General features: G+C 47.8%; 3 protein-coding genes across 3 annotated transcripts; all 3 read left to right on the top strand.

Moving 5' to 3' along the window:
- The first annotated feature begins 27,281 nt into the window (after positions 1-27,281).
- On the top strand, positions 27,282-28,220 carry LOC119928848 (olfactory receptor 6C74-like). The gene is made up of 2 exons (XM_038747364.1): positions 27,282-27,530; positions 27,576-28,220. The coding sequence occupies exons 1-2, from the start codon at positions 27,282-27,284 to the stop codon at positions 28,218-28,220; spliced, it is 894 nt and encodes a 297-aa protein (XP_038603292.1).
- A 6,631-nt stretch (positions 28,221-34,851) lies between these two features.
- LOC119928847 (olfactory receptor 6C3-like) lies at positions 34,852-35,997 on the top strand. The gene is made up of 3 exons (XM_038747363.1): positions 34,852-35,021; positions 35,085-35,445; positions 35,794-35,997. Exons 1-3 carry the CDS (start codon positions 34,852-34,854, stop codon positions 35,995-35,997), a joined length of 735 nt encoding a protein of 244 aa, XP_038603291.1.
- Positions 35,998-48,583: 12,586 nt separating this feature from the next.
- LOC119928846 (olfactory receptor 6C74-like) lies at positions 48,584-55,276 on the top strand. The gene is made up of 4 exons (XM_038747362.1): positions 48,584-49,490; positions 52,505-52,514; positions 54,696-54,894; positions 55,007-55,276. The coding sequence occupies exons 1-4, from the start codon at positions 48,584-48,586 to the stop codon at positions 55,274-55,276; spliced, it is 1,386 nt and encodes a 461-aa protein (XP_038603290.1).
- The last annotated feature ends 16,254 nt before the right edge of the window (positions 55,277-71,530 follow it).

The raw sequence follows: 71,530 nt of genomic DNA, 5'->3' as shown, positions 1-71,530 counted from the left end.
CTCTCCTCAAAATACTCCAACAATTGCTCATCCACCTCCGTATCAAACAAAAATTCCTCTCCATTGGCTTTAAAGCACTCCATCACCTTGCTCCCTCCTACCATATCTCCCTTCTCTCCTACAATCCAGCCCGCACACTTCGCTCCTCCAGTGCTAACTTTCGCAATGTACCTTGATATCACCGGTCTCGCCGCCGACTCCTAGCCCATATCCTGCCTCTGGCTTGGAACGCCCTTCCTCTTCAAATCGCTAATTACTTTTCCCCCACCTCTTCAAAATCTTACTGAAGGCACATCTCCTCCAAGACACCTTCCAAGACTAAGTCCCAGTTTTCCTCATCATCCGTTCCCTTCTAGGTCGCCCTTGCGCTTCCCCCCGCCCCCCCCCCAGCCCTGCCTTCCAGCACCACAGCACTTATGTATAGATCTGTAATTTTATTTTTTTGTACTGATATCTGCCTGCCCCCACCTCAGACTGCAAGTTAATTGTGGGCAGGGATAGTCACTCTTTATTGATGTATTGTACTTTCCCAAGCGCTTAGTACAGTGCTCCGTGCGCGGTAAGGGCTCAATAAATATGATTGAACGAATGAATGAATGAATAAATAAATAAATGAATAAATGAGTAGTAATAGTAGTAGTATTAATAGTGATTCTCTGTCTCTCCCATCTTCAGTCCCTACTTCATCTGCCACCCTGATCATTTTTCTTAAAAAAAGGTTCAGTCCAAATCTCCCCTTTCCTCGGAAACCTGCAATTGTTGGCCATCTATCTGTGAATCAAGTAGAAAAACCTAACTATAGGCTTTAAGGCACTTAGCTCTCCCCCTTCTACATTACCTCTCTCATCTCCTACTGCAACCCACCCACACACTTAGCTTCTTTAATACCAGCCTAGATACTCATAGTAACTCAAGCCCTTCTTTCTTACTACAGATCCCTTGCCCACATCCTCCCTCTGGCTTGGAATTCTCTCCCCCTTCATATCTGACAGGCCACCACTACCTCCACTTCATTCATTCATTCAATCGTATTTAATGAGAGCTACTGTGTTCAGAGCTCTGTATTAATCTCTTAGGAGAGTACAATGTAAAAATAAACAGACACGTTCCCTGCCCACAAAGAGTTTACAGTCCAGAAGGGGAGGCAGACTTCGATATAAATAAGTAAATTACTGATTTGTACATGAATGCTATGGTTCTGGCATGCTGATGAACAAAAGGATCTAGTCGGGGTGAAGCAGAAAGGACTGGGAGAAGGGGAAATAAGGGTTTAGTCAGGGTAGGCCTCTTGGAGGAGTTGTGCCTTCAAAGCACTACTAAATCATATCTCCTCCATAAACCCTTCCCTGACTAAGCTCTCCCTTCTGTGTCACCTACGGACTTGTATCTATATACCATAAGCACTATAATATTCATCATTATTTCAGTGTCACAACACTCATGTACATAACTATATGAAAATTATCTTAGTGTCTGTCTGCCTCTTTATCATCAATCGTATTTATTGAGCACTTACTATGTGCAGAGCACTGTACTAAGCGCTTGGGAAGTACAAATTCGCAACATATAGAGACAGTCCCTACCCAACAGTGGGATCACAGTCTAAAAGGGGGAGACAGAGAACTAAACCAAGCATAATAACAAAATAAAATAAATAGAATAGATATGTACAAGTAAAATAAATAAATAAATAGAGTAATAAATATGTACAAACATATATACATATATACAGGTGCCGTGGGGAAGGGAAGGAGGTACGATGGGGGGGATGGAGAGAGGGACGAGGGGGAGAGGAAGGAAGGGGCTCTATCTGCCTCTTTAGACTGTAAGCCCCTTGTAGGCTAGAATAATGACTACCTACTCTGATGTATTGTACTCTCCCAAGTATATTACACAGTGCTTTGCAAAGAGGAAGTGTTCAATGAATACCATTGACTAAGTGACTGATTGATTGATAATTGAAGCAGCAATAAATGTAATAATAGAAAACTAGCAGTAGTAGTAGCAGAAGTAGTAATACTAATAGAAGTAGTCATAGTAGATATAGTAGTAATAGTAGCAGTAGATGCAATAGCAGAAGTAGTAGAATGAATGAATTATTTTGCAGGCTCTTCCTCCCCCTCCCATCCCCTTACTGTAGGGGTTCCTCAAGGTTCAGTTCTTGGTCCCCTTCTGTTCTCAATTTACACTCACTCCCTTGGTGACCTCATTCGCTCCCACGGCTTCAACTGTCATCTCTACGCTGATGACACCCAAATCTACATCTCTGCCCCTTCTCTCTCTCCCTCCCTCCAGGCTCGCATATCCTCCTGCCTTCAGGACATTTCCAACTGGATGTCTGCCCACCACCTAAAACTCAACATGTCTAAGACTGAACTCCTTGTCTTCCCTCCCAAACCCTGCCCTCTCCCTGACTTTCCCATCACTGTTGACGGCACTACCATCCTTCCCATCTCACAAGCCTGCAACCTTGGTGTCATCCTCGACTCCGCTCTCTCGTTCACCTCTCACATCCAAGCCGTCACCAAAACCTGCCGGTCTCACCTCCACAACATTGCCAAGATCCGCCCTTTCCTCTCCATCCAAACCGCTACCCTGCTTGTTCAAGCTCCCATCCTATCCCGTCCGGATTACTGTATCAGCCTCCTCTCCGATCTCCCATCCTCCTGTCTCTCCCCACTTCAATCCATACTTCATGCTGCTGCCCGGATTATCTTTGTCCAGAAACACTCTGGGCATGTTACACCCCTCCTCAAAAATCTGCAGTGACTACCAATCAACCTACGCATCAGGCAGAAACTCCTCACCCTGGGCTTCAAGGCTCTCCATCACCTCGCCCCCTCCTACTTCACCTCCCTTCTCTCCTTCTACAGCCCAGCCCGCACCCTCCACTCCTCTGCCGGTAATCTCCTCACCGTGCCTCGTTCTCGCCTGTCCCGCCGTCGACCCCCGGACCACGTCATCCCCCGGGCCTGGAATGGCCTCCCTCCCCACATCCGCCAAGCTAGCTCTCTTCCTCCCTTCAAGGCCCTACTGAGAGCTCACCTCCTTCAGGTGGCCTTCCCAGACTGAGTCCCCTCCTTCCTCTCCCCCTGCTCCCCCTCCCCATGCCCCCCGCCTTACCTCCTTCCCTTCCCTACAGCACCTGTATATATGTATATATGTTTGTACGTATTTATTACTCTATTTATTTTACTTGTACATAGTTATTCTACTTATTTTATTTTGTTAATATGTTTTGTTTTGTTCTCCGTCTCCCCCTCCTAGACTGTGAGCCCACTGTTGGGTAGGGACTGTCTCTATATGTTGCCAACTTGTACTTCCCAAGCGCTTAGTACAGTGTTCTGCACACAGTAAGCGCTCAATAAATACGATTGATTGATTGATAAATACGATTGAATGAATGAATGAATGATGATTAATGAATCATTATTATGGTATTTGTTAAGGGCTTATTATGTGCCAGGCATACTTCTAAGCGCTGGGGTAGAGACAAGATAGTCTGGCTGTCCTACATAGGGCCCACAGTCTTAATCCCCCTTTTACAGATGAGGGAACCGAGGCACAGAAAAGTGAAGTGACTAGACCAACGTCACACAGCAGGCAAGTGGAGGAGCAGGGAATCTCACTGAACACTAAGTAACTTGTTCTGATCACTCCATATATGAATATATTTCATTGCTATCTTACCCTTTAGAGTGGAAGCTCCTCGTGGGCTGAGAATGTGTCACAAGTTTCTCACCAACCCATTTCTACTCACATCAAATGAGAACTTCTCTCTGTTGGCTTTAGGATCGTCATCCTGCTAACTCCCCGATACCACTCTAATCTCTTCTCCCAAGCCTCCTACCCAGACTGTGGCCTTTCCTCCTCCCAAGCAAACATTCCAAATGTATCTCGCTGGCGATCCTGCAATATTCCACATTCTACTCCTTCCCACTCCAGTAAACACCCTTCTCTCTTCCCTTAGCCAGAACACATCGGAACCTTCCTTCAGAGCCAAATGTTTACTTCCTCCAGGAAACCTTTCTTGATTGTTAGCTCCCTTTCCTGGTAGGGATGTCCCGTTATCCACTTTCACTACCCTATGAGTTTCTTTTTTAGCCTGGTACTTGCAAATTTTGTGAGTGTGACTGTGATTTGTATTTGAATGACTTGCCCGCGGTGATCAAAAGACCACTGACATAGCTGCTACAAAAAACTAGATAATCGACTGTCTTCTCCAACTATGGCAGCCAACATAACCATTTTTCAATCCCCACCTCCACCATGATTTATCCCAGATAAAGATAAAATTGGGTTAAGTAACCTCTAGGGCTCTCGGAATGTAATCTATTTTTTTTCTTATGGCAGTTGATATTCGCTTGCTATATGTGAATTAGTCAGTCAGTCAGTCAGTTAATCATATTAATTGAGCACTTACCGTTTGCAGAGCACTGTACTAAACGCTTGGGAGAGTAAAATACAACAATTAACAGACATATTCACTGCCCATTATGAGCTTACAGTCTGGAGGGGGAGAGAGTAATTAATAATTTTAAAAGCCCTGTTTTAAACACTGGGGCAGATGCAAGTTTATCAGGTCCCTATACCACATGGGGTTTACAATCTAAATTGAAGGGAAGAGGTTAATCCTGATCAGTGCCAAGTGATGATCGCAGATGATGTTACCAGAATGCGTGATTCTGCCTTGGTGGAACAGTGCTGCCTTCTTCGTTTCTGTAACAGGAAAGAGTAACTGCTCTACAAAGAGAATGATGATATCACTGCTCTTCACAGGAAAAGTGTACTCAACTTTGAAAAAAAACAAATGTAATTACCGTGTCTGTTTTTAATATCTCCTTCCTGTCTTCAAACCTGAGGGCTACTGTGAGTGATCAGAGCTGATGCCATGTAATGAACGACTCTGGGCAGCAATGAATCTCTCTTCTTCCAGTCATCCAGAGGCCATGGAAAAAGCAGTAGGGAGTGAGGAAGGAAAAGAAAAGAATTATGTCTGTGTATGTGTGTATGAATGTATGTCTCACCTCATTACTCTCTTACTAAAACCCAGCCCGCACACTTTGCTCCCTTATTGCCAACGCACTCACTGTACTTCGATCTCGCCTATCCTGCCGCTGACCGCTAGTCCACGTCCTGACTCTGGCCTGGAACGCCATCCCTTTTCATATTCGACATGGAAATTACTCTTCCCACCTTCAAAGCCTTATTGAAGGCATATCTCCTCAAAGGGACCTTCCCTGACTAAACCCTCATTTCCTCTTTTCCCCCTCCCTTATTTGTTTCTTGCTTTTTCACCACACCCCTCCAAGCACCACAGCTCAACACTATGTATATACCTAGAACTTATTTATATTAATGTCCATCCCCCTTCTAGACTGTAAGCCCGTTGTGGGCAAGGAACGTGTCTGTTGTATTGTTATGTTGTACTCTCCCAAGTCCTTAGTACAGTGTTCTGCTTTCAGTGAGTGCTCAATAAAACCCTTCGATAGAGGTGGATATCTGTGTCTTCTGACTCTCAAGCCATATATCTCAGCACCTTGGACCATTCCCACTCCCCCTGCTTCTAGATCCAGCATCTGATAGTGTGGAATCAGAGGGACAGAAATACTGCAGTGATACTCCAGATAGTGATATGAAGATGTTCTCGTGATACCCTTGATAGTATCGCAGAAAAGGAGTGCTAGGTGTACCCAAAATTCTGACGGAAATCAGACCGTCACTTTGAAGATTCCTACCAGCTGGAAAAAATGGAAGGAAATGGAAAGGACGGAAAACATGCACATTTTTCTGGAAACTTTTCTGGGGCTAATTTGGGCTCACTGAAGTGCCCCCCTCCACACCTCCTCCCCCAGGATAAATCTAGTGTCTCTGCCCATCCGAGGGGAAGAACCTAGCCAGGTGTCGCCAGACTGAGTCTCAGCAGCCCACGCCTTGCCTCTATGCTCTGATCATCTGTTTCTTCTCTCCGTTCTGTCTCTCAAGGACCCCAGTCTCTATCGTCTGCCATCGTGGTTAGTGGAGTAGATTTACTAGTGCTCCTGAGCACGGCTTCCGCAGCTCAGCTGTGCCGCCTCGCCGCCTTTTCTCCAGAGTCCATCGCTAACAGAGCGGATAAAGCCAGCATGACTTTCGGCCTTCAGAGTCTCTCGCCTCCCTGCTTTGTGAGTAAGACTCCTTCATCTGGGCAAACCATGATCCATCCCGATTATCCCAACAGCGGGGATATGGCCCAAAAACAAAAGCCGGCAGAGCTTCCCAGAGTCCTGAATGAGTTCTGGGGAAAATCAGCGGGGAGTTCATTCATTCATTCATTCATTCATTCATTCATTCGTTCATTCATTCAATCATATTTATTGAGCGCTTACTGTGTGCAGAGCACTGTACTAAGCCCTTGGAAAGTACAAGTCGGCAATATATAGAGACAATCCCTACCCAACAGTGGGCTCGGTGTCTAGAAGGGGGAGACAGACAACAAAACAAAACAAGTAGACAGGTGTCGATGCCATCAGAAAAGGTAAATAGAATTATAGCTTATATATGCATCATTAATAAAATAAATAGAGCAATAAATATGTACAAATATACAAAAGTGCTGTGGTTAGAGGAAGAGATAAGGCAGAGGGAGGGAGTGGGCGCGATGGGGAGGGGAGGAGAAGCAGATGAACGGGGGGCTCCTTCTGGGAAGGCCTCCTGGAGGAGGTGAGCTCTCAGTAGGGGTTTGAAGTGAGGAAGAGAGCTAGTTTGACAGATGTGTAGAGGGAGGGCATTCCAGGCCGGGTAGGACGTGGGGCATTGGTCGACGGCGGGGCAGGGGAGAACGAGGCACAGTGAGGATGTTAGCGGCAGAAGAGCAGAGTATACGGTCTGGGCTGTAGAAGGAGAGAAGGGAGGTGAGGTAAGAGGGGGCGAGGTGATGGAGAGCTTTGAAGCCGATAATGATGAGTTTTTGCTTCATGCGAAGGTTGATAGGCAACCACTGGATAAACGCCTAGAGCGTTTCTGTACAAAAATAATTCGAGCAGCAGAGTGAAGAATAGACTGAAGCAGGGAGAGACAGGAGAATGTGAGATCAGAAAGGAGGCCAATGCAGTAATCCAGCCGGGATAGGATGAGAGATTGAACTAACAAGGTAGCCGTTTGGGTGGAGAGGAAAAGGCTGATCTTGGCGATGTTCTGAACGTCAGACCGTCAGGATTTGGTAATGGATTGGATGTGTGGAGTGAATGAGAGAGCAGAGTCAAAGATGACACCAAGGTTGCGAGCTTGTGAAATGGGAAGGATGGTAGTGCCGTCCACAGTGATGGGAAAGTCAGGGAGTGGACAGGGTTTAGGACGGAAGGAGCTCAGTCTTGGACATGTGGAGCTTTAGATGGCGGGCGGACACCCAGGTGGAAATGTCCTGAAGGTAGGAGGAGATACGAACCTAGTGGAAGGCAGAGAGAACAGAGGAGGAAATGTAGATTTGGGTGTCATCTGCGTAGAGATAATAGTTGAAGCCGTGGGAGCGAATGAGTTCACCAAGAGAGTGAGTATAGATGGAGAACGGAAGGGGACCAAGAACCGACCCTTGAGGAACCCCTATAGTAAGAGGATGGGAGGGAGAGGAGGAGCCCGAGAAGGAGATTGAGAATGTACGGCCAGAGAGATAAGAGGTGAACCAGGAGAGGACGGAGTCCGTGAATAGAAGGTTGGATAATGTGTTGAAGAGAAGGTGATGGTCCACAGTGTCGAAGGCAGCTGAGAGTTCGAGGAGGACTAGGAGAGAGTAGGGGCCATTGGAGTTGGCAAGAACGAGTTCATTGGTTACCTTTGAGAAGACAGTTTCGGTGGCATGGAGGTGGTCTAGGAGAGAGTTGAGGAAGTGAGTGTAGACGACTATTTCTAGGAGTTTGGAAAGGAAGGGTAGGAGGGAGATAGGGCAATAATTGGAAGGGGAGGTGGGGTCAAGAGAGGTTTTTTTCGGGTAGGGGAGACGTGGGTATATTTGGAGGTAGAGGGGAAGCAACCATTGGAGAGTGAGCGGTTGAAGATGGACGTTAAGGAGGGGAGGAGGGAAGGGGTAAGAGTTTTTGTAAGATGAGAGGGAATGGGGTCAGAAGCACGGGCGGATGGGGTGGCTCTTGAGAGGAAGGAGGAGATTTCACCTGGAGATACTGCTGGGATGGATGGGAAAGTAGAAGAGAGGGTTGTGGGTGGAATGGAGAAGTGGGAGGGGTGACCTTAGGAAGCCCAGACTTGATGGTGTTAATTTTCCTAATGAAGTAGGTGGCCAGATAGTTGGGTGTGAGGGATGGAGGAGGCGGAGGAAAAGGGGGTCTGAGAAGCTAGTTAAGTGTCCGGAACAGCTGACGGGGTATCAACCCCGTCATGGGCATGGGTGTCAATTAGGGAAGAAAAATAGTTTTGCCTGGCAGAGGAGAGGTCAGCGTTAAGACGGGAAAGGATAAATTTAAAGTGAACAAGGTTGGCTTGGTGTTTAGACTTTCTCTAGCAGCGTTCAGCAGCTCGAGCATGAGAGTGAAGGAGGCGGTGAGTGGCAGTGATCCAAGGCTATGGGTTAGTGGTGTGAGAACGGTGAAGGGAAAGGGGAGCGAACGAGTTGAATAGAGAGAGTGGAGTTGACAGCAGCAATCTGGTCATCAATAATGACAATAATAATGATAATTGCATTTCTTAAGTGCTTACTATGTTCCAAGCACTGTTCTAAGCACTGGGGGGATACAAGGTAATCAGGTTGTCCCACATGGGGCTCGCAGTCTTCATCCCCATTTTACAGATGAGGGAACTGAGGCCCAGAAAAGTGAAGTGACTTGTCCAAAGTCACACAGCTGACAGGTGGCAGAGCCGGGATTAGAACCCATGACCCCTGACTCCCAAGCCCGTGCTCTTTCCACTGAGCCAAGCCGCTCTCCCAAGAGTGCCCATCAAGAGTGGGTGGAGAGGATAGGGAGGCGAGGTTGGGGGTGATGCGCTGAGAGAGCTGGATGGGGTCGAGAGAGCGGCGGTCTCTGTCGTGGAGTAATATAGAGTTCCTCCCTGGAATAGCCTGGGGGAGATTCCCCCCGCCCCGCCCCTGCCACTACCACGCTGAGACTTTAGTTGGGTGAGGTAGAGGCTGCTTCCGTGTGTTCAAGAGGTGGAACTAGATTGCAACACAAAATTCTCTTCTGTCTCTGCATGCCAAGTCAAAGTCCCGAGAAAGCCATCAGAGATAGTAGGAAAACTGTGTGGTCTTTGTTTGATATGAGAAAGATTTTCCCTTTCCTCCGTTCTGCCGGTAATAGATCTGAATGTTCTGTCAGTGCACTCATCAGCCAAACAATAAATTCATTATTCAGTAGCACTAATTTAGAACCTACTCTCAAATAGTCAATCAATCAAGCCATAGAATTGACTTAACACCTACTTGATCGGTGCAGAGCATGATTCCGAGCTTTTGGGAGAGTAAAGCAGAATTAGTAGAGTCCACACCTGGGAGTCAGAAGGACCTGGGTCTAACCCCGGCTCGGCCACTTCTTTGTTGTGTGACGTTGGACAAGTCATTTAAATTCTCTGTGCCCCAGGTACATCACCTGTAAAATGGGGCTTAAGACTATGAGCTCTACTGGGACATGGACTGTGCCCAACCTGATTTACCTACCCAGCGCTTATCATAGTGCCTGACTCATGGTAAGTGTTTAGGAAATACTATAAAACATCCTTGCACTCAAGGATTAACAGTCTAGCGGGGGAGATTGTAGGGAGAGGGATTAATTCATAGAAGTGTCGGTAAAGGAGAGATTGAAACTAAGATCAGAAAAGAGGCTGATGAAGTCGATATTTCAAAGACACTGTCGCCTCCTCTTGTTTGGAAACTTCGCTCATTCAATCGTATTTATTGAGCGCTTCATGTGCGCAGAGCACTGTACTGAAAGCTTGGAAAGTACAATTCGGCAACAAATAGCGACAATCCCTACACAACAACGAGCTCACAGTCTAGAACGGGGGAGACACAGCACTTATACATTGCAGGTAGTGTTGGCGAATGACAGTAACCTCATTAAGGACAGGGAATGTGTTTGTTATTGTTATATTGTACTCTCCCAAGCGCTTAGTACAGTGCTCTGCACACACTAAGTCTTCAAAATATACGATTGAATGAATTAACGACTGAATGAAGGAAGGGAAGCCGCCTGGCTCAGTGGAAAGAGCACGGGCTTTGGAGTCAGATGTCATGGTTCGAATCATAGCTCCGCCACATGTCTGCTGTGTGCCCTCGGGTAAGTCACTTCGCTTCTCTCTGCCTCAGTTCCCTCATCTGTAAAATGGGGATTAAGACTGTGAGCCCCAAAGTATCCTCCCTCAGCGATTAGAACAGTGCATTGAACATAGTAAGCGCTTAACAAATGTCATCATCATTATTATTATTAAGGGAGAGAGCAGGGGTTCACCGCTTCTGGCCTTTCCACCTGAGTCACAGGATGCTTCTGTGCCAGCCCTCGCTTCCTCTCTCCCTTCTGCTGCATCAACAGGTCTAGTCAACAAGGAAAAGCAACCATGGAAAATGGCACGGGGGTGACAGAGTTCATCCTCGTGGGGCTCACCGATGACTCCCATCTTCAGGCCCTGCTCTTCTTCTTCCTCTTCCTCACCTTCGCATTAAGCGGCACCGGGAATCTGACCATCGTCACACTCACCGTGCTGGGCTCCGGCTTCCGCAACCCCCATGTACTTCTTCCTGGGCAGTTTTTCCTTGCTGGAGATCGCCTTCATGTCTGCCTGCATTCTCAGATTCCTGGTCACCATCGTCACTGGACACAGAACCATTTCCTTTTTCAATCAATCAATCAATCGTATTTATTGAGTGCTCACTGTGTGCAGAGCACTGTACTAAGCGCTTGGGAAGTACAAGTTGGCAACTGCTTCACTCAGCTGTTCATCATCTTCCTGGGGGTGACGGAGTTCTTCCTCCTGGTCACCATGTCCTACGACTGCTACGTCGCCATCTGCTGCCTCCTGCACTACACTACCGTCATGTGCAGAGGCTTCTGCGCCCTGCTGATCCTCTGCTCCTGTCTGGCTGGGTTCCTGGTCGTCTTTCTGCCAGTCATCGTTCTCCTCCATCATGATTTCTGCTCCTCCAATAACATCAACCATTTCATCTGTGATTCTTCTCCCATGCCACAGTTCTCCTGTTCGAACACACGGTTCTCGGAGCTGATGGCTTTCCCCTTGGCCTTGGAGAGGTTCCTGATAACCCTGGCTCTGGTTACTGCGTCCTACACAGCCATTGTCCATGCTATCCTGAGAGAGCGCTCCGCTCAGCTGAGGAGAAAGGACTTTTCCACATGCTCCTCCCACATGGTCGTGGTCTCCATCACATATGGCAGTTGCATCTTGATGTACATCAAACCATCCGCCAAGTACTTGGTGGAACTGACAAAGGGGGTGGCAGTGCTCAACACTTCCATTCCCCCCATGCTGAACACCTTCATCTACACCCTGCGGAACGAGCAGGTCAAGCAGGCCTTCACGGCCCTGGTGCACTGGATTGGGTTTTCCTCCGGGAAGTGAGGGCTCATCTACAATAAAATAACACAGGAAAATCTGCAGGAATCACAAACAGTCGACCACAGAGACTCGGTGTCCGTACCTTAGCCTAATGTTTCATCTGCTGCCCCACAAACACGATCTGGACGTTTTTCAGCCCTCTGCACACACCCATACCCGCCCTCCTGTAAAACCCTTCCCTGTCCAGGCTCCTCCTGCAACGCAGGTCTTTCTGTCCTCGTCCACTCAGAAGGGAATCTTGCCTTTTCCCTCAATATGATAGAGCTGTTCCGAGGTTTCCTCTGCAAGTCGGGGACGAAATTGATGGAGTATCACGGGTGCAATGTGTGTGTGTGTCTTTTTTTCCAAATCTCCTTCCGTGTCCTAGCAAAGTGAGTTCTTGCACGTAGATATTTGATATCACTGGTCGTCAGCGGAGGGGGACCCAACGGCTCACCATCTCTCACTACTATCCTATTTCTCCTATTGCTCCCCCCTTTCACTCCCACTTTCCGTTTCGCCCCTCACTTCTATCCTCTTGCTCTCTCCATCTCATTCCCACTTCCTCTCATCTCAGAACGCATGCATGTGTAAAAATTAGATTGCAACTATAGTGATATATTCTTATTTGGGCAGACATTTGAGCAGTCATTAGAGAACCAGTGTAGCCTAGTGGAAGTGGCAGGGGCTTGAGAGTCAGAAGGACATGGGTTCTAATCCCGGCTCTGCCACTTGTATGCTTTGTGACCTTAAGCAAGTCCCTTCACATCTCCGTGTCTCAGTTACCTCATCTGTAAAATGGAGATTAAGACTGTGAGCCCCAAGTGGGACAGGGTCTGTGCCCAACGTATTTAATTTGCAGGCACCCCAGCGCTTACTACAGTGTCCGGCACAATGTAAGCACTTGCCAAAAACCATGAAAAGCATTCCAATCTGTTCTATTTGTTCTGCTTCCTTCCTGATCCTTATTCTAACTCTGGCTCCCTCTTTTCGGAAATCATCACTCTGTGTCTCCCCTATTCTATTGGAAATGCCTAGACAGCGGGAACTCTGTGTTTGTCTTTAGTTGTGCTCTCCCAAGCACTTAGTACAGTGCCTAGAACTCAGTCAGTAGGCAGACAATAGATTCCATTTGATTGATTGATGGATTTCTTAGCATTCGACATGCCCTCAATAAATGCCATCTGATTGACTGAAGGATTGTTTTGCACTCTCTAGGCTCTCAACAAATACTGTGAAATCTTTGAGCAACTGGTGCTCAATAAATACCAATTAATGACTGATTGGCCAGTTGATAAAATAATTGCTAGACCTGCCATCCTATTTGGTCTGGGTGGGAGCAACTCGATGCAAGAGTGGAGGTTCTACAAGGGAGCTGAGATTCGGGGAGAGATTCAAGGAGCACTGAGCCCAAAGAAACTCAGTCCAATACCTCACCACCTCAGGACCTAGCAGAAGGGAGAAAGGAGATCCCCATTGCTCCACCTTGATTACTCTCCTCTTGGTTACCTAAACTAGGGATTAATGGCTTGGAATGTCTGTGGCTGTGCCCCATCCCTCTGGACATGTCTCCAATCTGGGTTTCTCCCTACTCACCCTTGGGGATACTTTCATTAGTCTCACAGTTGTTCCCCCTGTGCCCACTGGGAACCAAGGAGAATAAAACTCTCATTCTTGCTCCTGCAGTAGGTAAAGAAGTCCATCTCCTATAGCAGGGGTCTAAACGGTCTTCCCTACTGTTAGCCTGCTCCATTCTGAGACTGCCCTCTCTCCAGAAGAGGACAAACACCATTTCCATCGTCTCCTCCCATAATGACCATTGTCTCCAGCATTTACATCTTTATATACATCAAACCCAGGAGAGGGTGGACCTGACCAAGGAGGTAGGGGTGTTCAACACCGCTGTGGCCACTATACTGTACCTCTTCATCTACATCCTGCGGAACAGTAGGCTTTCAGTGACCTGGCACACCAACTTGGGATTCCCTCTGGGAAGTGAGATGAGGTTGGGTGAGATGGAGAAGTCAAGCCACAGTATTCCAGTCACTCTACCGATGATATTTATTGAGCACTTGTGTGCTTATAGAGCTAGGCTCTTGGGAGTTGGTAGATACGTTCCCAACTTAAAAGGAATTTACAGTCTAGAGGGGGAGACAGACAGTAATAGTAATGATGGTATTTGTTAAGCACTTACTATGTGCCAATCGCTGTTCTAGGCGCTGTGTTCTAAGTGCTGGGGTAGATACAAGGTAATAGGGTTGTTCCACATGGGGCTTGCAGTCTTAATCCCCATTTTACAAATGAGGTAACTGAGGCACTGTGAAGTTAACCGGCTTGCCAAAAGTCGCACAGCAACAAGTGGCGAAGTCTGGATTAGAATCCATGTCCTCTGATTCCCAAGCACATGTTCTTTCCAGTAAGTCACGCTGCTTCTCTAATATAGCAACATTAATATAAAGAAATAAATTACTGATATGTACATTAGTGCTGTGATGCTGAAGGTGTGTGATTGCTACATGCTTAAAGGGTGCAAATCCAAGAGGATAGGTGACCCCGACTGTTCTGCAATAAAACATCAAGCATTGTAAGCTTTTATTTGAATCACCTCAATCCTGAACGATCTTAATATCAGATATTTATATCTTAATATCTTGATCAAACACTGTCTAGAAAAACTAGAATAGCAAGGCGCCAAACTCCAACCTCATTTCTAAACCGTAAAATGGGGACAAAGTTCCCATTTCCTAGAGTTCTACCTAAGCAACATTGTCCAGCTTATCTCTACAGCTCCCTTCATTCCAACCATAGCAGCAGTCTAACCTGCCTACAGCTGCTCCCTTAGTTTTCAGGCCTCTCTTCCTTGGTCAGGTGGGAGCTCTTTGTTGGCAAGGAACATGTCTCGACCAGTCAATCTATCAGTAGTTTGATTCAGCACCAACTGGATGCAGAACACTCTGCTGAGCTCTTGGGAGAGGACAGCAGAATTGGTAGACACAGTCCCTACCCTCAAGAAGTTTGTAACCTAGCAGGAAAGAAAGACACTACAATTGACTACAGGTAGGAAAAGTTAATAGAGAATAAAGATTTGATTATGTTTAAAGAGATACTTAAGTGACTTGGGAATAATAAAGTTACAGTTGGTGGAATGAGAGATCGGGGAAGAAATTAATTGGATCTAGCACGTCCACTGAAGTTTCCAAGTGGATAATACAGTACATTGCACCGTGAGCTGAATAAAGGAGATGTGTGGTGGATAACACCGATGTTACGGCTTGTGAGACAGGGAGGATGTTAATCGAATTTATGTATATGCAATCCAACATATATACATGAGTACGTAAGAGGGACTAAATAAGTCCATATGTGCTAGAATTGGCTGAAGGAATGATTTGGCTTTGGGGAGTCGAGAAATTAATTGGATAAAGCTTGTAGATGAGATTTTAGGAGGACGTTCATTGTGGGGAGAGCTGCGGTTTGTCTGACATGGGAAAGGAGGGAATTCCAGGTATCCTCATTGCTCAAATCCTACCGACAGTTGTCCATTCCTGTCCACATCAAGCAAAAACACCTGACCATGAGTTTCAAGACGATCCCTCAGCATTCTCGCTCTTTTGCTTATACATTCTCCTCCCAATACACCCTAGTTTTCACTCTTTGCACCTTCCAAACTAACCTAATAGCCGTGCCTCATTCTCAACTCTCCCATCACCGAACCCAGCTCCCTGCCCTTCCTCCTGCCTTGATCATATCATATCATATCAATTTAGTCTCTCAGTTACTCTCCCAGTATTTTAAGATGAGCCTACTCTAGCACATATGACTTTATTCAAACCTATCTTCAGCATTTGTATATTCATCTTTATTCAAATGTACATTCAATTATTTAAACTGACCACTCTATTATTGTATTCGTTTTTATCATTATTGTTGTTGTATTTGCTAATCGCTTACTGGGTGCCAGATACTGAGCTAGGTACTGAAATAAGTACAAGACCATCAAATCAAACACAGTTCCTGTTCTACACTAAGATCACAGTCTAAATTGGAGGTAGAACAGTTATCAAATCCCCATTGAATAGCTAAGGAAAATACTAATGATAATGGTGACATTTATTAAGCACTTACTATGTGCAAAGCACTGTTCTAAGCCCTGGGAAAGTTACAAGGTGCTCAGGCTGTCCCACGGGGACTCACAGTCCTAATCCCCATTTTAAAATGAGGTAACTGAGGCACATAGAAGTTAAGTGACTTGCCTGAAGTCACACAGCTGACAATTGGTGGAGCCGGGATTTGAACCCATGACCTCTGACTCCAAAGCCCATGCTCTCTCCGCTGAGCCAAGTTGCTTGCAGAGACAAGTTAAACGACTTGCCCAAGGTTATCCAACAGACAAGTAGCAGAGCAGGGATTAAGACCAGGTTTCTGTAACTTCCAGGCTTGTGCTCTTTCAACTAGGCAACATTGCTTCTTCTCATACCTTCCTTCCTCGTTAGATTGAATTATTCGTGAGGAAAGGGGACATGCCTATTTATTGTATTCTCTTAAGAATTTAGCACTTCACAATAACCACTTGGTAAATACCACTGACTGGTTGATTGTGTAAGGAATAGTAGAGCTCCCAGCTCCCAGGAGGCCCTCCTGACTAATACTAGTATGTGATCGTTCATTCATTCATTCAATCGTATTTATTGAGCGCTTACTGTGTGCAGAGCATTGTACTAAGCGCTTGGGAAGTACAAATCGGCAACATATAGAGACGGTCCCTACCCAACGGTGGGTTCACAGTCTAGAAGGGGGAGACAGACAACAAAACAAAACATATTAACAAAATAAAATAAATAGAATAAACGTGTACAAATAAAATAAGTAAATAAAGAGTAATATAAGATAAATAAATAAATAGAGTAATACAAATGGTAAGAGCCCGCTGCGGGACAAGGCCTGCGTTCAACCCGATCTCCTTGCGAGCCACCCCGGCGTTCATTCATTCATTCAGTCAATCGTATATATTGAGCGCTTACTGTGTGCAGAGCACTGTACTAAGCGCTTGGCAAGTACAAGTTGGCAACATATAGAGACAGTCCCTACCCAACAGTGGGCTCACAGTCTAAAAGGGGGAGACAGAGAACAAAACTATACTAACAAAATAAAATAAATAGAATAGGTATGTACAAATAAAATAAATAAATAAATAGAGTAATAAATATGTACAAACATATATACACGTGCTGTGGGGAAGGGAAGGAGGTAAGATGAGGGGGATGGAGGGGGGACGAGGGGAAGAGGAAGGAAGGGGCTCAGTCTGGGAAGGCCTCCTGGAGGAGGTGAGCTCTCAGTAGGGCCTTGAAGGGACGAAGAGAGCTAGCTTGGCGGATGGGCAGAGGGAGGGCATTCCAGGCCCGGGGGATGACGTGAGCCGGGGGTTGACGGCGGGACAGGCGAGAACGAGGCACGGTGAGGAGATTAGAGGCAGAGGAGCGGAGGGTGCGAGCTGGGACGTCCCGCGACCTTTGCCTCAGTGTGTTGGTTCTGGTTTTAGAGTGGGCATCTGGCCTTCTGGGCAGAGAGACACGCGGGCTGCTGCTGCTGCTGCTGCTGCTTCTCCTCCTGCTGCTGCTTGTCCTCGCCGCCGCCGCCGCCATGAGGAGGCCGCTCGGCCTGGGGGGCGGGGAGGGGGGGAGAACGGCGCCCACTTCCGGCCCCGCCGCGCCCCTTCCGGATCGTCTATTTAAACCCTTACTTTCCTATAAATATATCTTCCTATTTTATCCGCAATTCATTTTGTGCCTCTCTCCCTGTTAGATTGTAAACTCCTTGAGGCGAGGGACCACGTCTTCTACCTCTATTTTTTTATTTGTATTTTCTCAGCCTTTAGCATGGAGGTCTGGACACTGTATATGCTATTGATTGATTGGGATTTTGTGGTTTCCTCCTGGAAGGGCATGGGAAAAAATTGGTGGCTGTGAATCCCCGAGGGCAGTCCCTGGGGAGGACCAGTGTTGATGGAGTCAGAGAGCAGGGCCCAGCCTGAAGGCCCTGATCTAGGGTGGGGCAGAAATAGGCTGATGGATGAGCCTTTCCCCTCTCCAAAGCTAAAGATGGAGTGGCTGCACCTTCCTGGAGAAGAACTCAGCCAAGGTCTCTAGGTTGGGTTCCTGCAGTCCCTGCTCCATCTCTGAGTGCTGAGCCCCCGACCCATCCCTCCTAGGTCCTCCTTACCCCATTCTTCACGGGTCCCAGTCTCCACTGGCCACCACCATAACGGTGTAGACTCATAGTGCTCCTGAGCGCTGCTCCCCGCGGCCCGACTGCGACTCCTGGCCCCAGTCCTGGGAGCTGATCACAATAAGAGCGGATAAAAGCCTGGCTGGCTTCTGCCACGCCAGCCTTCAGAGTCACCCACCTCCCCACATGAAGAACCGGGTCTGTGGCTGTGTCTATTGGAATCCGGGGCACAAGGAGCCTGAAACATCTCCTCTGGTCACCGTCCCCTATTGTTTTTGTCTTATTTGTCATTGCCTTTATGTTTCCATCGTCAGCCCTCTGCTCAATAATGCTTAGATGGGGAGATTTCCAGGGACCGTGTTTACTCCTCCCTTGGGTAATTTTTCCAGTGTTCATTGCAGTGCTAGGTGCTATTACAGCTCCTTGTTCCGGTGCTGGAGGAGGGAGGGGACTTCCTCCCTGTGATCTCTAAGAGTCTTTCTCACTCCCTGAGGGCCCGGAGCGTGGGAAGGTCATCTGGGGTGGGCCCTGTCACTCTGGGTTATGGATCGGATCTGGTCTCGGAAGTGCCGTGGGGACAAAGGGCGGGGAGCTGACCTTCAGCTGGCCTGGAGCGAACCCCCAAGAGAGGGTATACTTAATGAAGAGCCACAGGGACGAACCGGGGGGTCAGAGGGAGAAGGCCTGGATGAGGCGAGGTTGGAAAGTGCTCCCTCGTCCCCCCCCTCCCCTTCTCTGGTGCAGCACCAGCACGCCTGCTTCAAGGGGGACAAAGCACAGCCTTCACCTTCTGAGGGACACCATCAGGGATCTGGTCGCGTGAAAGTGAGTCTGTCCCCGCTCTCAACTCTGCTCGTCCTGATTTCCTCCTCTTCATCTCCAAAGCGTCTGTGGAGCTCATGTGAGCTGTCCCGTGTGACTTTGTCTGCCCTGAAACTTTCACAGGTTCTTTTCTTATTATGAGGGACGACACTGGGCATGAATTGTCAATATCATTTATTACAATCATTATTATCAATGTTGTTGTGCTAGTTGTAGTTGTTGGTGTTGTTGATGTTATGGCAGTTACTGAGCGCTTGGGTAGATGAATGGCTGTCATATCAGACACAGTCCCTGTCCCACACTGGACTCAACACTCATCCACATTTTACAGAGGAGAAAACAGAGGCCCAGAGAGGCGAAGGGATTTCTCCAAGGTCACACAGCAATCAATGGGCAGATCTAGAATAAGAAGCCAGTCCTATGTTCTGACTTCTAAGTTACCCAACCTCCTTCATGTCTTTCAGTCTAGCACAGGAGTCCATTGGCCTGGGTAAAGCAGGTGAAAGTAAGCCATTGGCATACCCCCAAACAGGGGATGGGTGTGGGGGTCTCCTGGTTTTGTTATTCCACACGGAACAGGAAAAAGACCTTACCCTTCCCCAGGAGACCTCGGGTCCCCTGTTAGCAGAGTTGCCCAATGCGGTCAGTCATTACTTCTTGCCTTTGATGGATTGTCTTCACCCTTAGGAAGGAGAAGAACAACGTAGTGAAAAGGGCACGGGATTGGGAGTCCCGCCTGGCTCCTAGTCCCATCTCCCCCTCTGGTTTATTGGCTAACCCTCAGTGAACACTTAATCACTCTGAGCCTTAGCTTTCTCCTCTATACATTGGTGATAAGATAGACTGTGAGTCCCCCGAGGGATATAAATTGGGTCTGATCTGACCATTTTGAATCTACGTCAGTACTTCGGCTGGAGCCAAGCACTTAGGGCTCGCTTTGTTAATGCTGTAATTGATTCATCACTTACCCAGGATAATTAATGGATCGGATATCACCACCTCCCAATAGGAAAGAGCACCAGAGAATTGGAGAAGAAGGAGTATAACCAGGAGCAGGAGAAGGAAGGAGAAGAGGAAGGAGGATTAAGGAATACAGAAGAAGGGAGGAAGAAGAAGAAGGTGAGGGGGAAGAGAATAACGAGAAGTCAAAGGAGTAGAAAGAAGGAGAGGAGCTGTAGAGGAGAAGAATGAGGAAGAGGAAGTAAAAGAGGAAAAGATATAATGAGAGGAGGAAGAGTCAGGCAGTCAATACTATTTATTGAGCAATTACTGTGTGTAGATCACCGTTATAAGTGCTTGGGAAAGTACAATATAACAAAATAAGACACATTCCCTGTCCACATTGAGCTTACACTATAAAGGAGGAAACAGACAATACAAATAAATAAATAAAATTGCAGATATGTACATAAATGCTGTGGGACCGGGATGGAGGATGAATAAAGGGAGTCATTCAGGGAGACGCAGAATGGAGTGGGAGAAGGGGAATGGAGGGCTCATTAGAGGAGATGTGCCTTCAATAAGGCTTTAAAAGTGGTGAGAAAATTTGCCTGTCTTCTGAAGAGGGAGGCCACTATGGGCCAGAGGCAGGATATGGGCGAGAGATTGACGGTGAGAAGGTACAGTGAGAAGGACAGCGTTAGAGGAGCCAAGGGTGAGGGCTTGGCTGTAGAAGGAGAGTAATGAGGGGAGATAGGAGATGGCAAGGTGATTGAGTGCTTTGAAACCGATGGTCAGGATATTCTGTTTAATGCGGAGGTGGATGGGCAACCGTTGGCGGTTCTTGAGGAGTGGAGAAACATGGACTGGGCGTTTTTGTAGAAAAATTAACCGGGTGGCACAGTGAAGCATGGACAGGAGTGGGAAGACGAAGCAGGGAGGTCAGTAAGGAGGCTGATACAGTAATCAAGTGCTCGGACTAATGAGGCAGCAGTTTGGATGGAGAGAAAAGGCAGACTTTAGCGAAGTTGTGAAGGTCGAACCGAAACGATGGATTGAATGTGTGAATTTAGTGAAAGCGATGAGTCAAGGCTAATGCCAAGGTTATGGGCTTGCGAGATAGGAAGGATGGTGGTGCCGTCTACAGTGATGGGAAAGTCAGAGGAAGAACAGGATTTGGTTGGGAAGATAAGGAATTCTGTATTAGACATGTTTGAGGTGATGGTGGGACATCCATGAAGAGATGTCTTGAAGGCAGGCAGAAATATGAGACTGCAGAGAGGGAGAGAGATACGGGCTGGTGATGTAGATTTGGGAGGAGAAGAAGGAGGAGGTGGAGAAAGGGGAGGCTGGAGGGAGGCACTGACAGGTAGTGGACCACATCTCTAGGCCCGCTTCCTAGAGACCCCTCTAGGCTGTTTGGATCAGGGCTACTCTATATGATTACCTCAACCAGGCTGGAGCAGACAGAAGAGAAGAAGCAGACAGTCGAAAGAACGAAGAATAAACAAAGAGGTGGGAGCCAAAGAGATCCTCGTTGTCAGAAGAACCGGGAGCTTTCAGGGGAGGGTAGGCACACCCTTACAGTGGGCAAAGAACCAGCACCTAGGAAAGGCCGATGGATCTCCTGGAACAGAATCGGGAGAACTTTTACATGCCCCCTCTGACCAAAGCTTATATAGTTTTGTTGTGCAGCAGCAGGATCCTGAAACACGGACCGTCCGGGGGGTGGGGGGAATCGTTCGTTGGTTGGTCCACGGGCTCTTCTCTCCGTCTTAGACTGTTCCTGCACCTGCCCTCGGCTCCCCAGTCTCTCCCGTTGCTCCTGCAGGTTCGTCTGACGCCACCATTCAACCATGGGAAATGGCATGGGGCTGACAGAGTTCATTTTCGAGGGGCTCACAGATGATCCCCATCTGCAGGGTCTGATCTTCCTCGTCCTCTTCCTCACCTAAGCATTAAACGTCACCGGGAACCTGACCATCGTCACCCTCACCCTCCCGGACTCCCGCCTCCGCACCCCCATGTACTTCTTCCTGCGCAGTTTCTCCTTGCTGGAGATTGCCTTCACATCTGCCTTCATTCCCAGGTTCCTGGTCACCATCGTCACCGGAGACAGAACCATTTCCTTTTCCAGCTGCTTCGCTCAGCTGTTCTTCATCTTCTTCCTGGGGATGACGGAGTTCTGCCTTCTGGTCGCCATGTCCCACGACCGCTACTTCGCACTCTGACGGCCTCTACATTACACGACAGTCATCAGCGGGGTCGTCTGCTCCCTTCTCGTCCTCTGTTTATTTCTCGCCAGTTATCAGATCGTATTCCCACCGGTTGTGATGGTCCCCTGGCTAGACATCTGCGACTCCAACATGCTAAACCACTTGACCTGCTATTCTTCCCCAGTTATGGGGCTCTCGTGCACAGACACACGCTTCCTGGAGCTGATGATTTTCTTCTAGTCCTTCGGGACACACCTGGTCACCCTGACACTTTTATGACCGCATCCTACACGGCTATCATCCACACCATCCTGAAATTGCCCTCTGCTCAGCAGAGGAAAAAGGTCTTTTCCACCTGCTCTCCCACGTGGACATCGTCTCCATCACATATGGCAGTTGCATCTTCATGTACATCAAACCGTCCACCAAGGACAGGGTGGAACTGACCAACGGGGTGGCGGTGCTCAACATTTCCATTCCCCCCATGCTGAACCCCTTCACCCTGTGGAACGAGAGGTCAAGCAGGCCTTCAGGGCCCTGGTGTACAGGATTAGGCTTTCCTCCAGGAAGTGAGGGCTCATATGCGATATAATATGACAGGAAAATCTGCAGGAGTCGCAAAATGTCAATGACAGAGACTCGGCGCCTCTACGTTAACCTAATGCTTCATCTGCTGCCCGACAAACAGTACCTGGATATTCTTCAGCCCTCTGTGCACCCCCACATCCTCTCTCCTGGAAATACCTCCCCTGTGCAGGTCTCCCTGCTACCCTAGCCCTTCTGCCTTCGACCATTCAGAGGAGAACGTTTCCCTTTCCCTCCACGTGGTATAGACGTTCCAAGGTTTGCTCTGCAAGTCAGTGCCGAAGCCTATGGAGTACTACAGGTGCAATGTGATGTGCGGTGTTGTTTCCCCTTCCCCTGGCTCCACCCCCTTTCTCCTGCCTTGAGCTCCCTCACATTTCATACTTGCCAGACCACAATTCTCTGTTTTAACAAGCCCTTCTGAAATCCCTCTTCCTCCAGGAGTTCTTCCCAATTTATTTTTTTTTTACTCAGGTCTCACCCTTCCAACTACCACCTCAGCACTCATTGAATTCCAACAACTCATAGCATTTCAATTTAATCTCTCCCAGTTAATCTCCTTTCATCTTAATTTGAAGATTTAATTCTAGTTCTAGCACAATTCTAGAATTCTAGCACAGATGACCTTATTTAAATCCATCTTCAGCACTGTGCATTCATCTTTATTCAGCTGTGCATTCTATTATTTAATCTCGCCATTCTAGTGGTAAATTATTATTATTGCTTATTATTATTGTTATTGTTGTTGCATTTGTTCATTGCTTTCTGAGTGCCAACCACTGTACTAAGCACTAGGGTAAGTACAAGACCATCAAGTCGGTTGCAGTCCCTGTTCCAAACTAAACGCCCAGTCTAAATTGGATGTAGAACAGGTATTGAATCCCCAATGAACAGCTAAGGAAAGTGAGGCAGAGAAAAGTTGTGACACACGGTTACATAGCAGAGGAGTGGCAGAGCAGGGATTAGAACCTGGGTCCTGGGACTTCCAGGCCTGTGCTGTTTCCTCTAGGATATGCTACTTCTCATTTTTCTCATACTTTCCTTCCTCATTAGAGGGCAATATTCTTGAGGAGAGGGGATGTGTTTGTTTATTCTATTATAGTATCTCAATAATTTAGCACTTCTTAGTAAGCACTCACTAAATACCACTGATTGGCTGATTGATTGGGTAAGGAATAGTACAGTTCACATTTCTCTGGAGGAACTCATAGCAACCACTACTACTACAGTACGAGATCTTCTATTTAAGCTCTTACTTTCCAATAAATATACCTTCCTATTTTATCCACAATGCGTTTTGTGTGTTTCCTGGCAAGATTGTAAACTCCTTGAATCTTACTTCTATTAATGGGTTTTTTTGTTGGTTTTTTTTTGTTTTTATTTTCTCAGCGTTTAGCACGGAGGTCTGCATACAGTTAATGCTACTGATAGATTGGAATTGTGTGCTTTCCTCCTGGGAAGGGTTTGGGAAAGAACTGGTGGCTATGAATCCCCGAGGGTGGTTTCTGGGTGGGACCAGTGCTGATATTAACAGCTGGAATCCAGGTGCAAGTTCATTCATTCAGTCATATTTATTGAGCACTTACTGTGTAGAGAACACTGTACTAAGCGCCTGGAAAGTACAATTCAGAAATAAATGGCTGAAGTAAGAAAGCGGAGCCCAGCCAGAAGGCCCTGTTTTAGGGTAGGACAGTATAGGGCTGGTGGATGAGCCTCTCCCGTCCCCCAGGCCAAGACCGGCGTAACTGTCCCTCCGCAAGAAAGAACCCATCCAGGGCTTGCAGGCTGCGTCCCTGCAATCCCCACTTCACCTATGGGCGCTGAGCTCCTGGCACTGCCCTTCGAGTCCCCCCCCCCCCCCCGGCCCCGTTCTCCAGGGCTCCGATCTCCACTGGCTGCCATCGCGGGGAACGGTTTAAGCTCCTTACTGCTCCTGACTTCTGGCACCGGTACACGGAGTTCGTCGCGAACAGAGTCAATAAAACCATCCTGGCTTCTGACACGTTGGTCTTAAGAGTCACCCACCTCCCCGCACGGAGATCTGGGGTCAGTGGCTGTGGCTGCTCGAATCCGGGCCACGAGAAAGTGAAAGGCCTCCTCTGGCTACCGTCTCCTGTTGCTCTTGTCTTATTTGTCGTTGCCTTTATGTTTCTATCGCCAGCCCTCTGTCCATTTATGCTTACATGGGGAGCCTTCCAGAGACCGTGTCTAATTCTCCCCTGGGTAATTTTCCCAGTGCTTACTGCAATGCTTTTCCCCATTTCTACTCCTTGCTCCGTTGCTAGAGGAGAGAGGGGACCTCCTCTCTGTGATCTCTGAGAGCTTTACGCGTTCCCCGAGGTTCTGCAGTGTGGGACGATCACCTGGGGTAGGGTCTGTCTCTCTGGGTTCTGGATCGGATCTGCTCTCGGAAGTTTGGTGAGGACAAAGGGAGGGATTCTGACCTTCGGATGGTATGGGGCGGGGCCCTCAAGAAAGGGTCTGCTTGTCGAGGACCCAGAAGGAGGAGGCAGGCTGTAGGGAGGAGGCCCGGGTTTGAAGAGGTTAGACAATGTTCCCTGGTCAAGACCCTCTCCTCCTCTGGTGCAGCAACAGCATGCCGGCTTCAAGCGGGACCGAGTGCGGTCTTCTGGGTTCACCTTCTGAGGGGCGCCATCAGGGATCTGATCCTCGGGAAAGTGAGTCGGTCTCTGTTCTCCTCCCTGTTTTCCCCCTTCATCATCCTCTCCCCGAAAGACTGTGAGCCCACTGTTGGGTAGGGGCCGTCTCTATATGTTGCCAACTTGTACTTCCCAAGCGCTTAGTACACTGCTCTGCACACAGAAAGCGCTCAATAAATACAATTGATTGATTGATTGATTGATTGATTGATTGAAAGTGTATGTGGAGCTCATGGGAGCTGGCTCTTGTGCCCTCCTGTCTCTGGAACCCACCCACGCACTTTATCCGTTAGTCGGGATGACAATGGACATGAATTAACATTATTAATTTTATCGTCATCATTACTTTTATTTCATTGACTATTAACATTGTTGTTGTTATGACATTTAGTAAGCACTTACTGTTTACTGAGCACTTAGATAGACGCATGGTTATGCTATCGGACACAGTTCCGGACACAGACGGGCCTCCCAACCTTATCCCCATTTTGCAGAGGAGAAAATGGAGGCCCAGAGAAGTGAAAGTGCTTCTTCGAGGTCATGCAGCAGGCCAGGGGCAGAGTTGGAATGACAGCCCAGGTCTCCCAGAAACTAGCCCCAAGCTGTGATCCTTAAATTAACGAGTCCTCTTCATATCTCCTGGCCCAGGGCAAACCATCACAACCTTAGTAAAGTGAGTGAGCAGAAACCATGGAGATCTCCCCGAACAGGGGTAGGGGGCGTCTCCTGCGACGATTTCATTCCATATGGAACAGGAGGAAGATCTTACCCCCAACCTGGAGATCCCGGGTTCCCTGTTAGAGAGGTTGTCCAGTCAGGTCAGTCATCACATCTTGCCTGTGATGGAGCTGTCTTTACTCTTCGGGAGGAGGCAGAGCAACCTAATGAAAACAGCATGGGCTTGGTAGTAAGGAGGCTTGTCTTCTAGACAAAATTCTCCCTCTGGCCTACAGGGGGACCCTGGGCAAACATTTCACCACTCAGCTTCGTCCTCAATAAAATGAAGATAAGATAGACCGTGAGCCTCCTAAGGGACAGGAATTGGGTCCGATCTGACCATTCGAATCTACCTCAGTACCTCAGAAGGTGCGTAGCATATAGGGAGTGCTTTGTTAATGTTGTAACTGATTCATACATTGCACAGGATAATTCCTGAACCGTGTATAACTGCTGCCCAATAGAAATATTGGACACCAGAGAAGTGGAGAAGGTGTACGACCAGGAGCAGCAGGAGGGGGAAGAGGGAATAAAGAAGTAGGGAGGAAGAGGAAGAAGAGCTATAATGGGAGGAAGAAGGCAAGGGGAAAGAGGAGAACAAGAAGTTAGAGGAGAAGAAAGAGGAGGAAGAGAAGGAGGAAGAAAAGGGAAGCAGAGGTAGAGGAGAAAGTGTAATGAGAAGAGGAAAATGAGAATGGAAAAGAAAGAAAAAGAGAAGGACGAGGAGGAAGGAGAGAGGTAATGGAAGGTAGTGGTTCACATCTTTGTGGCTCTGCCACTTGTCAGCTGTGTGTCTTTGGGCAAGTCACTTACCTTCTCTGTGCCTCATTTACCTCATCTGCAAAATGGGGATTAAAACTGGGAACCCCACATGGGATGACCTGATCACCTTGTACTCTCCCCAGCGCTTAGAACAGTGCTTTGCACATAGTAAGCGCTTAATAAATGCTATTATTATTATTATTATTGTTATTATTATTATTATTATTATTACCTTTGGCCCCATTCCCTAGAGGCCGCCCTCCCCCGATCCAGGCTGTATAAATCAGGGCCGCTGAAACTGACTAAGAGATTCTGGCAGGCGCAGATAGAAGGGCAGAAGCAGGCAGTCGAAAGACGGAGAAATAAAATAAGAAGTAGGAGCCAGAGAGAACTAGGCTGCCAGAAGAACGGGTAGCTTTCAGGGAACAGTGAGATCACCTACTGTGGGCAGGGAAAGGACCAGGGGTAGAGAGCTGACCTAGAAGAGAGGCGTAAAACGGGTGTCCAAGAGACTCCAGTGGATCGGCTGGAGTGGACCTGGGGACAGTTTCCTAGCAAACCCCCTCTGACCACAGTATTCATTCAGTCGTGTTTATCGAGGGCTTACTGTGTGCGGAGCACTGTACTAAGCGCTTAGCACAGTATGCATGGTTGGGTCATGGGGCAACCGGAGCCTGAACCACTGACCGTCCAGGGGAAGGGGAATCGCTTGTTGGTAGGTCCATAGGCTCTTTTCCCCATCTCAGGCTGTTCCTGTACCTGCCCTCACCTCCCCCATCTCTCCCATTGCTTCTGCAGATTTGGCTGACTTCACCATCCAGCCATGGGAAATGGCACGGTGGTGACAGAGTTCATCCTAATGGGGCTCACAGATGACCACCAACTGCAGGCTCTGATCTTCCTCGTCCTCTTTCTCACTTATGCAGTGAACATCTCCGGAAACCTGACCATCGTCATTCTAACCCTGCTGGACTCTCGCCTCGGCACCCCTATGTACTTCTTCCTGCGCAGTTTCTCCTTGCTGGAGATAGCCTTCACATCCGCCTACATTGCCATATTCCTGTTCACCATCGTCACCGGAGACAGAACCATTTCCTTTTCCAACCACTTCACTCAGCTGTTCTTCAGCATCTTCCTGGCGGTGACGGAGTTCATCCTCCTGGCCGCCATGTCCTACGACCGCTATGTTGCCATCGGCCGGCCCCTGCTCTACACCTCGGTCATGAGCCGGGGCGTATGCTCCCTGCTGGTCCTCTGCTCATTTCTTTCCACTTATCTGATCGTGTTCTCACTGGATGTGATGGCCACCCGGCTAGACTTCTGCGACTCCAACATCCTCAATCATTTTTTCTGCGATTCCTCCCCCATGTTGGGACTTTCCTGCACAGACACGCGCTTCCTGAAGCTGATGCCTTTCCTCCTGTCCTTGGGGACGCTTCTAGGTACCTTGGTGCTAATGACTCCGTCCAACGCGGCCATTGTCCTCGCCATCCTGAGGCTGCCATCTGCCCAGCAGAGGAGAAAGGCCTTTTCCACCTGCTCCTCCCACGTGGTCGTGGTTTCCATCACATATGGCAGTTGCATCTTCATGTACATCAAACCGTCCGCCAAGGACAGGGTGGAATTGACAAAGGGGGTGGAGGTGCTCACCACGTCTGTGGCCCCCATGCTGAACCCCTTCATTTATACCCTGCGGAACGAGCAGGTCAAGCAGGCATTCAGGGCCCTGGTGCACCGGATTGGGTTTTTCTCCAGGAAATGAGGGCTCACCTGCAAGAAAACGCCACAGGAAAATCTGCAGGAGTCTCAAAAGAACTCGGCGCCTGTACATTAGCCTAAGGCTTCATCTGCTTCCTGACAACCACGACCTGGCATTTCTCCGTCCAAATGTGCACCACCACACCCACCTTCCTGGAAATCCCTCCCCTAGCCAGGTCCCCCTGCTACCTCAGCCCTCCTCCCTGGACCACTCAGTGGAGAGTTTAGCCTTTTCTTCTGCATAATAAAAACATTCCTAGGTTGACTCAACGAGTCGCTGTCGAAACCAATAACCAACCCCAGATTTTTTTGAAAATCTCTCTCCGTGTCTGAGCTAAATTACTGTGTCCAACCCGATTAACTTTTATCTACCCCAGGGCAAGGCACATAATAAACACTTAACAAGTACCATTATTATTATTATTGTTAGTCCTTGCTCCTGTAGCAATGAGGTTACTGGTTATCACGGAGAGGGCAAACCAAAGGTTCAGCACCTTTCAACCCCATCCTCTCCCTCTCACCTCCCACTCCCCCACCCAATCTCCACCCTAGCACACTCCCCCTCTCTTTCCCACCTTCTAACATCCATCCTCAGCATTTACATAAATGAATATGTTAAGTTGAAATTTTAGCGATTTAATATGGTTTGGGCTGATATTCCAATCTGTCCCATTTGTTCTACTCCTTATCTGATCCTTGTTCTTATAGTGGCTCCCACTCTTTGGAAATCATCCCTATCAGTCTCCCCCATTCTATTGGAAACATCAGGATGGCAGGAACCGTATGTCCTTCTCTACTTGTCTTCTCCCAAGCACTCCATACAGTACCTAAGACTTAGAAGGCTGTCTATAAATTCTATTTAATTGATGGATGGATTGATTAACATTCAATAAGCATGGCCTAGTGGACAGTAAAGGGACTGGGAATCAGAGGATTTGGGCTTTAGTCCCAGCTCTGACATTTGTAGACTATGTGACCTTGGGTAAATCACTTAATTTCTCTATGCCTTTGTTACCACATCTGCAAAATGGGGATTAAGACTGTGAACCCTACGTGGGACTGATTAGCTTGTATGTACTCCAGCACTTAGTATAGCGCCTATCACATAGTAAGTGTTTAGCAAACACCATTAAAAACATTTTTCAAAATGCTATAGATTGATAGATGGATTGCTTAGCTGTACAATAAACACCATGGATTGACTAACGGAGTGACTGATTGACTTGATTGATTGATTGATTGATTAAATGATAGGCCTAGCATCTCATTTAGTACTGGGGGAGCAGAGTATGTGCCTGAAGGAAGCTGATTTGCCATCCTTGCCATTGTTGTGGAAAATGATACCTAGTAGAGGGACGGATCCCTGCTCACTCCTGGAAGCCCTAGGCAGAGGGGCCTAAATTTAATGATTGACTGCTCGGTCAGCACATGACCCGGAATCCCACAAGAAGGGACAGCTCAGCGCAGCCGAAAAGGACTCGGCCAGACCCGAGGCCGAGGGACAGTCTGTGTCCCCATGAGAAACATATGCCACTACGCGAACTGCAGGCAGGGGACAGGGCACTAGTAACATCCGTGGAGACTTTCCGGCAAGGTTCTTGTCATCCTGAGCTCCCAAAAAACTGAAAAAAGTTCCAGCTGCCACCTCCAGCCCACAACCACTGAACGGGTATTCTGGGAAGAAATGTACCTGGAGGCGTCGATCTGGGGGACCCCCAATAGGAGGAAAGGGATGTGTCTGACTCTCTCAGTCGGGCGCCCTGTGTCTGCCCAGACCTGATTTAGCGGAGGCCTGTGGCACCCCGTGCAGAAGGAAGTGGAGGAATAGAGTGTCAGAGGGGCTGAGGGCTAGGAATTCTGTTCAGAAAATGTCGGGCAGAGGCTTCCTGGGGAGTGGGAGACTCAGCGCTAGAGCTGCAGCTAGAACTGCTTTGGAATAGAGTTTTCCCCATTTTGTACCGGTGCCCCCAAGTTATCATCATAGCCGCAAATGCCTCCTGTGTCTCCTCCTGCACAGGGAAGAGAGAAAAGGGATCCCTCTTCCTTTCCACTTGATAGACAGAGACACCTTAGCTCCCTTCTGTTTCCATCTCACATAAGAGGGTAGAACATACAGGTTAAGCAAGAGAGAGCTAAGGCGGGAAAATAGACCAAAAGATTGGGTAGGGAGAGCTTCAATCTAGTATAGGTGGTAGGCAATGGAGGACCCATAAGGGAAGGGAGGGAGGGAGGGAAGGAGAGAGGAACTGAAGGATGCTACCTCTCCCAAAGGGGTGTTATGTAGAGAGCACCATCATTATCATTATTAACACAGATTCAATCTTTAGCTCCTAGTCAGGGACCTAATCCCACACCTTCCCAGGACGTCTCAGCACATGGCAGACAGTCCAGGTACTGAGATCGGGCCGCTTACATGGGTGGGGTTTCAACACATCCTTTCATTTTCATGAGGCCGCCCTGAGTTCCATTAGCAAGGAAGGAGTGGCAGGACCCTGGGGATCAAAGCAGGAAATCCCCCGATAGAAGGTAAGCTTTTTGAAGGCAGAGGTAATGTCTATTATTTTATGGTACATTCCTATTATGTGCCAAGAATTGTTATAAGCACTGGGACAGATATAAAATAATCAGAATGGAAACAGTCCCTGACCTACATGGGGAATAGTCCAAGTAGGAAGGAGGCATCCATATTAATCCCCATTTTATGATATTTGTTAAGCACGTACTATGTGTCAAACACTGTTCTAAGTGCTGGAGTGGGTATAAAATAATCAGGTTGGACCCAGTCCTTGTTCTGCATGGGGTTCAGTCTAAGTAGGAGGGAGAACAGGAGAACCGAGGCTCAGAGAAGTTATGGCCATATAGCAGGTAAATGGCAGACCCGAGAGTAGAACCCAGGCTCTCTGACTTCCAAGTCCGTGTTCTTTTCTACTAGACCACGATGCTTCCCTGCTGTTGACTTTCCTGACTTTCCCTGACTTTCCCATCTCTGTTGACGGCACTACCATCCTTCCCGTCTCACAAGCCCGCAACCTTGGTGTCATCCTCGACTCCGCTCTCTCATTCACCCCTCACATCCAAGCCGTCACCAAAACCTGCCGGTCTCAGCTCCGCAACATTGCCAAGATCCGCCCTTTCCTCTCCATCCAAACTGCTACCTTGCTCATTCAAGCTGTCATCCTATCCCGTCTGGACTACTGCACCAGCCTTCTCTCTGATCTCCCATCCTCGTGTCTCTCTCCACTTCAATCCATACTTCATGCTGCTGCCCGGATTATCTTTGTCCAGAAACGCTCTGGGCATATTACTCCCCTCCTCAAAAATCTCCAGTGGCTACCAATCAATCTGCGCATCAGGCAGAAACTCCTCACCCTGGGCTTCAAGGCTCTCCATCACCTCGCCCCCTCCTACTTCACCTCCCTTCTCTCCTTCTACTGCCCATCCCGCAACCTCCGCTCCTCCACCGCTAATCTCCTCACTGTACCTCGTTCTCGCCTGTCCCGCCGTCGACCCCCGGCCCACGTCATCCCCCGGGCCTGGAATGCCCTCCCTCTGCCCCTCCGCCAAGCTAGCTCTCTTCCTCCCTTCAAGGCCCTGCTGAGAGCTCACCTCCTCCAGGAGGCCTTCCCAGACTGAGTCCCCTCCTTCCTCTCCCCCTGCTCCCCCTCTCCATCCCCCCATCTTACCTCCTTCCCTTCCCCACAGCACCTGTATATATGTATATATGGTTGTACATATTTATTACTCTATTTATTTATTTATTTATTTATCTTACTTGTACATTTCTATCCTATTTATTTTATTTTGTTGGTATGTTTGGTTCTGTTCTCTGTCTCCCCCTTTTAGACTGTGAGCCCACTGTTGGATAGGGACTGTCTCTATGTGTTGCCAATTTGTACTTCCCAAGCGCTTAGTACAGTGCTCTGCACATAGTAAGCGCTCAATAAATATGATTGATTGATTGATTGATTGATTGACTCAAGGTATACAATTAATGGATTAACTGACAGTAGGTTCCATCCCCAAAAGAGACTCAGCCACCCTGGGCCTAACCACCATTTGTAGAAAAGAGATGTCCGTTGCTCCACCTCATTTGCTCTCCTCTTGATCACCTGGACAGAGAATTGATGGTTTGGAATGACTGAAGCTGTGCCCCACCCCAAATCTGCAACCCCAATCCGGGTATTAAAGTTTCACAGCCAAATCCAACACAGCAACCTCAATCCATTTGCAACTCCTGACTTTCATTGTTCTTACATTTGGTCCCCGTGGGCCCATCAGGAACCGAAGAGTATAAAACCCCACTCTTGCTAATGCAGTAGGTAGGGAAGCCCATCTCCTGAACCAGGGGGCCAGATTGTCTTCGCTGCTGTGAACAGAGAAAACTGGATGCCTTCCTTTCCTCCTGCTTCCTAGAGGACGCAGAAACCTTCACTTCGTTAGGAGTGGATGGGTTCACGTGTCCAATAGTGATGGGAGGGCGAGGAAGGGAGTAGGATCTGAGCAGTTGCCCGTCAGCACGGAGCAACCGAGAAGGTGGGAAATTCTATACAGACATGACGCTAACCCAGCACCACTACCCCGGCCCCAGGCCACGACAGGCGTTTGGGGTGACCTTCAGAATCAGGGCGAAGTCCTCGGTAAGTGAGGATCTCTCAGGGTTGCCTTGGTCGTTTCCTTTCACGTTATGGATTTCTGAGCATCAATCCGTGGAATTCTGCGTCCACCTTCCCTCTAATGTAGAATTCCTGGAGCCTGAGACCCTGTCCTGGATCCTCCGTTCAGTACTGGTAATTATCAGAAAATCAATCAATCAATCAATCACTGGTATTTATTGAGGGTTATCTGTGTGCAGAGAACTTTATTAACACTTGGGAGAGTACTAAAGAGTTAGAAGACTCATTATATGTATTGTATATCCTTACAATATAAAGAAGAGACAGACATAAATATAAATCCATACGTAAATGACAGGTATGTACTGTATTACTGAAGCTGGGGTGAATAGCAAGTGATTTAAAGGTAAATATTCAAGTGTATAAGTGAGGCAGAAGGGAGAGGGAGCTAAATAGGGAAAACCTCTGGGATAAACAAATGCATAGGGCGCGCGCGCACACACACACACGCACGCACGCACACACCCCAGAACCTTATCCCCAGTCTACCCTTTGTCATTCTTTCTGATCCAAGCAGGATCTCTTTGATCCACGGAGGCTCCCTGGTGGCTGGTTAGTCTCTGAGCACCCCACTAGCTTCCTGTGTCCAGATCCTCTAATCTTCAAAGTAGTGCCGCCTACCGAAAAAAGACGGCCTGGAATTCAGAGTCCCTGAGTTCTAATCCCGGTTGTGCCACTTACCTGGCTTATAGCCTTGGTCCAATCACTTGAATTCTCTGCGTCAGTTTCCTCATCTGGAAACTGGGGATTCAATACTTGTTATTCCTCTTACTTAGATTGTTAGTCCCATTTGGGATCTAATTGTCTTCTATCTGCCCCCAGCGCTTTATAAAGTGCTTGGCACATAGCTAGGACTTGACTTCCTCTCTTCCCACTCCTTTTCATATCGCCCTGACTGACTGCCTACATTCAGCAACATCAACACCACCTCCCCCGCCCCAGCCCCAGAGCACCTATGTACATATCCGTAATTAATTTATTTGCATTAATATCTGTCTCACCCTCTAGACTGTAAGCTCGTTGTGGACAAGGAATGTGTCTAGTATATTGTTGTGTTGTACTCTACCAAGCTCTTAGTACAGCGCCCTGCACACAATAAGAGTGCAGTATATACAACTGATGAATTGACAGAAACCTAAGTTTTTATTCACTCAAGACAGACATTCCGAACTCGTCTCCTGAGGGTCTTCTCCTTTTATCTGCCAGCATGTCCAGGGAATGATTGGGCTATGAGATCCTTAATGCTCACTGGGCCCTATGCTCATGGCCCCAAATTCACTTCCTTCCTCAAGACTCCTGATGTACTCAGTTCCTCACGCATTGATAGTTGATAAGTTGGGTGCATATATTGCGTTGAAATCTTGACATTCATGGATCGGTCAAAAGGCACTTTCTGCCCAGTCACATTTACACGAGGCATTTACACATCCATTGTCCAGGGGGCAACTGCACCCATTCTCAGCAATCATGCATACATGCTATTCAAATTCTTATTTTGACCATACTACCGGGAAATACGTTTACTTTTGCCTGCCCATGAGAAGGAAAGCTCTATATGGGAAGGGTATTTGTCACATCCTTGTGTGTATTTTCAGGAGAGATTAGAACAGTGTCCTGCTCCCAGTGGATGCTCAGTAAATATGATCTCCATTCCAAGTATTATCTCTATTCCGACCTTCACACAGGTTCCGGGTGCTTAAACCTAAGGATCGCTACTGGGACTATAATTCATTTGTTGTCCCGCATGGAGTTGTCAGCCATCAACCCATGAAGTCATCCCAAGGAATGGGTCCTGACCCGGCCATGCCCAAGATCACATGCACCAGGCTTGTAGTGGAGGACCCTGGGCATATCTACAGCTGTCCCTACCCAGCGGGAGGGGGGAAACAGCCCTCCATTCTCCTCCAGGAGATCAGACTGATGGTCCTCTTGGCGTTAGCCTGCGGGAGTCACTAGTCAACCATGAGGAGCCACACGCGAGTCACTAACTTCATCCTACTGGGGCTCACGGCCAACTCGAATTTACATGCGATGATTCCCCTCTACATGTCTGTCTCCTATACACAGAGTGTCACCGGCAACCTGACCATAGTCACCTTCACCATGATGGACCTCCGCCTCCACACCCCCATGTACTTCTTCCTACACTGCTTCTCCTTCCTGGAGATCTGATTCACGTCCACCTGCATTCCCAGATTTCTGGCCACCATTGTCACCCGGGACAGGACCATTTCCTACAACTGTTGTGCAACTCAGTTATTTTTCTTCATCCTGCTGGGGGCGACTGAGTTCTTCCTCCTGGCCGCCTTGTCTTACGACCGTTATGTCACCCTCTGCCGGTCGCTGCACTACACAACTGTCACGAGCCAAAGAGTCTGCACCCTGCTGGTCCTTTGCTCCTGTCTGACTGGGTTCATGGTCATCTTTCCTCTGGTTATCCTTGGTCTCCAACTGTACTTCTGTGGCCCTGTAACCATTGACCACGTTTTCTGTGACACCTCTCCTCTGCTCCTGCTCTCGTGCTCAGACACCTGGTTCCTGCATCTGATGGCTCTTGTCTTTTTTTATAATGGCATTTATTAAGTGCTTACTATGTGCAAAGCACTGTTCTAAGTGCTGGGGAGGTAACAAGGTGATCAGGTTGTCCCACTGGTGGCTCACAGTCTTAATCCCCATTTTACAGATGAGGTAACTGAGGCACAAAGAAGTTAAGCGACTTGCCAAAAGTCACACAGCTGACAATTGGCAGAGCTGGGATTTGAACCCGTGACCTCTGACTCCAAAGCCCGGGTTCTTTCCACTGAGCCACGCTGGCATGGGGACCCTCTGTTCACCCTAGCATTAGAGACTGCGTCCTTCATGGCCATCTCCCGTGTCATTCTGAGACTCCCCTCCACACAACAGAGGAGAAAGGTCTTTTCCACCTGCTCCTGCCACATAGTCGTGATCTCCATCATATACGGCAGCTGCATCTTTATGTATACCAAACCGTCTGCCAAGGAAAGTGTGGAACTGACCAAGGGGGTGGCAGTGTTCAACACGTCCTTGGCCCCCATACTGAACCCATTTATCTATACCCTGCGCAATCAGCAGGTTAAGCAGGCCTGACGGGGCACGGGACATCGGGTCGGATTTTCCTCCAGGAGGTGAGAACCCCTTGGAAACAAAATCCAGCAGGACAATGTGCAGGAGACGCAGAGGCTCGACCACAGAGACTCGGTGCCTGAAAAATAAAGAAAACTATGGTATTTGTTAAGCACTTACTGTGTGCCAAGCACTGTTCTAAGTGCTGGTGTAGACACAAAGTAAGAGGATTTTCCTATGTATGGCTCACAGTCTTAATCCCCATTTTACAGATCAGGTAACTGAGGCAGAGAGAAGTTAAATAACTGTCCCAAGGTCCCACAACAGACAAGTGGTAGAGCCAGGATTAGAACCCATGTTCTGTGACTCCCAATGCCATGCTCTTTCCACTTCCTCTCCGTAACGTTAGCCTAATGCTTTATCTGCTGCCCAACAAAAAGGAGCTGATGGTTATCCAACCCTCTGTCCGCCCCTGCACCCCCGCTTCTGGAAATTCCTCCTCTGGCCAGGTCCCTCTGTTCCCTCGGCCCTTTCCCCTCATCCACTCAAGGAAGAATCAAGCCTTTTCACTCTGAGTGATAGAGGCATTCCAAGACAATAGAATTCCCCAGGCGCAATGTGCTTTAGCAAATCTCCCAGCTAAGTGAGAGCCTGCAGCTGGAGGATTGACATCAGTGATCATTATGGGGAAGAAACCCAAAGATTAACTACCTTTTACTCCCATCCTCCCCACTCTCCTCTCTCACTCCCAACCTCTCCCTCTCCCTCTCACATCTAACCCCAGCATATTTGCATATGTATCTGTTATACTGTAATCTCACTGATTTGATCTGATTTTGGCAGACATTCTAATCTGTCCTATTTGCTTTACTCACTAGCTGACCCCTGTTTTTATTCTGGCTCCACTCTTCGGAAATCATCTCTATCTATATCCTCCATTCCATTGGAAAGTACTGGATGTCAGGAACCATGTGAGTTTCATCAGTGGTCATTCATTCATTGATTCAATCGTATTTATTGAGCTCTTACTGTGTGCAGAGCACTGTACTAAGCGTTTGGGAAGTGTACGTTGGCAACATATAGATACGACCCCTGCCCAACAACGGGCTCACAGTCTAGAAGGGGGAGACAGACAACAAAACAAAACATGTGGACAGGTGTCAAGTCATCAGAATAAATATAAATAAATCTAGATACACATCATTAACAAAATAAATAGAATAGTAAATATGTACAAGTAAAATAAATAGAGTAAAAATCTGTACAAACATATGCAGATGCTGTGGGGAGGGGAAGGAGGTAGGGCGGGGAGGTGATGGGAAGGAGAGGAAAAAAGGGGCTCAATCTGGAAAGACCTCCTGGAGGAGATGAGCTCTCAGTAGGGCTTTAAAGGGTGGAAGAAAGCTAGCTTCGCGGATGTGTGGAGGGAGAGCATTCCATGCCAGAGGGAGGACGTGGGCCGGGGGTAGCTGGCGGGACAAACGAGAACGAGGTACAGTGAGGAGGTTAGCGGCAGAGGAGCAGAGGGTGCGGGTTGGGCTGTAGAAGGAAAGAAGGGAAGTGAGCTAGGACGGGGCGAGGTGATGGAGAGCCTTGAAGCCGAGAGTGAGTACATTTTTCCTGATACGTAGGTTGCCTGGTAGCCACTGGAGATTTTTGAGGAGGGGAGTAACATGCCCAGAGCGATTCTGCACAATGAGGATCCAGGCAGCAGCGTGAAGTATAGATTGAAGAGGGGAGAAACAGGAGGATGGGAGATCAGAGAGGAAGCTGATGCAGTGATCCAGTCGGGATAGAAAGAGAGATTGAACCAGCAAGGTAGCGGTTTGGATGGAGAGGAAAGGGTGGATCTTGGCGATGTTGCGGACGTGAGACCGTCAGGTTTTGGTGACGAATTGGATGTGAGGGGTGAACAAGAGAGCAGAGTCGAGGATGACACAAAGGCTGCGGGCTTCTGAGATGGGAAGGATGGTAGTGCCGTCTACAGTGACGGGAATGTCAGGAAGAGGGCATGGTTGGGGAGGGCTAGATAAGAAGTTCAGTCGTGGACATACTGAGTTTTAGATGGAGGGCAGACATCCAGATGGAGATATCCTGAAGGCAGGAGGAGAACCGAGCCTGAAGGGAGGGAGATAGAGCAGGGGCAGAGATGTATATTTGGGTGTCATCAGCGTAGAGGTGATAGCTGAAGCCGTGGAAGCGAATGCGTTCACCAAGGGAGTGCGTTTAGATAGAGAACAGAAGGGGACCAAGACCTGTCCCTTGAGGAACCCCTACAGTAAGGGGATGGGAGGGGGAGGAGGAGCCTGCAAAGGAGACTGAGAATAATGGCCGGAGAGGTAAGAGGAGAACCAAGAGAGGACAGAGTCTGTGAAGCCAAGGTTGGATAGCGTGTTGAGGAGAAGGGAGTGGTCCAAAGTGTCGAAGGCAGCTGAGAGGTCAAGGAGGATTAGGATAGAGTAGGAGCCGTTGGATGTGGCAAGCAGGAGGTCATTGGTGACCTTTGAGAGGGAAGTGTCGGTGGAATGTAGGGGACGGAATCCAGATTGGAGGGGGTCAAGGAGAGAGTTTGCGTTGAGGAATTTGAGGCAGTGGGAGTAGACGACTCGTTCAAGGAGTTTGGAAAGTAATGTTAGGAGGGAGATAGGTCGATAACTAGAAGGGGAGGTGGGGTTAAGAGCGGGTATTTTTAGGATGGGAGAGACATGGGCATGTTTGAAGGCAGAGGGGAAGGAACCAGTGGAGAATGAGCGGTTGAAGATGGAAGTTAAGGAGGGGAGGAGGGAAGGGGAGAGAGATTTCATAAAATGAAATCACACTCCTTCCACCTCTGCTTCGGACCCCATTCTCTGTCATATTATGAAAACTCTTTCCCCTTCCCCATGGATGGAATACTTAACACTCGGTAAGCCCTCAATCAATGCTATTGGATTGACTGATGGATTCCTTTGCACTCAGCAAGTGCTCAATAAATACCATTTCATTAATTGATGGATTGCATTGGCTTTCGGAAAATACCCTGAGATGAACTGATGGATGGATTTGCACTCAGCAGGTGCTCAATTAATACCACTGATAGACTAAAGGAGCGACGGATTGACTAATTGACTGACCGATTGGCATTTGATTGATGGATTTTGGGCCTGGAATCCCAGTTCGTATGGTGGGGAGTATGTTGATATGAGACCACAGGTCCTAGAAGGGGTCTGAGGTTTCGAGGAGATCAGCAGGGATTACTGGGATTGAGCAAACAACAATAAATGACGGGCTGAGGGAAGCTTCGTAACACCTGTTCTACTATCCTTGTCGTTGTTCCTGGAAATGCTACCAAGTGGAGAGGCTGATCCCAGCCCTATCCTTCCCTGGTCACCCGAGGACAGGGAAAAGGAGCGTGGCCAGCAGCCCCGGGAGGTCCTAGGAGGAAGTGTTATATTTATTGATTAATTATTGATTGATTGATTAGGAGGGGAGGGCCGACAAAGACCCCGGACCTCAGGGGCGACAACTCAGATTGGAACCCCCTCCTCACAAGGCGGAGCTCAACCTAAGACACCGTTTGAAGTGGGGAAAAGGGAGCCACAGCAGCCCGGATACTGCCTCCTTGGCAAGAGAGCTCCGCGCTCGGGGCTCACCTCTCTGCCACGGAGCCAGAGCCTGAGAAAGGTGAGAAAACGAAGGGAAGGAGAAGACACCACTTATCAAAAGTTCAATCAATATCATTTACTCAACACCTGCTGTGTGCAGAACAGTTTTCTGAGTACTTCGGAAAGCCCAATAGATCTAGGAGATGCGATCTATCAGTCATTTTTATAATTCTCTCCCTTCCTCTCGCTTCTCATGGTTAGGTAGACAGACTCAGGTGATATAATAATGATAATAGTGGCATTTATTAAGCGCTTACTATGTGCAAGGCACTGTTGTTAGCGCTGATGAGGTAACAAGGGATCATGTTTTCCCACGGGGGGCTCACAATCTTAATCCCCATTTTAGGAATGAGGTAACTGAGGCACAGAGAAGTTAAGGGACTTGCCCAAATTCACACAGCTAACAATTGGTGGAGCCGGGATTTGAACCCATGACCTCTGACTCCAAAGCCCGGGCTCTCTCTACTGAGCCACGCTGCTTCTTTCGATCTTATGGGCAAAGATAACCTGGTTAAAGAAGAGACTGACAGTGGGAGGAAGGGATAGGACGACGGGTGAGGGCGCTGACAAAAGCTCCGCGAAAGACAAATGACTCTGTCCCACCTTCTGAGGGTGTACCGTGCTCGTGATGAGTTCATCTGAAACAGGAGAGGCAGAACCCTGTATCCAAAGCAGGAAATACTTCAATAAATGTTAAGTTCGTTTAAGGTTGGGATCATGTCTATTTTTTATGGTACTTGCCCACTATGTACCAAGCATTGTACTAACCGTTGGAGCAGGTACAAGATAGGCAGGACGGACACAATCCCTGCTGCCAGGAGAACATAATCTAAGTGGGAGAGTGTAGAATTCAATCCCCATTTTTTATGGTATTTGTTAAGCACTTAATTTGTATCAAACACTGTTCTAGGCCCTGGGTCAAATAAACATTAGGTTGGACACAGTCCCTACCCCGACTGGGGCTCATTCTAAATAGGAGAGAGTACAAGAGATCTGAGGCACAGAGAAGTCAAGTGTCTTGTCCAAGGTCAGGCAGCAGGGAAATGGAAAAGCCAATATTAGTACCCAGGTTCTCTGACTCTCAGACCCGTGACCTTTTCCACTAGGCCACGCTGCTTCTCAGCTATAGTTTCCATTGTCCTCTCCCAAGCTCTAAGAGCTGGGCCCCGAGTGGGAGCTCAGGAATTGCCACTGATGGATTAACTGAGAGTTGGTTCCATCTCCAAAAGAGCCCAATATTTCAACCACCCCCGGGCCCAGCAACGATTTGTAGAAGGAAGATACCCTTTTTTCCATTTCACTCTTGGTCTAACCTCTTCTTTTCCTCTTCTCCCACACCCTTCTGCGTCGACTTGATTTACTCCGTTTATTCATCCCCTCTCCCAGCCCCACAGCACTTACGTACTGTGTATAATTTTATTTATCTATATTGATGTCTGTCTTCCCCTCTACACGTATAAACTCGTTGTGTGCAGGGAATGAGTCCGTTATATTGTTTTCTCCCAACCGCTTAATACGGTGCTCTGCACATAGTCAGCACTCCATAAATGCAATTGAGTAACTTCAGGATTTGGTCACTTGGATTGGGGATTAATGGTTTTGAATGGCCCGCTGAACGGGGCCCCAATGCTTGTATTAATCGTTCCCAGTTAGAGCCACCAAACACCTTCCATTCATTAGTATCTCTGGACTCACCCCTGGGAAGACATTCATTGTTCTCATAATTGGTCCCCGTGCAGCCATCAGGAACCAAAGAGAATAAATCTCCAACTCTTGCTCCTGCAGTTTTTAGAGAAGCCCATCTCCTTCCTGAAGAGTACAGAATGACTCTCCCGCTTTGAGCAGAGAAAACTCCTAATGCCTTCGTTCCATCCCCATTCTCAGAGGATGCCAAAATTTTGATCTCGTGGCTAGTAGATGGGGTCACTTTTCCAATGGTGATGGGAAGGCGAGGAAATGGGCATGGTTTGGGGAGGTGCGTGAAAGCCTGGAACAGGGTAACAGGTGGAAAATTCTACGAGTGCTAAGGAAGTGAGGATCTCTCAGGGTCACCTTGGTCTTTTTCCTTCCCGTTGTGGATTTCAGATTCTCAATTCACTGACGACTGCATCCACCTTCCCTCGTTCCAAGAGCCCCGGCTTCCCAGGCCCTGTGATCTCGCCCTGGAGCGGGATCAGAACTGGTAATTTTCATTCAATCAATCAATCAATCAATGATACTTATTGAAGACTTGTGTTCAGAGAACTTTACGAATTAATTAATTAATTATGGTATTTGTTAAGTGCCTACTATGTGTCAATCCCTGTTCTAAGCGCTGGGGTAGTTACAAGGCAATTAGGTTGTCCCACGTGGGGCTCGCAGTCTTAATCCCCATTTTTCAGATGAGGTAACTGACGCACAGACAGACTGAGAGAAGTTAAGTGACTTGCCCAAAGTCACATGGCTGACATATGGCGGTCAGGATTAGAACCCATGGCCTCTGACTCCCAAACCCGTGTTCTTTCCATTAAGCCGTGCTGCTTCTCCCAAGCGCTTGGAGTATTTCAACGGAGTTGGTAGAGATGTTACCTGACCCCAAGAAGCTTAAAGCATAGAGGGAGAGGCGGGAATACATATAAATCCATAAGTAAACGGATATATACGTTAGTGCTGTAGTGCGAAAGCTGCGGTAAATCGCAACTACTTAAAACGTAAGCATCCAAGTATATACGCGACGCAGAAAAGGGAGAGGGAGTAGGGGAAAAGAGGGCTTCACCCGGAAAGGCACACACACACAAGCACACACACAAACACACACACACAAGCACACACACACACGCACACGCACGCACACACACATGCACACACACGCACATACACACACATACACACACATAGACACCCCCTACCCCTACCCCCAGAACAAAATCCCCAGTCTGATTTTTGAAATCCTTACTGTCCCAAGCAGAGTCCCTTTGATCCAAGGCGGCTCCCTGATAGCTGGTTAGTATCTGAGCACCCCATCTGCAACACCTATCCACATCCTCTAATCTTCAGTAGCTGTGACACCCAGTGGAAAAAGCACGCTTTAGGGGTCAGAGGACCTGAGTTCTAATTCCTACTCCACAATTTACTTCCTGTCTTACCTTGGCTAGTCCCTTAATTTCTCTGTGCTTCAGGTCCCTCATCTGAAAAACGGGGATTCAATTCTTGTTCTCCTTCCTATTTAGATTAGGATACAGAAGTGTGACCTGATTATCTTTCATGCACCCCAGTGCTAACTACAGTGCTTGGTACACAGCAAAGGACTGACGACATAACTTTTATTATTCGCCCAAGGGAGACACGCCGGAATTGTCTCTGGAGGGTCTTCTCCCTTTTCTGGCAGCATCTCCAGGGAATGACGGGGACATGAGCTCCTTTACATTCACTGGGTCCTATGCTTATGGCCGCAATCACTCTTTCTCCCTAAAGGCACCTGGCAACCTCAGTTATCCAGGTATTGAGAATTGATGGGTTGGGGGACTGAATGCAGGTGAAACCGTGACATTCTTGGGCTCGGACATAGGACACATTTTCCCCCTCTGGCTTAGTAGACACAGAACGGACTTTGGAGTCCGAAGCTCAGGGGTTCTAATCCCGGCTAGACCACCTATCTGCTGTGTGGCCTGGGACAAGTCTTTTCACTTCTCTCTTGCCTCAGTTACTTCATCTGTAAATTGGGGATGGAAACTATGAGTCCCACGTGGGACAGGGACTGTGTCCAGCACGATTTGCTTGTCTCCACCCCTTCGTTTTGTACAGTTCCTGGCACATAATAAGCGCTTTACAAATGACACAATTATCGTTATGATTATTATGATTATTATTACTACATACGTCATTCGTGGACCCATGCTCCAAGGGGACAATCTGAACCCATTGTCAACAAGCATGTATATATGCTATTCAAGTTCTCATTTTGACGATATTATTAGTAAGTACATTTACGTTTGCCTCCCCATGAGAATAGAAGGTCCTTGTGAGCAGGAAATGTGTCACCTGTTTGTTGTGTACTTTCCCTCGCGACTAGAGAAGTGCATCAGTCAAAATATATGCTTAATAAACGTAATCTCTACTTCTTTACTCAAGGTTTCGGTAATAAAGCCTAACGGCCGTGGCTGGGACCATCAGAATCCCTTTGCCCCCCGGGGAGGTGTCAATCATCAACCCATGAAGGCATCTCAAGGACTGGGTCCTGACCCTACCTTGCCCCAAGTCTCGGGCACCCTGCCCGGAGTGGAGGCCTCCAGTATCCACAGGGCTGTCCGTGCCCACCTAGTCAGGTGACTGAGTTCATCCTCATGGGACGCAAGGACGACCCGAATTTACAGGCTGTGATTCTCCTCATGGTTAAAGTAGACATACTCCGTGACCTCGCGGGTGATGGAATGAAAAGACTGGTAGTGGGAGGAAGGGACAGGATGACGGGTAAATGCGGTGATAGGGGCTCCTGGAAAGGGGAATAACTCTCCTACCTTCTAAGGAAGAACAGTGCTAGTTATGAGTTTCACTGAGACAAGAGGAGAGGTAGGACCCTGGGGATAAAAGCAGGAAATCCCCCGATAGATGTTAAAGCTCTTTGATGTCAGGGATCATGTCTCTTTCTTATGGTACTTCTCTAATATGTGCCAAGCACTGTACTAACCGTTGGGTCAGATACAAAATAATCAGGATGGTCATAGTCCCTGTCCCACCTGGAGAACACAATCTATGTATGAGGGTGCAGGATTCAATACACATTTTTATGGTATTTGTTAGCAGTGTCAAACACTGTTCTAAGCGCTGTAGTAGATACACATTAGTTAGTTTGGACACAATCTTTGTCCTGCCTGGGCTCAGTCTAAGCAGGAGGGAGTACAGGAGAACTGAGGCACAGGGACCATGGTCACGCAACAGGCAAATGGCAAAACCAATATTAGTACCCAGGTTTTCTGACTCGTAGGCCCGGAATCCTTTCCACTAGGCCATGCTGCTTCCCAGCTATTGCTTCCATTGTCACTTCCCAAGCTCTCAGTACAGTGCTGGGCCCCGATTGGAAGCTCAGGAAAAATGATTGATGGATTAGCAACCTGTGGTCCCAGGCACCATTTGTAGAAAGAAGATTCCCATAGCTCCATCTTGCTTACTCTTCTCTTGGTCTGCACTCCTTTACTCTTCTCCCTCTCCCTTCTGTGTCCCCTTGATTTATTCCCTTTATTTATCCCACCTCCCAGCCCCACAACACTCATGTACATATCTATAATTTCTTTATTTCTGTTGAAGTCTGTCTCTCTCTCTAAATTTGTAAGCTCGTTGTGGGCAGGGAATGTGTCTGTTATATTGTTATATTGGTCTCTCCGGAGGGCTTAATATAGTGCTCTGCACACAGAAAACACTCAATAAAACGATTGACTGACTGACGGACTGGGTCACGTGTACTGGGAATTAATGACTTGGAATGGCTACAGCTTGTCCTCCCCACGCCCCACCAAGATCCTCTGAATGGGGCCCTAATCCAGGTATTAAACGTTCACAGCCAGAGACACCAAAGCGTCTACCATTTATTAGTATCTCCCGACTCACTCTTGGGGAGATTTTCTCATAATTGGTCCCCTTGTGCCCATCAGGAATCTAAGAGAATAAAACCCTCAATCTTGCTCCTGTATTAGGTAGAGTAGCCCATCTCCTGCTCAAACGTTCCAGAACGACTCCCCTGCTATGAGCAGAGAAAAATCTGGATGCCTTCCTTCCCACCCACTTGGCCTCGTGTAGATTTGATGGGGTAGTGTGTCCAGTGGAGATGGAAGGGCAAAAAGGAGCATCGTTTCGAGAGGAGCATGAAAGCGCAGAACAGGGGAAAAAGCGGGAAATTCCACACAGGCATGACATTATTTTAACTTCGCTTCCCTGCCAACTGCAACACGGGCATTTGGGATGACCCCTGGAATCAGGGCAGAGTGCTAGGGAAGCGAGGACCTCTCAAGAACATTTTGGTCCGTTCCCTTTCCATTGTGGAGTTCAATACCTCAATCCATTGACGACTGTAGCCACCTTCCCTCCAGTCCCCGACTCCCAGAGCCCGTAATCCTGCCGTGGAGCCTCCGTTCAGAACTGGTAATTATCATTCAATAAATCAATCAGTCAATAGTGTTTATTGAGAGCTAATTCTGCACAGAGCACTTTATGAAGCGCTTGGGAGAGTACAACAAAGTTGGTAGACCCGTTTTTCGAGTATAGAGGGAGTGAGAGACATAAATATAAATCCATATATACATATGATTATATATACGCAAGTTCTGTAGTGAAGGTGGGGTGAACAGCAAAGGTATTTACTTAAAAGGTAAACCTACAAGTGTATAAGCGGTGCAGAAGGGAGAGGGAGTAGAGAAGCATCATAGCCTAGTGCCAAGCACATGGGCCTGGGAGTCAGAAGTTGTGGGTTCTAATCATGACTCCACCACTTGTCTGCTGTGTGACCTTGGCCAAGACTCTTAACTTCTTTGGGCCTCAGTTACCTCATCTGTAAAAATGGGAATTCACTGAGATCCCCACCTGGAACAAGCTGATTATTTTGTATCTGCCGCAGAGCTTAGTACAGTGCTTGGCACAAAGTAAACGCTTAACAAATACCGTAATTATTATTGAAGGAAAAGAGGACTTCATCCGGAAAGATCTCCGGGGACACACACACACACACACACACACACACACACACACACACGCGCGCGCACACACACGCACACACACACACCCCTGAACTCAATCCACAATTTTCTCTTTGTCATCCTTATTGTTCCAAGCAGGGTCCCTTTGATCCATTGAGACTTCCTAGTGGCTGGTTAGTATCTGAGTACCTCACCTGCACCATGTATACAGATTTTCTAATCTTCAGAAGCACTGTTGTCTAATGGAAATTGCACGTCCTGGATGTCAGAGGACCTGGGTTCTCATCCATGCTCCACAATTTACCAGCTAGGTGACCTTTGACCAGTCACTTAATTTGCCCATGCTTCAGTTCCCTCATCTGCAAAATGGGGATTCAATTCTTGGTCTCTCTCCTACTTGGACTATGAACCTAGAGTGAGACTTGATTACCTTGTTTATTAGGTAGCAGCATGAGAAGCAGCGTGGCTCAATGAAAGGACACGGGCTTGGGAGTCAGAGGTCATATGTTCTAATCCCGGCTCTGCCACTTGTCAGCTGTGTGACTTTGGGCAAGGCACTTCACCTCTCTGTGCCTCAGGTCTCTCATCTGTAAAGTGGGGATTAAGACTATGAGCCCCACATGGGACAACCTGATTACCTTGTATCCCCCCCGCAGTGCGTAGAACAGTGCTTGGCATATAGTAAGCCATCCACCTTCTCTCTGATTACTGCATCAGCCTTCTCTCTGAGCTCCCATCCTCGTGTCTCTCCCCACTTCCATCCATACTTCATGCTGCTGCCCGGATTGTCTTTGTCCAGAAACGATATGGGCACGTTACTCCCCTCCTCAAAAATCTCCAGTGGCTACCAATCAATCTGCGCATCAGGCAGAAACTCCTCACCCTCCATCACCTCGCCCCCTCCTACCTCACCTCCCTTCTCTCCGTCTACAGCCCAGCCCGCACCCTCCGCTCCTCTGCCGCTAATCACCACACCGTGCCTCATTCTCGTCTGTACTGCCGTCGACCCCCGGCCCACGTCATCCCCCAGGCCAGGAATGCCCTCCCTCCCAACATCCGCCAAGCTAGCTGTCTTCGTCCCTTCAAGGCCGTACTGTGAGCTCACCTCTTCCAGGAGGCCTTCCCAAACTGAGCCCCCTCCTTCCTCTCCTCCTCGTCCCCCTCTCCATTCCCTCCGTCTTACCTCCTTCCCTTCCCCACAGCACCTGTATATATGTATATATGTTTGTACATATTTATTACTCTATTTATTTATTTTACTTGTACATATCTATTCTATTTATTTCATTTTGTTAATATGTTCTCTGTCTCCCCCTTCTAGACTGTGAGCCCACTGTTGGGTAGGGACTGTCTCTGTATGTTGCCAACTTGTACTTCCCAAGAGCTTAATACAGTGCTCTGCACACAGTAAGCACTCAATAAATACGATTAATTGATTGATAGTAAGCATTTAACAAATACCATTATTATTATTATTATTATTATTATTATTATTATTATTATTATTATTATTATTATTATTATTATTATTATTCACCCAGGGCAGACTTCCCGGACTTGTCTCCTGACGGTCTTCTCCCTTTTCTGGCAGCAGCTCCAGGGAATGACTGGGCTATGAGCTCCTTAACACCCTCTGGGTCTTATGTTAATGATCTTAAACACTCTTCCTCCCTCAAGGTTCCTGACAATCTCAGTTATCCATGTGTTGACAGTTGATGGTTTGGGGGGCATGAATTCAGGTGAAACCTTGACGTTCATGGGCTTGGCCAAAGATCAGTTTTTCTCCCTATTACATGTACATAAGGCTTTCACGGGTCCATGCTCCAGGAGGCAATCAGCACCCATTCTCCACAATCAGGACTATATGTTATTCGAATTCTCATTTTGACCATGCTGTTGGTAAGTATGTTTACGTTTGCCGCCCCATATGAACAGAAGCTCCCCGTGGGCAGGGAATAGTTGTGGTGTACGTCCCCGAGCTCTTAGAGCTGGACCCGCCCAAATGGGAGCTCAGTAAAGGTAATCTGTCCTCCACCCATCACGCAGATTTTCGGGGAAGAGGTCTAAGGGTCACAGCTGTGACAACCACGCTACCGTTGTCCCGCGAGGAGGTGTCTGCCATCAACCCATGAAGTCATCTCAAGGATTGGGTTGTGAGCCTACCATGTCCGACGTCTCCCGCAGCCGGCGCTGTTCTTACCCAGCTCGTCTAGTTCGAGAGGAGTCACATACCTCTGCCCGCCTCCAGTGAGTTGAATTGACAGCCCTCTGGTGTTCTCCAACAGGGGTCACAGGTCGGCCATGAGGAATCACTCGCAAGTGATTGAGTTCATCCTCCTAGGGCTCACGGACGACCCGGATTTGCAGGCTGTGATTCTCCTGTACATGTCTGTCACCTACGTTCTGAGCATCACTGGCAACCTGACCATCATCACCCTCACTCTACTGGACACCCGCCTTCACACCCCCATGTACTTCTTCCTGCGCTGCTTCTCCATCCTGGAGATCTGCTTCACCTCCTCCTGTATTCCCAGATTCTTGGCTACCATCGTCACCGGGGATAGGACGATTTCCTACAAATGCTGTGCAACTCAACTATTTTTCCTCATCCTCTTGGGAGTGACCGAGTTCTTCCTCCTGGCTTCCATGTCCTACGACTGCTATGTCGCCATTTGCCGGCCTCTATACTACACGACCGCCATGAGCCAGAAAGTCTGCACCCTGCTGGTTCTCTGCTCCTGTCTGACCGGGTTCCTGGCCAGCTTTCCTCCTGTCATCCTTGGCCTCCAACTGGACTTCTGTGGCTCCGCAGACATTGACCACTTCTTCTGTGACGTCTCCCCTCTGCTTCCACTCTCCTGTTCGGACACCGGGTTCCTGGAGCTGAAGGTTTTCATCTTTGCACTGGGGACACTACTGGTCACCTTGGTGTTAGTGGTCGTGTCCTACACAGCCATCGCCTGTACCATCCTGAGACTGTCCTCTACTCAGCAGAAGAGAAAAGACTTTTCCACTTGCTCCACCTACACAGTCGTGGTCTCCATGACATACGGCAGCTGCATCTTTATGTACATGAAACCGTCTGCGAAGGACAGGGTGGACATGACCAAGGGAATGGCCGTGCTCTACACTACCGTGGTCCCCATGATAAACCCCTTCACCAACCCTCTTCGGAACCAGCAGGTCAAAGCAGGCCATCAGGGACCTGGTGCACAGAGTTGAATTTTCCACCAAGGGGTGGGGATTCTTCAGCGACGAAATCTCACAGGAAATCTGCAGGAGATGCAGAGGGTCGAACAGAGAGACTGGGCACTTGTACATTAGTCGTATGCTTCATCTGATGTCTAGCAAACAGGACCTGAAGGTCCTGCATCCCTCTATGCGCCCCCGTACCCACCATCCTGGAAATCCCTCCCATGGCCAGGTCCCCCTGCTACCTCAGCCCTTTGTCCTCATCCACTCAGGGGGAGTCAAGCCTCTTCAATCCACCTGAGAGACGTTCCGAAGTTTGTTCAGAGGGTCTGTATCGAAGCCAAAAGAAATCTCCAGGTACAATGTGTTTTTTTTTCAAATCTCTGTCTGTATCCGAGATAGTGAGGCCTTTTAGCAAGAGGCCGTTTAGCCCTGACCCCCTCCCTTTGCTCTCCCCCCTCTACCCGCCCCGTGGCACTTAGGTATATATCTGTATTTCTCTTCTCCTCCCTTATTCACACCCATGCACATCATCCCCGTCAGCTCTTCCATACATTTAACTCCCTTCTCAGGCCCCCTGTTCCTCCCCCTCCTCCTTCCCTCACCCCCAACGATCTGGCCTCCTACGTCATTACTAAAATAAACTCCATCAGGTCCGAGGTCCCCAAAGTCACTCCTCCCCCTTCCCCAACCCCCCGGCTCTCAACCTTCTCCGCTACTGTACCATCCTTCCCAGCAGTATCCTCAGATGAGATCTCCTCCCTCCTCTCAAGTGCTACTCCGGCCACCTGTGCTTCTGAGCCAATTCTCTCTCATCTTATGAAATCTCTCGGCCCGTCCCTCCTCCCTTCCTTAACTTCCATCTTCAACCGCTCACTCTCCACTGGTTCCTTCCCCTCTGCCTTCAAACATGCCTACGTCTCCCCATCCTAAAAAACCCTCTCTTGACCCCACCTCCTCTTCTAGTTATCGCCCTATCTCCCTCCTAGCATTCCTTTGCAAACTCCTAGAATGAGTCGTCTACACCCGCTGCCTCGAATTCCTCAACGCCACTTCTCTCCTCGACCCCCTCCAATCTGGCTTCCGTCCCCTACGTTTCACCGAAACTGCCCTCTCAAAGGTCACCAATGACATCATTCTTGCCAAATCCAACGGCTCCTACTCTATCTTAATGCTCCTCGATCTCTCAGCTGCTTTCGACTCTGTGGACCACCCCCTTCTCCTCAACACACTATCCAACCTTGGTTTCACACACTCCATACTCTCCTGGTTCTTCTCTTAATGCTCTGGCCGTTATTGACAACCATGCCTATCATCCCCGTCAGCTCTTCCGTACATTTAGCTCCCTTCTCAGGCCTTCTGTTCCTCTCCCTCCTCCTTCCCTCACCCCCAACGATTTGGCCTCCTACTTCATTAGTAAAATTAACTCCATCAGGTCTGATCTCCTCAAGGTCACCTCTCCCCCTTCTGCAACCCCCCTGCTCTCTTCATCTGGATGTCTGCCCGCCATCTAAAACTCAATATGTCCAAGACTGAACTCCTTATCTTCCCTCCCAAACCCTGCCCTCTCCCTGACTTTCCCATCACTGTTGACGGCACTACCATCCTTCCCGTCTCACAAGCCCGCAACCTTGATGTCATCCTCGACTTCGCTCTCTCGTTCACCCCTCACATCCAATCCATCACCAAAAACTGCCGGTCTCACCTCCGCAACATCGCCAAGATCCTCCCTTTCCTCTACATCCAAACCGCTACCCTGCTTGTTCAATCTCTCATCCTATCCCGACTGGATTACTGAATCAGCCTCCTCTCTGATTTCCCATCTTCCTGTTTCTCCCCACTTCAATCTATACTTCATGCTGCTGCCCGGATCATCATTGTGCAGAAACGCTCTGGGCATGTTACTCCCCTCCTCATAAATTTGCAGTGACTACCAGTCAACCTACACATCAGTCAAAAACTACTCACTGTCGGCTTCAAGGCTCTCCATCACCTCGCCCCCTCCTACCTCACCTCCCTTCTTTCCTTCTACAACCCAGCCCACACCCTCCGCTCCTCTGCCGCTAACCTCCTCACTGTACCTCGCTCTTGCCTGTCCCGCTGTCGGCCCCTGGCCCACATCCTTCCCCTGGCCTAGAATGCCATCCCTCCGCACATCCGTCAAGCTAGCTCTCTTCCCCCCTTCAAAGCCCTACTGAGAGCTCACCTCCTCCAGGAGGCCTTCCCAGACTGACCCCCCTCTTCCTTCCCCCTCCTCCCCCTCCCCGTCCCCTGCCCTACCTCCTTCCCCTCCTCATAGCATCTGTCTATATGTTTGTACAGATTTATTATTCTATTTTACTTGTCCATATTTACTGTTCTATTGATTTTATTTTGTTACTATGTTTTGTTTTGTTGTCTGTCTCCCCCTTCTAGACTGTGAGCCCGTTGTTGGGTAGGGACTGTCTCTATATGTTGTCAACTTGTACTTCCCAAGCGTTTAGTACAGTGCTCTGCACACAGTAAGCGCTCAATAAATAGGATTGAATGAATGAATATATGCATTGTCTTGGTTATACTGTACTGCACTGATTTTATCTGATTTGGGCAGACATTCCAGTCTCTCCTATTTGTACTGCTCCCTACCTAATCCTTGTTTTTACTCTGGCTCCCACTCTTCGGAAATCATCTCTATCTATGTCCTCCATTCGATTGGAAACTTTTGGAAAGTAGTGGTACAGTGCCTAAGACTCACTAGGTAGTCAATATATCCCATTTGATTGATAAATTGCTTAATACTCACTACGCCATTAAGGTATGCTATCAACATTCTGTAAGTGATAACAAATACCATTTCATTGATTGATGGATTGTTTTGCGCTCAGTAGGTGCTCAGTAAATATCAGAGGTAGGCTGAAGGAGTGACGGATTGACTTACCTATTGATTACTTGATAGACCTGGAAGCCCAATTCGTAGGAGACGGGGTGGGGATGGAGATGTCCAAGATCTCGTCATTTGCAGACGCCCCTGAGCTTTCCTGATGTGGTCAGGCATCGATGAGTACGTCACCTGGTGTTAATGACTAAACCCTCATTTCCCCTTCTCCAACTCCCTTCTGCATCGCCCTGACTTCCTGCCTTTATTCACTGCCCCCCTTCCGGCCCCACAGCACGTATTTACACATCTGTGATTTTATTTATTTATATTCATGTCTGTCTCTCGTTCTAGACTGTAAGCTCTCTTTGGGCAGGGAATTTATCTGTTTATTGCTATACTGTACTCTCCCAAGCGCATAATACAGTGCTCTGCATTCAATAAATATGATCGAATGAGATACGATTGAATGAATGAAGTGGGACTAAGGGCCAGAGGGATATTTTCAACTTTCTTGGGAAAACAGAAGAAAAACGGACCAACAGCAGTAGCTGCGTCCCAGTACGGCAACGGGTACAATGGCCACTTTTCCCCCACAGGTAGTACAGGGACCAGGGACCACTGAGTGATGAGGGGATTGGCAAAGCCAACCCCAGCTCCAGGAAAGAACCCTTCAAGATCCCGATCACTACTCCTTCGGGGTCTTTCCTGGCACTGCCTTTTTCCTACCCAATGTAAAATTCTTTGCTCAGAGGGGATTGAGAGGTGAGTTCATTAGTGCCTTAGAATAAGCATCTCCAGAGCATGTCTCCTTTGTTATCTAAAGAGCCCTCCACATCTGCATTGAGAAGAACTCACAAAAGGGGCTAAATTTTGTCCCTGTAAAATAAGGGCTAGGGGAGAGAGGAATAATGTCAAATCTCCTTTCTGTGATTGTTGGAGAGCAGCTTGCTTTCTCCTGTATCAGCTATCCTCTCTTTTCTTCCCTCTAGAAGAGAGTTTTCTCTATCCCCGCTGGTAGGCTGACAGGAAGGCTGTCGCCCAGGACCCCAATTCCACTTTCCTAGTAGCAGAAGTAGAGAAGTAGAGAAGCAGCATGGCCCAGTGGAAACATCACGGGCTTTGGAGTCAGAGGTCATGGGTTCAAATCCCGGCTCCGCCAATTGTCAACTGTGTGACTTTGGGCAAGTCACTTCACTTCCCTGTGCCTCAGTTACCTCATCTGTAAAATGGGGATTAGGCCTGTGAGCCGCCAGTGGGACAACCTGATCACCTTGTATCGCCGCCCCCCCCCCAGAGCCTAGAACAGTGCTTCGCACATAATAAGCGCTTAACAAATACCATTATTATTATTAGTAGTAGTAAGTAGCAGCAACAGAAGGAGGAGGATAAGGGAGATTCCGTCCTGCCTGGCAGGGCATCGCGAAAATGGGGAGAGATTTGCGCTGTCAAAATGGTATGAAATTCTTCCTGAGAACAGGGAGAGAGGGTCGATTCGGATTTTCAAACGAACAAACAGAATATTCAGGGTGAAAACTGATCAGAACCATCGAGAGTGTCAAAAAAGTTCTTCTTAAATACCTCGGCCCTCCCGAAATCTGATCTCTGCTGGCTTTTCCTGTCCCATATCTGACCTTTCTGATTTGGGCCGGGAAGGAGATAGCGACAATTGGAAAGGAATCGGCTGGATTGGTATTTTTGCTGGCTGTATCGATTTCTAAAGGATTGGGATTGGCCAGTGCCTCAGGTGATCTGTTGCCCCTGGCTACTTTCTCCTTTTCACCAGGCAGATCCTGGACTGGAGTCCAGATAGGGGTCCATTTCATGGTTCTCAGCTCTGGGATACCTAGGATTCTAGCCCCAGCTCTGCCTGGAGATGGCTGACAAGGCTGATGACCTCCCCTGATCTGGGGTTCAGGAATGTGGGTTCATTCCTCGATAGCTATATTTTACTGCTGATCTCTCCCATTAGATTGTAGATTGTACACTCCCCACAGGAGGGGTCTGTAGTCTATTGTTGTGCTCTGTATGCAGTAAGCACTCAATAAATACCACTGATAGATTGATTTTACTTCAATAAGAGCTTATAAGAGTGTTGTGTACAGAAGAGGTGCCAAATAAACGCTGATGAGGATTGGTTTAATAAAGACAGCCAGAGTGATGGTAATTATTCGGTCCAGTGAGAGAAGGAGAAGCATTCCAACCGGTTTCTTTGAGTTTCACTTTTCAGCCTCTCTCCTCATTTAATTGTATTTATTGAGTGCTTACTGTTTGCAAAGCGCTGTACTAGAGCTTGGGAGAGCATAATATAAAAATAAACAGAAAAATTCCCTGACCAACTGCACCTGCTTCCACTCTCATCCTCAGGTGTGACCCCACAGGAAATCCAGAATCAGCGATGAGAAATCACACCTCAGTGACCGAGTTCATCCTCTTGGGGCTGACGGACAATCCAGACTGGAAGAATGTCATCTTCTTATTCCTGCTACTCAGTTACCTGTTGAGCATCACGGACAACCTGACTATCCTCACCCTCATCCTACTGGACTCCCATCTGCACACCCCAGTGAGGAGAAATCCTTCCTAGAAATTTCCTTTACATCACTCACCTTTCCCAAACTGCTGGTGAGTATTTCGACAGGGACAGGACCATTTCCTATAATGCTTGTGTCATTCAGTTTTTCTTCGTCATCTTCCTGGGGGAGACGGAAATCTTCCTCCTGGCTGCCATGTCCTACTACCGATATGTCGGCAACTGCCGACCGCTACATTACTTGACCATCATGAGCCGGAAAGTCTGCACCCTGCTCTTCCTCTGCTCCTGGCTGATCAGCTTCCTGATCATTGTTACAGGCCTCATCCTGGATCTCCAGCTGGATTTCTCTGACTCAAAAGTCATCAACCATTTCACCTGTGACACTTCCCATGCTGGACCTCTCGCGCATTGACAATCAATTATTTGAGCAGATGAATTTTATATTAGCAGTGGGAACACTCCTGGTAACTGGCACTAGTCGCCGTGTCCTACACGGCCAGCACCCACACCGTCCTGATACTGCCCTCCACCCAGCAAAGAAAAAAGGCCTTTTCCACTTGATCATCCTACATGATCGTCATCTCCCTTTCTGATAACAACTGCATATTGATGCACATCAGCCATCCGCCAAGGAAGGTTTAGACTTCAATAAGAGGGTGCCGGTGCCAAACATCTCCGTGGCCCCCATGCTGAACCCCTTTATCTACACCCTACGAAACCAGCAGGTGAAGCAGGCCATCAAGGACGTATCCAAGAGGGTGGTTTTCTTTAGGAAGAAATAAGAGGCTTTGGACTCTTGTTTGTGATTCTGTAACAGAAAACGAAATTAAATGGCTAAAGATTTCCTTAGTGAGGACGGACTTACAGCGCCCCCCGCAGGTCTTCCTTCCTCATTCTTCTTTTCTGTTTCCACTCCCAAGTCTGAGCCGCCCACCGCTTTGTCTACTAGACCTGCCCCATCCCTTTCCGCAATAATTTTAGAGCTAGTTGTGATCGTATGTGTAGTAGAATAATAATTGTGCTATTATATTAAGTTCTTACTATTTGTACTAAGCGCTGGGATGGACACAAGCAAATCGTGTCGGACACACTTTCTATCCCGCATGGGGTTCAGAATAGTAGTGATAGTAATATTTTCCCGTCACTGTAAACAGCATCCCAGCACCCCCACTATCCTTCCTGTCTCACAAGCCCATTACCCTGGCGTTATCCTTGACTCCTGTCTCTCATTCAACCCACAAATTCAATCTGTCACGAAATCCTGAGGTCCCACCTTCAAACCATCGCTAGAACCCGTCCTTTCCTCTCGATCCATACTGCTACCATGTTAATACAGTCACTCATCCTATCCCGCCTGGATTACTGCATCAGGTTTTCCATGCTGACCTCCAGGCTCCTATCTCTCCCCACTCTAGTCCATACTTCACTCTGCTGCCCGGATCATTTTTCTACCAAAACGCCGTGGACACGTCACCCCTCTCCTCAAAAAACTCCAATGCTTGCTCATCTACCTCCGTATCAAACAATAATTCCTCTCCATTGGCTTTAAAACACTCATCACCTTGCCCCCTCCTACCTCATCTAGCTTGTCTCCTACTACAATCCAGCCTGCAAATTTCACTCCTCCAGTACTAACCTACTCACTGTGCCTTGATCTCGCCTCTCTCGCCGCCGATTTCTGGCCCACATCTTGCCTCTGTCTTGGAACTCCCTCCCTCCTCAAATCCCCCAGACAATTACTCTCCCCCTACCTCTTCAAAATCTTACTAAAGACACATCTTCTCCAAGAGGCCTTGCCAGACTAAGTCCCACTTTTCCTCAACTTTTATTCCTTTCTACATTGCTATGACTTGTTCCCATGGCTTTTCCCCCCTCTCCCAGCCCCACAGCACTTGTTATTATAGCTGTAATTTAATTTTTTTGTATTGATGTCTGTCTCCTCCCACCCCAAACTGCGAGCTCAATGTGGTCAGGAATTGTCACTCTTTATTGTTGTATTGTACTTTCCCAAGAGCTTAGTATAGTGCTTTCTGCACAGTAAGCATTCAATAAATACGATGGAATGAATGAATGAATAAATAAATTAATAAATAGTAGTAGTAATAATGATTATCTGTCTCTCCCATTTTCAGTCCATACTTCATTCTGCTATGTGGACAATTTTTCTTAAAAAAAGGCTCAGTCCATATCTCGTCTTTCCTCAAGAACCTCCAACTGTTGGCCCTCTATCTGTCAATCAAATAGAAAAAACCTAACTATAGGCTTTAAGGCACTTAATCAGCTCTCCCCCTTATACTTTATTCATTCATTCATTCAATTGTATTTATTGAGCACTTACTGCGTGCAGAACACTGTGCTAAGCTCTTGGGAAGTACATGTCAGCAACATATAGAGACGGTCCCTACCCCACAACGGGCTGACAGTCAAGAAGCAGACTCCCTCATCGCCTACTGCAAACCAACCCACACATTTCGCTTCTTTAATGCCAGCCACTCCTTGTGCCTTAATCCCTTCTTTGTCACAACAAACCTCTTGCCCACTTCCTCCATCTGGCCTGGAATTCCCCTGGAGATATGAAGGGGGATCATATCTGGCAGGCCACCACTACTTCTACTTCATTCATTCAATCGTATTTAATGAGAGCTTACTGTTTGCAGAGCCCTTATTAAGTTCTTAAACAGACACATTCCCTGCCCACAAAGCGTTTACAGTTTTGAGGTGGAGGCAGACTTTGATATGCATAAATAAATTACTGATCCGTACATGACTGCTGTGGGTCTGAAATGGGGATGAATGAAGGGAGCAAGTCAGGGCAAAGCAGAAAGGACTGGGAGAAGAGGAAAGGGGGGCTTAATCAGGGAAGGCCTCTTGGAGGAGTTGTGCCTTCAAAGCCCTACTAAATCATATATCCTCCAAAAACCCTTCCCTGACTAAGCCCTCCATTCTGTGTCACCTACGGACTTGGATCTGTACACCATAAGCATTTTGATATTCATCCCTCTTTCAGTTTCACAGCACTCATGTACATAACCATCTGGAATTTATCTTAGCGTCTGTCTCCCTCTTAAGACTGTAATCTCCTTGTAGGCAAGGATCATGACTACCTACTTGACTATATTGTCCTCCCCCAAGTGCATTGTACAGTGCTTTACACACAGGAAGTGTTCAATAAATACCACTGACTGAGTGATTGATTGAAAATTGTAGCATTCATTCATTCATTCAATCGTATTTATTGAGTGCTTACTGTGTGCAGAGCACTGTACTAAGCGCTTCGGAAGTACAAGTTGACAACATACAGAGACGGTCCCTACCCAACGATGGGCTCACAGCAACAATAAAAGTAATAATAGCAAAAAAGCAGTAATAGTAGCAGAAGTAGTAGCACTAATAGAAGTAGTCAGAGTAGATACAGTAGTAATAGTAGCAGCAGATATAATAGCAGAAGTAGTAGAATGAATGAATGAATGATTATTAATGAATTATTTTTATGGTATTTGTTAAGTGCTTACTATGTGACAGGCATAGTCCTAAATCCTGGGGTATATGTGAGATAGTCGGGTTGAACACAGTCTCTGTCCTACAAAGGGTTCACAGCCTTAATCCCCATTTTACCGATGAGGGACCCGAGGCACAGAGAAGTGAAATAACTTGCCCAAGGTCACATAACAGGCAGGTGGTGGAGTGGGTAATTTATTAATTCATTCAATCGTATTTATTGAGCCTTACTGTGTGCAGAGCACTGTACTAAGCGCTTGGGAAGTACAATTTGGCAACATATAGAGACGGTCCCTACCCAACAGTGGGCTCACAGTCTAGAAGGGGGAGACAGGGAACGAAACAAAACATATTAACAAAATATAATAAATAAAATAAATATGTACAAATAAAATAAATAGAGTAATAAATACGTACAAACATATATACATATATATAGGTGCTGTGGGGGGGAATGAGTTAAGGCGGGGGGATGGGGAGGGGGAAGAGGGGTAGAGGAAGGAGGGGGTTCAGTCTGGGAAGGACTCTTGGAAGAGGTGAGCTCTCAGTAGGGCTTTGAAGGGAGGAAGAGAGCTAGCTTGGCGGATGTGCAGAAGGAGGGCATTCCAGGCCAGGGAGATGACGTGGGCCGAGGAATCTCACTGAACACTCAGTACCTTGTTCTGATCACTCCATTTATAAATATATTTTATGTCTATCTTTCCCATTACAGTGGAAGCTCTTCGTGGGCTGAGAATGTGTCACATGTTTCTCACTAACCCATTTCTATTCACATCAAATGAGAACTCCTCTCTGTTGGATTTAGGATTGTCATGCTGCTATCTCCCCGATTCCAATCAATTCTCGTCTCCCAAGCCTCCTACCCTGACTGTGGCCTTTCTGCCTCCCTAGCAAACCTTCCAAATATACCTCGCTGGTGATCCTGCAATATTCCATATCCTACCCCCTTTCCGCTCCAGGAAACACACTGCCCTCCTCCCTCAGCCCGAACACATCAGAACCCTCCTTCAGGGCCAAATGCTATTTCCTCCAGGAAATCTTCCTTGATTGATAGCTCCATTTCCTGGTTGGGGTGTCCCGTTAGCCACTTTCACTACCTTGCATATTTTTCTTTTTCAGTCTTGTACTTGTAAGTTTTGTGAGTGTGACTCTGATTCATATTTCATCAATCGTATTTATTGAGCGCTTACTGTGTGCAGAGCACTGTACTAAGCGCTTGGGAAGTACAAGTTGGCAACATATAGAGACAGTCCCTACTCAACAGTGGGCTCACAGTCTAAAAGAGTGGGCTATTGGAATGACTTGCCCGCAGTGATCAAAAGACCACTGACAGAGCTGGGAAAAACCCTAGATAATCGCCTGTCTTCTCCATCTATGTCAGCCAAGATAACTCCTTCTCCTCCTTTCAATTCCCACCTCCACCATGATGAATGCTAGATAAAAGTAAAATGGATTAAGTAACCTCTAGGACACTCGGAACGTAATCTATCTCCTTTCTTATGGTATTTGATAAGCACTTACTACGTGTTAAGTAGTCAGTCAGTCAGTTAATCATATTTATTGACCACTTACTGTGTACAGAGCATTGTACTAAGCGCTTGGGAGAGTACAATACAACAAAAAATAGACATATTTCCTGACCACTACAAACTTACAGTCTGAAGGGGGAGAGAGTAATTAATCAATAAAAGAGTACTGTTCTAAGCACTAAGGCAGATATAAGTTTATCAGGCCCCTGTCCCACAAGGGGCTCACAGTGTAAATTGGAGGGAAGAGGTTAATCCTGATCAGTGCCAAGTGATGTTCTCTGATGATGTTAGCAGAATTCGTGATTTTGCTTTGGTGGAACAGTGCTGCCTTCTTCGTTTCCGTACAGGAAAGAGTAACTGCTCTGCAAAGAGAATGATGTTATTACTTTTCTTTACAGGAAAAGTGAACTCAACTTTGAAAAAAAAACAAATGTAATAACTGTAACTGCTTTTAATATCGCCTTCCTGTCTTCAAATCTGAGGGATGGTGGGAGTGATCAGAGCTGATCTTATGTAACGAACTATCCTGGGCAGCGATTAAACACTCTTTCTCCAATCACCCAGAGGCCATGGTAACAGAAGTAGGGAGTGAGGAACTCCCAACTACCACCTCAGCACTTATTCATTTCCAACAACCCATAGCACTTCTATTCATATCAATTTAAGCTCACCCAGTTAATCTCCCTTCATTTTAAATTAACCCAACAGATGACCCATTTTCAGCACTTGTGCATTCATCTTTATTCAACTGTGCATTTGATTATTTAATCTGGCTATTCTAGTGGTAAATTATTATTTTCACTATTAATATTGTTACTATTGGTATTGTTGTTGCATTTGTTTATTGTTTACTGGGTGCCAAACACTATACTAAGCACTAGGGTAAGTACAAAGCTATCAAGTCAGATGCAGTCCCTGTTTCACACTATGCTCTCAGTCTAAGCTGGTGGTAGAACAGGTATTGAATCCCATTGAACAGCCAGGAAAGTGAGGCTGAGATAAGTTGTGACACAAGGGTACCCAACAGACAAATGGCAGAGCAGAGATTAGAACCTGGGTCCTGGGACTTCCAGGCCTGTGATGTTTCCACTGGGACACGCTACTTCTCATTTTTCTCATACCTTCCTTCCTGATTAGAATGCAATATTTGAGGAGAGGGGACATGTTTGTGTATTCTATTGAAGTATCTCAACAATTTAACACTTCTCAGTAAGCCCTCAGTAAATGACACTGATTGGTTGATTGATTGGGTAAGGAATAGTACAGTTAACGTTTCTCTGGAGGAGCTCATAACTACTACTACTACTACTACTACTACTACTACTACTACTACTGCTGCTGCTGCTGCTGCTGCTGCTGCTGCTGCTACTACTACTACGACTACGGCTACTGCTGCTACTACTACTACTACTGCTACTACTACTACTATGGCTACTGCTACTACTACTACTACTACTACTACTACTACTACTACTACTACTACTACTACAGTAGGAGATCTTCCATTTAAGCCCTTACTTTCCTATAAATATACCTTTTTATTTTATCTGTAATTCATTTTGGGTCTGTTTCCTGGCTAGATTGTAAACTCCTTGTCTCCTACTTCTATTGTGTTTTTTTTGTTTGTTTGTTTGTATTTTCTCAGATCTTAACATAGTTAATGCTCCTAATTGATTGGGTTTGTGTGCTTTCCTCCTGGGAAGGGTTTAGGAAAGAACTGGTGGCTGTGAATCCCCGAGGGCAATTCCTGGGTGGGACCAGTACTGATATTAACAACTGGAGTCAATCAATCAATCAATCAATAGCATTTATTGAGCGCTTACTGTGTGCAGAGCACTGTACTAAGCGCTTGGGAAGTACAACCTGGCAACATATAGAGACAGTCCCTACCCAACAGTGGACTTACAGTCTAGAAGGGGGAGACAAAGAACAAAACCAAACATATTAACAAAATAAAATAAGTACAATAGATATGTACAAGTAAAATAAATAAATAGAGTAATAAATATGTACAAACATATATATATATATGTGCTGTGGGGAAGGGAAGGAGGTAAGACATGGGGGATGGAGAGGGGGACGAGGGGGAGAGGAAGGATGGGGCTCAGTCTGGGAAGACCTCCTGGAGTCCAGGCGCAAATTCATTCATTCAATCAATCGTATTTATTGAGCACTTACTGTGTGCAGAACACTGTACTAAACGCTTGGAAATTACAATTCGGCAACAAATGTCTGAAGCCAGAAAGCGGGGTCCAGCCAGAAGGTCCTGTTGTAGGGTGGGGCAGCCCAGTGACTTTGGAAGATCCGCAGATGGAAGATCCTCTTCCCTCCCCTAGGCCAAGACCTGTGTAACTGTCCCTCCCCAAGGAAGAACTCAGCCAGGGTCCCCACGCTGAATCTTTGCAGTTCCCTCTTCATTTTGGGCGCTGACCCACCAGCTCTGCCCTCCGAGGTCCCACCTGTCCCGTTGTCCTCTGGCTCCGATTTCCACCGGATGCCACCGTGGGGAACGGTGTAAGCTCATTACTGCTCCTGACTCCTGGCACCGGTCCACGGAGCTCGTAGCGAACAGAGCAGATAAAACCAGCCTGGCTTCTGCCACGTTCGTCTTGAGCGTCACCCGCCTGCTCGCACGGAGAACTGGGGTTCGTGGATGTGGCTGTTGGAATCCGGGCCATAACGAGGCTGAAACTTCTCCTCTGGCCACCATCCCGTTGCTCTTGTCTTATTTGTCATTGCCCTTATGTTTCCGGTGCCAGCCCTCTGCCCAATTATGCTTAGATGGGGAGCCTTCCAGAGACCGTGTCTAATTCTCCCCTGGGTAATTTTCCCAGCTCTGAGGACAATGTTTGTCCCATTTCTAATCCTTGCTCCGTTGCTGAATGTGGGAGGGGGCCTGCTCTCTGTGATCTCTGAGAGCCTTTCGCATTCCCCGAGGGTCTGTAGCATGGGAAGGTCACCTGGGGTGGGCGCTGTCTCTCTGGGTTCTAGATAGGATCTGTTCTCGGAAGTGCAGTGGGGACCAAGGGAGGGGACCTGACCTTCAGATGGCCTGGGGTGGGGCCCCCAAGAGAGGGTCTGCTTGTCGAGGAGTCATAAGGAGAGGGCTGGCTGTAGGGAGGAGGCCCGGATTTGAAGAGGTTAGCCAATGTTCCCTGGTCAAGACCCTCTCTTCCTCTGGTGCAGCAATACCAAACCGGCTTCGAGGGGGACCGAGTGCGGTCTTCTAGGTTCTGCTTCTGAGGGACGCCATCAGGGACCTGATCCTCGGGGAAGTGAGTCTGTCCCTGTTCTCCTCCCTGCTCTTCCCCCGTCATCAACCTCTCCCCGAAAGGGTATGTGGAGCTCATGGGAGCTGACCCTTGTGCCCTCATGTCTCTGGGACCCGCACATGCATTAGTCACGCTGACAATGGGCATGAATAATCATTATTAGAGAAGCAGCGTGACTCAGTGGAAAGAGCACGGGATTTGGAGTCAGAGGTCATTGGTTCAAATCCCCGTTCCGCCAATTGTCAGCTGTGTGACTTTGGGCAAGTCACTTCACTTCTCTGTGCCTCAGTTACCTCATCTGTAAAATGGGGATTAAGACTGTGAGCCCCCCTGGGACAACCTGATCACCTTGTAACCTCCCCAGCGCTTAGAACAGTGCTTTTCACGTAGTAAGCGCTTAATAAATGCCATCGTTATTATTATTATTTTTTTATCGTTATCATTATTTTTATTTCAGTGGCTGTTGTTATGGCACTTATTAAGCACTTACTGTTTGCTGAGCTCATGGGTAGATGCATGGTTATACTATCTGACATAGTTCCTGACATGGGTCACACAACTTTATCCACATTTTACAGAGGAGAAAATGGAGGCCTAGAGAAGTCAAAGGACTTCTTCGAGGTAATGCAGCAGGCCACTGGCAGAGTTGGAATGAGGACCCAGGTCTTCCAGAACCTAGCCCCAAGCTGTGATCCTTAAATTAACGAGTCTTCTTCATATCTCCTCGTCCAATGCAGGCCATCAGCCTGAGTAAAGCGAGTGAGCAGAAGCTATGGTAATTTCCCCGAACAGGGGTAGGGGGCGTCTCCTGCGACAATATCATTCCACGTGGAACAGGAGGAAGATCTTACCCCCACCCTGGAGATCCCCGGCTCCCTGTTAGGGAAGTTGTCCCGTCAGGTTAGTCATCATATCTTGCAGGTGATGGGGCTGTCTTTACTCTTCGGCAGGAGGCAGAGCATACTAGTGAAAACAGCACGGGCCTGGGAGTAAGGAGGCCTGGCTTCTAGTCAAAAGTCTCCCTCTGGCCTATCTGGGGGCGTGGGGGGGACGCTGGGCAAACACCTCACCACTCTGAACCTCAGTTTTGTCCTCTATAAAATGAACATAGACTGTGAGACTCCTGAGGGACAGAAATTGGGTCCGATCTGACCATTCGAATCTACCTCAGTACCTCAGGTGGTGCTTAGTACATAGGGTGTACTTTGTTAATTCTGTAACTGATTCATCCATTGCACAGGATAATTCCTGAACCGTGTATAACTGCTGCTCAATAGAAAAGGACACCAGAGAAGTGGAGAAAGTGTATGATGAGGAGCAGGAGGAGGAAGGTGAAGAGGGGCTAAGGAATACGGAAGAAGGGAGGAAGAGGCAGAAGAAGGGAGGAAGAGGAAGAAGAAGCATAATGGGAGGAAGAAGGCTAGAGGGAAGAGGAGAACAAGAAGTAAGAGGTGAAGAAAGAGGGAAGAGAAGGAATGAGAAAGGGTAATAGGAGATAGAGGAGAAAGTGAAATGAGAGGAGGAAAAAGAGAAAGAAGAGGAGGAGGTAAATGAGAAAGAAGGTGGAAAAGGAAAAAGAGAAGGAGGAGGAGGGGGAAGGAGGAGGGAGATAATGGAAGGTAGTGGTCCATATCTTTGACCCCGTTTCCTAGGGGTCCCCCACCCCTGTCCCAGGCTGTGTAAATCTTGGCCTCTGAAAGTCACTACCAAATCCTGGCAGAAGCAGATGGAAGAGCAGAAGCATGCAGTCTAAAGAGTGAGAAATAAACTGAGAGGTGGGAGCCAGAGAGAACTAGGCTGCCAGAAGTACCTGGAGCTTTCAGGGGACAGCGGGATCACCTGTACTGTTGGCAGGGGTAGGGGCAAGGGTGGACTAGAAGTCAGGGGTCAAACGAGTGCCCACGAGACTTCAGTGGATCGGCTGGAGTCGAACTGGGGACATTTTCCTACCAAACCCTCTCTCACTACAGTATTCATGGTTGGGTCGTGTGGCAACCAGATCCTGAACCACTGAATGTTCAGGGGAGGGGAATCGCTTGTTGGTTGGTCCATGAGCTCTTTGCTCCGTTTTAGGCTATTCCTGCACCTGCCCTCAGCTCCGCCATCTCTGTCATTGCTTCTGCAGATTTGGCTGACTCCGCCAATCAATCATGGGAAACGGCATGGAGGTAACAGAGCTTATCCTCGTGGGGCTCAAGATGCCCCCCACCTGAAGGGTCTGCTCTTTCTCGTTCTTTTTCTCACCGACGCAGTGAGCAAGACTGGGAACTTGACCAACGTCACTCTAACCCTTCTGGACTCCCGCCTTCGCACCCCCATGTACTTCTTCCTGCACAGTTTCACCTTGCTGGAGATCGCCTTCCTGGTCACCATCGCCACCGGAGACAGAACCATTTCCTTTTCCAAATGCTTCACTCAGCTGTTCTTCATCTTCCTTGGGGTGACAGAGTTCTTTCTCCTGGCCTCCATGTCCTACGACCGCTTATGAGCGGGGGCATTTGCTCCCTGCTGGTCCTCTGCCGTTTTCTCGACAGTTATCTGATCGTGTTCCCGCTGGTTGTGATGATCGCCCAGCTAGGCCCCTGCGCCTCCAACGTCCTCAACCACTTCATCTGTGATTCTTCACCAATGATGGGGCTTTCGTGCACAAACAGCCGCTACCTGGTGCTGATGGGTCCTGGCCTTGGGGACACTCCGTATCACCCTGGTGCTGATGACCAGGTCTTCTACGGCTATCGTCTTCCCCATCCTAAGACTGCCCTCTGCCCAACAGAGGAGAAAAGCCTTTTCCACCTGCTCCTCTAATATGGTCGTGGTCTCCATCACATATGGCAGTTGTATCTTCATGTACATCAAGCTATCTGCCAAAGACAGGGTGGAACTGAACAAGGGGGTGGCCGTTCTCAACATCTCTGTGGCTCCCATGCTGAACTCCTTCATCTACCCACTGCGGAACGAGCAGGTTAAGCAGGCAGTCAGGGACTTGATTCAATGAGTTGGGTTTTCCTCCTGGATATGAGGGCTCATCTACGATAAATTACCACAGGAAAATCTGCAGGAGTTGCAAATGGATCACAGATACTTGGTACCTGCACATTAGCCTAATGATTCATCTGCTTCCCGCCAAACAGGACCTGGCATTTCTCCATCCCTCTGTGCACCCCCGCACCCACCATCCTTGAAATCCCTTTCCTAGCCCGGTCTCCCTGTAACCTCAATCCTCCTCCCTGATCCACTCAGAGGAGAATTTAGCCTTTTCATCTGCATAATAAGAACATTCCGAGGCTGACTTAACGGGTCGGTGTCGAAACCAATAACCAACCCTAGGTGCAATGTGTTTTTTATTGCAAATTTCCCTCCACGTCTGAGCTAAATTACAGTGTCCAACCTTTCCCTACCCCAGCGTTTAGAGCAGTCCTTGGCACATAATAAACACTTAACAAGTACCATTATTATTGTTACTATTATTAGTCCTTGCTCCTGTAGCAATGATATCACTGGTCATCAGGGGGAGGGTACCAGATCTCCACCTCTCAATCCTATCCTCTCACTCTCACTTCCCACCCCCCCACCTCCACATTCCCACACTCCCCCATCTTTCCCGCCTTCTAACATCCATTCCCTGCATTTACCTATATGAATATGTTAAATTATAATTTCAGTGATTGAATGTGATTTGGGCTGACATTCCAATCTATCTCATTATTCTGCTCCTTATCTAATGCTTCGTCTTACAGAGGTTCCTACTCTATGTAAATCATCCCTGTCTGTCTTCCCCATTCGATCGGAAACATCAGGATGAGAGGAACCTATGTCGTTCTCCACTTGTCTTCTCCAAAGCTCTCCATACAGTGCCTAAGACTTAGAAGGCCGTCTATAAATTCCATTTGATTGATGGATGGATTGACGAACACTCAGTAACTATTGCCTAGTGGAAAGTACAGCGTCTGGAGGTCAGAGGACTTGGGCTTTAATCCCAGCTCTGATACTTGTAGACTGTGACCTTGGGTAAATCACTTAAGTTTTCTACGCCTCAGTTACCTCATCTGCAAAATGGGGATTAAGACTGTGATCCCTACATGGGGCTGATTAGTTGTCTCTACTCCAGCACTTAGTATCACATAGTAAGTGCTTAGCAAGTACCATTAAAAAACATTTTTCAAAATGCTATCAGATTGACATTCCTTAGCTGTTCAATAAACACCATTGATTGACTAACGGAGTGACTGATTGACTTGATTGAGTAAATGATAGGCCTAGCATCCCACTTAGTATTGGGGGAGTGGAGTATCTCGATACAAGAGCAGCGGTCCTAAAAGGAGGCTGAGTTTTCGGGGAGACCACAAGAAGCATGGGACTTAGGGAAGCATTACCAGACGCCTGACTGAGGGAAGCTGGTCTGCCATTCTTGTTGCTGCTCTGGAAAATGATTCCAAGTAGAGAGGCTGATCCCAGCTCACTCCTGGAGTCCTAAATGGAGGAGCATAGATTTATTGATTGACCGCTTTGTCAGCACGTGATGCGGTCTCCCACATAGGGTCAGCTCAGGGCAGCCTCAGGAACTCGGCCCGACCCAGGGCCGAGGGTCAGCATGCTTCCCTGTTAGGAACCTAAGCTACCACGCGAGCAGCAGCCAGGGGACAAGACACTGGTAACCGCCATGGCGACTCTCAAGCGAGGTTCTGGTGATACTGAGCTCTCAAAATACCGAATAAAAGTGCCAGCTACAGCCTCCAGCCCACAACCACCGAGCGGGTTTTCTGGGAGGGGGTAGACCTGGGGGTGTTGCTCTAGGGGACCCCCAATAGGAGGAGATGACTGTGTCTGAATCTCACAGTCAGGTGTCCCTGTCTCTACCCGGAACTGACTGAATGGAGGCCTGTGGTACCCCATGCAAAAGGAAGTGGAGAAATAGAGTGTAAGAGGTGCTGAGGGACAGGAATTCTGTCCAGAAACTTTCAGATGGCAGCTTCCGCGGTAAGCGGGAGACTCAGAGCTAGAGCTGCCCCGGTATAGTCTTCCCCAATTTGGACCAGGATCCCCTAGATATCTTCATAGCCACAGGTGCATCCTGGGTCCCCTCCTCCTCAGGGAAGAGAGAAAGGGGATCCCACTTCCTTTCCACTTGATGAACAGAGATGCCTGAACTCCTTTCTGTTTCCTTCTCAAATAAGAGGGAAGAGCACAGAGGTTAAGGAAGGGAGAGCTTAGAAGGGAAAATAGACAGAGCCTGGGTAGGGAGAGCGTCACTCCAGTATAGGTGGTAGGCAAAGGAGGGCCCATATGGGAAGGGAGGGAGGAAGGGAAAGAGAGAGGACCTGAAGGATGCTACCTCTCCCAGGGGGGTGTCATTTAGAGACCACCGTCATTATTATTATTAACACAGATTCAACCTTTAGCTCCTAGACAGGGCTTTATCCCACACCCTTCTCAGGTAGTCTCAGCTCATGGCAGATCGTCCAGGTACTAAGAGCGGGCGCTTACACGGATGAGGTTTCAACACATCCTTTCATTTTCATGATCCCGCCCTGAGATCTATTAGCACAGGAGGAGTGACAGGTCCCGGGGATCAAAGCAGGAAATCTCCCGATAGATGGTAAGCTTTGTGAAGGCAGGGATCACACCTACTATTTTATGGTACATTCCCATTATGTGCCAAGCACTGTTCTAGGCACTGGGACTGATACAAAATAATCATAATGGACACAGTCCCTGTCCCACATGAGCCTAAGTAAGAGGGAGGAATCCATATTAATCCCCATTTTTATGATATAGTTTTAAGAACTTACTATATATCCAACACTATTCTAAGTGCTGGGGTAGATACAAAACAAACAAGTTGTATCCAGTCCTTGTCGTGCATGGGGTTCACAGCCTACGTAGAAGGGAGAACAGGAGAACTGAGGCTCAGAGAAGTTATGGTCATGTAGCAGGCAAGTGGCAAACCCAAGATTAGAACTCAGGTTCTCAGACTTCCAAGTCCATGTTCTTTTCTACTAGACCATGATGTTTCCCAGCTGTTGTCTCAAGATATACAATTAATGGATTAAATGAGAGTAAGTTCCATCTCCAAAAGAGATTTAACCACTCTGGGCCTAACCACCATTTGCAAAAACACAGATCTCCGTTGCTCCACCTCACTTACTCTCGTCTTGATTACTTGGACAGGGGATTGAGGTTTGGAATGACTGTGGCTGTGCCCCAATCTGGGAATTAAAGTTTCACAGCCAAAGCCAACAAAGAAACCTCAATCCATTTGTGTCTCCTGACTTACCCTTGGGGAGACTTTCATTGTTCTTATAATTGGTCCTCGTGGGCCCATCAGGAGCCAAAGAGTACAAATCCCCAATCTTGCTTCTGCAGTAGGTAGAGAAGACCATCTCCTGAACCAGGAGGCCAGATTACCTCCGCTGCTGTGAACAGAGAAAACTTGATGACTTCCTGTCGTCATGCTTCCTAGAGGACGCGGAAAACTTGACTTCGTTGGGAGTGGATGGGGTCACGTGTCCAATGGTAATTGGAGGGCGAGGAAGGGAGTAGGGTCTGAGCAGTTTCCCGTCAACACGGGGCAGCGGAACAGGTGGGAAATTCCATACAGGCATGTCGCTCTCTCAGCACCACTACCTAGGCCCCAGGCCACGACAGGGGTTCGGGGTCACCCTCAGAATCAGGGCAAAGTGCTCGGGAAGTGAGGATCTACCAGGGTCTCTTTGGCCTTTCCTTTCCCATTGTGGATTTCAGAGCCTCAGTACATGGATGACTGTGTCCACCTTCCCTCCAACCCTGAATTCCTGTAGCCTGAGACCCTGTCCTGGAGCCACCATTTAGAACTGGTAATGAGAAAATCAATCAATCAATCAATCAATGGTATTTATTGAGGGCTAACTGTGTGCAGAGCACTTTACTAATGCTTGGGAGAGGACAAAGGAGTTGGTAGACACGTTCCCTGACCACAGGAACCTTACAAGAAAAAGGAAGAGACAGACATAAATATAAATCCTTACGTAAATGACGGATATGTACGTACGTGCTGTAGTACTGAAACTGGGGTGACTAGAAAGTGTTTAAAAGGTAAATATTCAAGTGTATAAGCTACGCAGAAGGGAGAGGGAGCTTGAGAAAAGAGGGATTATTAGGGAAAGACATCAGAGAGAAACAAATGCGCGCGCGCGCGCACACACACACACACACACAAGAACTTTATCCTCAGTCTGCCCTTTGTCATCCTTACTGACCCAAGCAGGATCCCTTTTATCCAGGGAGGTTCCCTGGTGACTGGCTAGTCTCTGGGCATCCCACCACTTCCTGTGTCCAGATCCTCTACTCTTCAGAAGCAGCGTCGCCTACCGAAAATAAGAAGGCCTGGAATTCAGAGTCCCTGCGTTCTAATCCCGGCTTCGCCAGTTACCTGCTTTGTAACCTTGGTCCAGTCATTTAAATTCTCTGTTACAGTTCCCTCAACTGGAAACCGGGGATTCAATACTTGTTCTCCCTCCTATGTAGGTTGTGAGTCCCATTAGGGACCAAACTATCTTCTATCTACCCCCAGAGTTTTATAAAGTGCTTGACACATAGTTAGGGCTTGACTTCCTCTCTTCCCACTCCTTTTTCTATCTCCCTGACTGACTCCCTATATTCAGCACCATCAACCCCCCTCCCCCGTCCCAGCCCCACAACACCTATGTACATATCCGTAATTTATTTATTTACATTAATGTCTGTTTCACCCTCTACATTGTACACTTATTGTGGACAGGAGATTTGTTATATTGTTGTGTTTTAATCTACCAAGCGCGTAGTACAGCTCCCTGCACACAATAAGGGCTCAGTATATACGACTGATGGATTGACAAAAATCCACATTTGTAATTCACTCGAGACAGACATCCCGGACTCGTCTCCCCCTAGGGTCTTCTCTTTTTCTGCCAATATGTCCAGGGAATGGCTGGGCTATGAGCCCTTTAACAACCACTGGGTCCTATGCTCATGGTCCCAAATTCCCTTCCTTCCTCAAGGCTTCTGATGAAATCAGTTCTTCACGTATTGGCAGTTGATAAACTGGATGCATATATTGCGATGAAACCTTGACATTCATGGATCGGTCAAAAGGCACTTTACCCCCCGTCACGTATACACGAGGCATTTACACATCCATTGTCCAGGGGGCATCTGCACCCATTCTCAGCAATCATGTATACATAGTATTCAAATTCTTATTTTGACCATACTACCTTGAAATACGTTTACGTTTGCCTACCCATGAGAACGAAAGCTCTATGTGGACAGGGTATTTGTCACATTCTTGTATGTACTTTGATGAGAGATTAGAACAGTGTCCTGCTCCAAATGGGTACTCAGTAAATATAA

This window comes from Tachyglossus aculeatus, chromosome 5, assembly GCF_015852505.1.
Source record: "Tachyglossus aculeatus isolate mTacAcu1 chromosome 5, mTacAcu1.pri, whole genome shotgun sequence".
In the NCBI taxonomy this organism is placed as follows: Eukaryota; Metazoa; Chordata; class Mammalia; order Monotremata; family Tachyglossidae; genus Tachyglossus; species Tachyglossus aculeatus.
The sequence above is the reverse complement of the archived record's forward strand: the minus strand, read 5'-3'. Positions and strand labels throughout refer to the sequence as shown.

What these genes read in the sequence shown, in the direction of transcription:
- LOC119928848 (XM_038747364.1), top strand. Translation starts at nt 27,282, where the DNA reads ATGGGAAATGGCACGGTGGTGACAGAGTTCATCCTAATGGGGCTCACA. An exon ending in CCATATTCCTGTTCACCATC is followed by an intron (nt 27,531 to 27,575) that starts GTCACCGGAGAC and finishes CACTTCACTCAG; the next exon opens with CTGTTCTTCAGCATCTTCCT.
- LOC119928847 (XM_038747363.1), top strand. Translation starts at nt 34,852, where the DNA reads ATGAGGAGCCACACGCGAGTCACTAACTTCATCCTACTGGGGCTCACG. An exon ending in CTCCGCCTCCACACCCCCAT is followed by an intron (nt 35,022 to 35,084) that starts GTACTTCTTCCT and finishes CTGCATTCCCAG; the next exon opens with ATTTCTGGCCACCATTGTCA. An exon ending in TCCTGCATCTGATGGCTCTT is followed by an intron (nt 35,446 to 35,793) that starts GTCTTTTTTTAT and finishes TCCACACAACAG; the next exon opens with AGGAGAAAGGTCTTTTCCAC.
- LOC119928846 (XM_038747362.1), top strand. Translation starts at nt 48,584, where the DNA reads ATGAGGAATCACTCGCAAGTGATTGAGTTCATCCTCCTAGGGCTCACG. An exon ending in ACTCCCATCTGCACACCCCA is followed by an intron (nt 54,895 to 55,006) that starts GTGAGGAGAAAT and finishes TGTGTCATTCAG; the next exon opens with TTTTTCTTCGTCATCTTCCT.